Here is a 72,089-nt window from a genome sequence, read left to right as displayed (position 1 = left end):
TGGCTGTGACAACGCCGCGGCGGCGCTGCACCACGTATAGCGGACGGAGCTACTCAGGAAGTGGCAACTTCCCGAGGGACTATGAGGAGCGGCTTTAATAACTTGGTCTTAGGCAGCGTGCCTCAGCTGCGAGGTGCCGCACGGGCAGATCTCCCCGTCAATATTGCGACAGCCCTGCAAGAGCTTCCGCTGCTTGGAGAACGCCGTAATTAACTCTTAAACTATTAGCGCTACGCCTCTCTTCCGTGCATCGAGAGCTGTATACAGGCCGTGTGGTGAACCAGTTCACTACATGACCTAACACAAATGTGTTAACGCGTAGTCACAGTGAGAGTTCTGAACATCTGTTGAGTCGTTCTGTTGAATACTTTATTTTCCGTTTCTGAGTTACGCTATAGACAAACATTTGTATCTGAAAGTAGTAACACACCTTTTTGGTTGGCTACTAAGTTCAAGCAATGTCCACCTCCTTAGCGGAGTCGTCAATGCGTCTGACCGCCATGCAGCGGACCTGTGTTCAATTTCCGGCCGGAGACGAGATTTTCTCCGCTCGATGACTGGGTGTTGCGTTGTCCTCATCTTCAATTCATCATCATCGACACGCAAGTCACCCAATGTGGCGTCAAGTGAAAAGACTTGCAACCCGGCTGCCGAACTTCCCCGGCTGGGAACTCCCGGCTATCAATGCCATGCGACCATTTCATTTTTTTTTTTTTCTTTTCAGTTTAGGCATCAGCAATCGAGGTCAGTAAAATTAAGTTCACTAAATTGTTGAGGCTTTCGTGGCCACTTGCTGAAGTGTTGCTGCTGGCTTTCGTCTCTGGATCTTTAGCCGACATTTTTTTGGCGACTTTTCTGATTTTTCGCCATCACGAGTGACTGGCAATGACGAAGATTCAATTTCCATCCTCCGCCACCATCACTGGAGCGTTAATTTTTGACAATGCCAACGGCTCGTCAGAAAAACCGTTACACAGAAGTCGGCCAAAGATAGCGGGACGGTAGCCAACAGCAAAACGTCCAAATTAAAATTCGATGCCCAAATTACATAATCTGTTTTTTCTTTCCTTTTATTTATTTGAGCTGGGATAGAAAATGCATACATATAACTGACAAGGCGTCTGTTAAAGTGTTGAAGCCGTCTGATAAAAATTACGGCGACCATCAACGTATTTGCTAATGACCAGCGCAGTACCCACTTATAGGTATATATTGTACAAGGTGGGCAGGTATAGTACACAACAAATTTATTTATTTCTTTAAATTTTCGTTCACGGGTAGCTCTCGAAGATTTTTCTAAGCTGCAGCACCGGATGCCAGCCACTTCACGCTCTGTCCACGTGATGGGAGTGTGAACTTGTGCTGCCAAGGTAATGCCACGACCGAGCACCGCTGACGCTGTGCAGGGCGCAGCCAATCACAGGAACGGAATGGGTCACGTGGCACGTGGGATCAGCGGGATAGCTGCGAAGCGCGAGCGAGTGAAGTTGTTCTGTCGGCCTCTTTTCAGCCTGTTCTCGGACTGTTCAGACTTTTCTTCCGCACCTCTCTGGCCATGAGGCCGCCACCTTCTACGAAATATTTCATACTTTATTTCTGTATTCCACAAGTACAGACAATAAACCATGCCATCACTCAGTTTCAATAGTAAACTTCGGCATTTCTGATTTCACACTCTGCAACCATCTCCTAAACGGTTGCCCACCTCGCCTGACATACATGTTACCCGCCAAACCTTTATGTCCTTGCACAGTATGTACTTCACTTTGAAAACCGAAAGACAGCTACGCTGTCTGTATCAAGTCGATTCGTTAATACTTTTAATTATGGCACATGACACAAAACGTTAGATTTCACCCAAATTCACTATGGACGAAGTTCTTTCGAAAGAAAAATCAACACACAATGAAATATTGGTTTTAATGTTACGCGAGCATGCTTTTAGAGATATAAAGCGGGGAAAAGAAGTTGTGATTCTTTTGAAGGTGGCCTGTTTCTTAACGGTACTGATATGTTTTTACTTTCTTGATTCACTTGTCTGAAAGAGAATGAACTAGTACTCAATTAGACTTTCTCCACCTGAGTGTTGGGGTAGGTTCGAATACAGTGACTCTTTTTATTGGTGTTGATTGGACCTAGTATTGTACAGTTCTAAGGTAGGACACAATTGCTCGACGTTGTGCGCAACTGTGAGTTTGTTTTGTGGATGGCTGTGCCGAGGGTTTTCACAAACTAGAGTTACGTTCTATCGTTTTTGTTGATTACTATGGAAGTGCAGGGAAGGTAAAAGTTAAAACTCGATGCTGATACATAGCCTCCTAATCCCGAGTAACACAAAGAAGGCCTGAGAGTAAGATTTCCACACGTCACATAGTGATCGCAGTAGGCGGTACCACATGCCAACGGATTGTAGTTTAGCTAGTACCCGTGGCGCAAAATCTGTTGATCAGTTATCCTCTCCCTACAATCAAAATAGTGGTGGAGAAAATTTGATTTGACACGTTTATCTGTTGCTCCTATACCAGTTTTCTGTTTTTTATCAAATACTTCCTTCCTATATGTAAAAACACAAAGTTATTATTTCTTTAGTAGACATCAATTTTTGCATTCTATAACCTTTCGCATAGTAATCGTATTCTATAAAGTCATATCATTATGGGTGTACAGTCCGCCGCTTATAAAATATGACACTTGTTACGGCGAAATTGATTTGTAAGGGTACCCGCAGACCGTCTGTCTGCATTTCATTCATTGTTGTCCTGCATAGTCGAAGCCAATTTCCCAATTTGGAAATGAGAGGTTCTTCGGCTTTGAGACTGAGGGGGGGAGGGTGTGGGATGGGATATCTTCTAACTAGCGAAGCTTGCAATTTGTTTGCGCGTTTGTGTGGAGGAAGTGCGTCATGAATTGACAAATAATACCGCTTCGAATAGCGTTCGAGGAAATTACTGACCTACACGTTCCATTAGCGTCGGGGGTGAGTTGCAACTGCAAACTCAGCCAAGCATGCTGTTCGGCAATAGACTGATGGTATCTACACCCAGTGTAGTGCCACTACGTCGAAGAAACAGAGTAGTATTTAATTGACAATATTAAAGCTGACGCACTGCTGTTTAATGACGTATAGCCCTCTCTAATGAATCACGTGTTCCGGCTGAAAGGACAGATGGATGCCCATTGAGGAAAGTCAGAGAGCTAATTCTGTACAGCCACTGATGGGAGAACACACTAGTACTCTACGCTCAGCGTAGTGGTCGCGTAATGCTCCATTGGGCCCTCTAGAATCATTCATTCATGGGGAAGGCACCATTGAACGAACAGTTTACGAAGCCATAAACGTTTTTTACGGTTCTGTTCCTCACTCGGTAAAAACGGAATCCTTGCAGGATCACTTCATATTCCGCCTGTTTGTCCGTCCGTCTGTCTCACTGTTCACACCCTTTTTTTTTTCGCAGGAACGGGTCGACGAATCAAGTTAAAATTTACGTCTCATACTAATATCTACTGTCCCTTGGTGGAGAAAAAATTTAAACTTCGAAGTAAATGGAATAAAATGATACAAACTTACATTTACCGTTGACCAACGATTATGAAATGTCACGAGAAGCAGCGTTTCACAGTAAAAATAAAGAAAAAATCCGAAAATCGTTCATTTCTAACAATATCTGATAAAATATTTTTGCGATTAGAAACGTACATTGCATTCGTAATCTGTCAAAAATCTCAGCTACTATTGTAGTGATTCTGATCTGGTTTTCAGTAAGCAATTCAAGAGGAAGCTTTGTGTGTATAATTTACAAATATTTCGTGTTATCTGGCTGAGCTACGATGAAGTGGAGTCCTCTGTCGCTGTGAAAACGATGCCTCTGTCGTCTAGTGATGACAGGTGTAATGCCGTCCGACTTCCGTGCCACACCACCTCATTCTGATTAGAAACAGTCCATGCTTACAACAGGTACAGCATCTGTACTGTTTCAAAACAAAGTCATACTCCTAACTGATGCACGAATGCACTTCCGTTGTTTGGAGTGAGGTTCCAACATCCCATAAAATATCCACTGATGTGATCCACAGAAAAATTCGAGAGCCGGCCGAAGTGGCCGTGCGGTTAAAGGCGCTGCAGTCTGGAACCGCAAGACCGCTACGGTCGCAGGTTCGAATCCTGTCTCGGGCATGGATGTTTGTGATGTCTTTAGGTTAGTTAGGTTTAACCAGTTCTATGTCCTAGGGGACTAATGACCTCAGCAGTTGAGTCCCATAGTGCTCAGAGCCATTTTGAACCAAAAATTCGAGATTTGCGTAACAACAATAGCCTTATGGCGGGCTGTACCGTTTTCATCTCTGAACACTTCCGTCAGATCTTATCAGCAATCGCAAAACAAACGAGAGGAGACAATGTCAAAGCATCTGCAGTTGTCAATTAGCAAAGCAGGTTAATGTAACTCCAAAATCAATAAAATAAATGAAAAATTACAGTACCAAATGCAAAATCACACAAAAATATAAACTTAAGACTCAAAATTAATACATTCTCGAAAGTCTTGGCATTCTTCGGATAGATATCTTACCAGTGTAGATATCAATGACAGGGATAAATCGTCACGGTTCTCGATTATCGGGATGGATTAACTATTTATATGCATAATTAAGTTTGAAGCGCCTACAACCCTTCGGCCACCAGCGGCCGGCCGATAGCCACAGTCGCTGTGCAAATCCTCCAACACGCACCATTTTGCAGACAGGAAGACGAGATAGTCATTCGGAGATAGCACTATATGATCTGCTACTTACTTCTGGTCTACTTAAGTCCTGTGGGCTATAAATTACATCTAATTTGTATTCTCTAACGTGGTCGTAATAACGTGATTTGACTGTATTAATGTAGTCCTCTATGCCTTAAGCACTTACGGCACAAGACAGGACAGAGAAATCGTAAATTACGGGTTAATTTTAGCAATAAATGGAACTCATGAACATACGACATACGAGGGCTGGAACTTTAATAGTGGCAAGTATTTATTTACAGCTCGTATAAAATTTTCAAAGTTTTACTGACCTTCAGAGTAGTCACCAGCATTGTGTATAACCCGTTGCCAGCGATGTGGAAGTCGTAGGATACTCTTAGCACTGCCAGTGGTGTTGACAGTTCGATCGGCGCTGTTTATTGCCCGAAGAGTTTGTAGCAGTTCTGAAGCGCATGGTGTGAAGTGTTTCCTTCGGTTTAGAAATCGAGTTGAACTCATGAGGGCTTAAGCCAGGGGAGTGCACTAGGTGGCATAATACTTTTGCAGCCCCGTCAGTCAAACAAATCAGTAACAGCTTGCGCTGTGCGTGTTTGAGCATTGTCCTGCAAAATAATGGTCAGGTCCTGCAGAAAGTGTCATCACTTCTGTCTCTATGCTGTTCATTTTTGGAACACAACCTACGCCCAGCTTAGAGACAGAAGTGATGACACTTTCTGCAGGATCTGGCCATCATTTTGCAGGACAATGCTCAAGCACGTACAGTGCAAGCTGTTACTGATTTGTTTGACTGACTGGGCTGCTAAGTGCTATACCACCTACTGCACTCGCCTGACTTAAGCCCTCGTAAGTTCAACCAAATTTCTAAACTCAAGGAAACACTTCACGGCATTCGCTTCAGAACTGCTACAAATTCTTCGGGAAATAGACCGCTCCGCTCGAACTGTCAACACAACTGGCACTGCTAAGAGTATCCTACGACTTCCACATCGCTGACAGCGGGTCATACACTATGCGGGTGACTAAAGGTCGATAAAACTTTTAAACAGATATCTATTTTGTACGAGCTGTAAATAAATAGTTGCAACTATTAAAGTTCCAACCCTCGTAGATTTGCTAACTGAAGAGTAAAACCTAAGTATCCTCTCTGCTGCCATAACATAACACATCACAAATATTCGCCGGTGTGTAATCATGGGACCAAAACTTAGCTGATACAAGAGCATCCTCGTCGGTTCTGTCCTTTGCACGAAGTTTCAAGATGTCTAATTTAGCACATATTCATCAAGTGATTTCTGACATTTTCAGCGTAGCGATATTGTGATAATTTCCACAACTGGAGACAGGAAAGCGCGCGTCGGTGTCTACAGCTTATGCAGAACCAGCATTCACCATATCTAATTTTCGATGGTGATGATGGAAAGCATCATAGTAACGGATTTCAATGCCGCTCACAAAGCTACACAGCTAAAACACAGATAGTGTGCTAGCTCTTTATTGTAGTATTGATTTACAAGTGAATAAAGACGTTATTCCGAGCTGGAATTTTCGACTTCTGACTTACTATATCCTTGACAAAAGCAGCTCAAAGTGTGACAACAAGAGAGAAATTATAGCAGGGGAGTTACCTCTTGTAGATGTTCTCCCACTACTTAGAATATTTAGTTTTAGGACATGTTAATGCAATAGCAAATAACAGATGAATAACGCAATTCAGTCTTATTTCAGGAACACACATGTCTCAACATTGTGTGCCACAGCCTGACATTAAACTAGATACCGCACAACCGCGAATCACGTAGCGTGTGGAAATCACGATCGACGCTGTCACCAAAAATCTCATACAGAGCGAAAGTTGCCGCTATAAGTAACAGTATTAATGCTAGAATCGTCTAAGACAACATCATACAGTCCAAAGGAGTTACAGAATCAATTTAAATTCCAGAAGCGTGGCAGCCGCTATATTCGACAACCGACGTAACTACCTTTTCAATAACGAGATGCAAACTGCGCGATCCACCCATCATGCCAGATTTCTATTTCCGGCAGAGGACAAGCGGCATTCCCCACATGACGTGTTTAGTGCATCAATATATGAGGTCATCAGTCCCCTAGAACTAGGATCTACTTAAACCTAACTAACCTAAGGACATCACACACATCCATGACCGAGGCAGGATTCGAACCTGCGACCGTAGCGGCAGCGCGGTTCCAGACTGAAGCGCCTAGAACCGCTCGGCCACACGAGCCGGCCGTACATCTACATCTACATCTACATGGTTACTCTGCAAATCACACTTAAGTGCCTGGCAGAGGGTTCATCTTACCATTTTCATACTACTTCTCTACCATTCCACTCTCGAATGGCGCGTGGGAAAAAGGAACACCTAAATCTTTCCGTTCGAGTTCTGATTTCTCTTATTTTACTATGATGATTATTTCTCCCTACGTAGGTTGGTGTCAGCAAAATTTTTTCGCATTCGGAATAGAAAGTTTGTGATTGAAATTTCGTAAATAGATCTCGCTGCATAGAAAACCGCCTTTGTTTCAGTCACTGTCACCCCAACTCGCGTATCACATCACTGACACTCTTACCCCTATTGCACAATAACACGAAACGAGCTGCCCTTCTTTACACTTTTTCGATGTGCGCCGTCAATCCTATCTGGTAACGATCCGATACGGCGCAGCAATATTCCAGCAGAGGACGGACAAGTGTAATGTAGGCTGTCTCTTTAGTGGGGTTGTCGCATCTTCTAAGTGTCCTGCCAATAAAGCGCAGTCTTTGTTTCACCTTCCCCACAATATTATCTATATGGTCTTTCCAATTTAGGTTGCTCGTAATTGTCATTCCTAGGTATTTAGGCGAATTGACAGCCCTTAGTTTTGTGCGATTTATCGTACACCCAAAATTCATCGGATTTCTTTTAGTACCCATGTGGATGACCTCGCAGTTTTCTTTGTTTGGTAGGTTCACAGTCGTCGAAAGCATAACTGCGAGGCGTACAAATAATATCGCCGTCGTTCCCTGAGTCCATCTCCATGTAGCTGGAGTGACAGGGTATTAGATCCCTCCCGGACTGGAACCGTGACTGCCGACTTGTAGTGGGGGTGCAAAAGGGGGAGGGGGACCAGGTGAGGTGAGTATCCGTGCCCGCGTTTCTGTAATAATGGGTGACGAGCGCAAGGCCTCTCGGACTTGTTCTTCCAGCGAGCATGGGATTTTCCAAGTGGAGTGGAGAAGATGGGCAGAAGTAATTCGACGTCCGTATGTGACCCATAGTCCATTCCCTGTGATCTCGCCACGTTGGATCTAAGGCGCAAGTGGATGTTACACCCATGCCTCGCTGGGATGGAGGCGAGGAGTTGCGGTGGATGAAGTGTGCAAGTCTGAATGTCGGTCAGTTGGAAGACATAGGTGAAAATGGTAGCGGTCTCTGCAGCTTACCTGAGCTCTGACGAGGTCGTACCGGATATGGGAAACCATATAGCTTTGGCAACCGAGGTCCTTTTGTCCGGCATCTATTTCAAAGATTTTAAGTCGACTGTGACTAGTGAAGAACGTTTATGGCCGTATGTGCGAGCCAAAACTAAAGAGGCCACATGGTGCTACTGCTGAGGGTACGAAGATTGGGACTCTGGATCGGCCACACGTTATCGAAAAGCGTAGCATTCACACTGGGCTGCAGCTGCGTATGGTAGCGGATGTATACGAAGCGAGTGAGTGTTTCAGAGCTTGCCTGGTGTTAAAGTGGGTAATCGTCGGATAAGATATTGTGTGGTGCTCCTTCAATAGCGAAGATCACCCTGAGTGTCCGAATTTTAGCTGCTTGAGATCATTGATGTCATCCTGGAAAATTAGAGTGTCGGCAACAAGCAGTAGCATAGCCAGCTTCAGTGGGATCGCACAGTTGATGTGCACATTCTCCCATGGCTGCTCGGATAGGGCCAAGGGGTGGGGGGGGGGGGGGGGGGGGTGGGGGGGGGGGGGGAATGTCGCGCCGGAGCCAACTGCTTTGGCACGCATGTTTTGTAGGCCCAGGTCGCATGTTCTATGTCGGCGTCAATGCCCGGATAATGTTCGTGTCCATGAGGCCATGCAAAATATTTCATCTTCGATAACGTCCAGTGTGGCTCATGTAGTAACTTGAGGATGTGAGATGTAAGTGTAATTCCAATCGCGACCTGAGACTCTGACCTTTCTATGTGCAGGAGAAGGACTGCTAACACTGAGTCTGCCACGCATAGAAAAACGGATATATAGTGCTGGTTTCCTTATTTTGGACAGACGCTCCTACCAATCGACATGTGCGAAACCATCTATTTTTCAGAGCATGTTGTCGTAACTTGTGAGTGGATCCATCTCCTGGGCTGTCACGTGCTGTTTGACTATCGTGTCCCTAATGTTTTTATCGAGATGGAAACAAAGTGCCATGGACCAATCGGTAGATGCGACAGAGTGTTGGCGACAGATGTGAGCTGGTAGAGTATCTCATAACGGTAGTTGCTGGAAAACATCTCCCAGACGTATAAGCGTTGTCTTATGTTATGTGATCTATTCAGTTGAGGACCAAAGAGTGACTTCAGTGGCTTGAGCTCTGTGGCTAAATGTAATTTTGTTATACACAAGAAAACACGAAACACCTCGATACCCTGACGGCCAGTGGTCCTTTTCTATTTTGACATAATTCAGCTGTGCAACTGTTGGTGTTACAGACCCATATGCAGTCAGCTGTTTTGTACCATCGGGAGACCCGCGTGTCAGCGTGGCGACTATTTCATTTTCCGAGCATCTACTGCCAGAAAAAGTTTTTAACTGTCGTAAATGTGGCCAGGCATGGAGCAGACTTCAAACATTCTTCTAGCTTCAAAGAAGTTGCCTGACAAGGGGCGGTTCACTGAAATTTGACTCCTTATTTCTGAATTTGATGTAGGACTTATAAGGGGCAGTCAAATGAAAGCGAGACAGGTGGTAAAAAAGTAAGCAAACTGTTTATTATTTCAAAAGTGGTCGCCGTAACTGTTAATACATTTATCGCACTGTGAGAGAAGACGGTCAATGCCTTCATCGAATATGTTTACAGTTGCCTGGCTGCTCTGACCGTCCCCAACCTCTTGTTGCCCAGTGTCGAACTTAAGTCATGTTTGTAGTAAGTCAGTAATTGGTGTGGCTGATCACATTTTCACAGCATGTGCCACACTGAGATAATGCCACACTGCAGCGAGTGACAAGGACAGTCGAATTTTAATAACCAGTTCTGTGAATAATAAAAATACTCATCTTTCTTTTTGTTCTTCGTTGTTGTAAGTTGATGGCTCATTCTTGCGTTCCTTTCTGTGCTTCATCTTTCTGTAACTATCTAGAGGGTGATCGGGCTACTACTTCAATATCAATGTCAAACTTGGCTGAATTTCTCGAGAATTACGCGTATATTTTCAGTCAATTCACTTCACAATACAAATCAATAAAACACGCATAACTTGTTCTCCATCCTCGTACAACAAACTTCCACAAGAACAAACATTTTCCTCTAACAACATGTACCAAAAAATTACTATCATATATCGTTCTATTTGTACAAAATAATCTTTGGGGCATAAATAAAATACTATTAAGTGCCTATATTTTCTCTCAGATATCCATAATCATTATTATATTAAGTATTTATAGACACTGACATTTAAACATTTTCGCATAGCTTTGTAGTAATGGATTTTTGCTTTTTACGTCTTCATCACGATATCATTCCCTTCATATGATCCAATAGTTTTATTATACTGCGGAACCATGATTGTATCTGGCCGTGCATCTCCTCTTCCATAGCAAGTCGACGGCTACCACTCTCTCTTCCGGGCTCCGAAAATATGAAAATCGCATGGAGAGAATCGGGACTGTACGGAGGATGTGTAAGCGTTTCACGGCGAAACTTTAGCAGTGTAGTCGAAACAATTTCGGCAACATATGGAACCATATCCGGAAGCGAAGCACGAAACAGTTTTGCAACAAAATCTGGGCTACTTGCCAGCTACAAACTGATTTGTTCTTCAGTCATAGCCCATCACTGCAACTACACACATCAAAAGCAGTTTTGTATCACCTCGGTTCCGAGAGTTCCGGAACCTGTACAGAAAATTGCAATATAGATCAACATAAGCACCATTGCCGCCCTTTTTATTGCTCATGAAAACCACACATTGCGTGTTTTACCACCATACAGCGAGACCTTCAGAGATGGTGGTCCAGATTGCTGTACACACCGGTACCTCTAATACCCAGCAGCACGTCCTCTTCCATGGATGAATGCATGCCTGTATTCGTCGAGGCATACTATCCATGCTGTGGTATATCGAGAGGTTGTAACAATGGAAAATTGTACTGGAATGCAGGAGGATCCGCAGCGAATTGACACATGGTGCAGGGAATGGCAATTGAATCTCAATGTGGACAAGTGTAATATGCTGCGAATACATAGAAAGAAAGATCCCTTATCATTTAGCTACAATATAGCAGGTCAGCAACTGGAAGCAGTTAATTCCATAGATTATCTGGGAGTACGCATCAGGAGTGATTTAAAATGGAATGATCATATAAAGTTGATAGTCGGTAAAGCAGATGCCAGACTGAGATTCATTGGAAGAATCCTAAGAAAATGCAATCCGAAAACAAAGGGAATAGGTCACAGTACACTTGTTTGCCCACTGCTTGAATACTGTTCACCAGTGTAGGATCCATACCAGATAGGGTTGATAGAAGAGATAGAGAAGATCGAACGGAGAGCAGCGCGCTTCGATACAGGATCGTTTAGTAATCGCTAAAGCGTTACGGAGATGATAGATAAACTCCAGTGGAAGACTCTGGAGGAGAGACCCTCAGTAGCTCGGTACGGGCTTTTGTTGAAGTTTCGAGAACATACCTTCACTGAGGAGTCAAGCAGTATTTTGCTCCCTCCTACGTATATCTCGCGAAGAGGCCATGAGGATAAAATCAGAGAGATTAGAGCCCACACAGAGGTATACAGACAAACCTTCTTTCGCCGGCCGCGGTGGCCGAGCGGTTCTAGGCGCTTCAGTCTGGAACCGCGCGACTGCTACGGTCGAAGGTTCGAATCCTGCCTCGGGCATGGATGTGTGTGACGTCCTTAGGTTAGTTAGGTTTAAGTAGTTCTAAGTTCTAGTGGACTAATGACCTCCGATGTTTTGTTTCTCAAACTTCACCATTCCTCCTCCCACAGATGCACAGTTCTGTGCCTCAACACGGGGGTAACTGCTTGTATGTGAGCAGCACATACAGAAAATTTATTTTCTAAGCGGACACTCTCAGCTGCTTCATCCGCTGCTTCTTTACCCCGCATGCCTACGTGCTGCGTAGTTCATCATACACGAATGCGTGCTGTCTGTTCTTTCTGACATTCATAAAACTGATTCACCTAGATGGGCAATGGATGCACATGTTTGAGTGCGGGTGCACACGTACGTCCGGCCTCCGGTGAGAGCATGGATGAAATCGGCAGGGACTGCGGGCAGGTGGCGCTCGGTGTGGGTGGGCCGGGAGGCGTGCCGAGATAGTCCGAGCAGAGGCGCAGTCGTTAATCTACTTGCGTAATAAGCGGGAGATCGCAGGTTCGAATCCCCGTTTGACACACACTTTCACTCGCCGCCGCTGGTACCACATGTGTCTCTGACATCAGTAATCCCTTCACTGTTCTTTCTTTTCTCCTTCCCTCCACCTTCAGTTTACATATCATAGTTCATCTCGTGCACCGCACATCGCTAAGGACGCGAGTACTCTCGCCACAGCCACGCGTGTGACTTCACGTGATGCCCCGGAAGTTCTGAGGCACGGACGAAAGGAAGTTTTAAAATGTCTGCCTTTCGAGCAGTGAGCCGTCATTTTTGAAATACAAGTCCCAGTCCGGCATACTGTTTTCACTCGTCAAAAAGCCCATTGCAGAATACGTCCGCTGATCCTGTGGTTAATTCTAACCGTCATTAACATTCATTCTGCCAGAAAAATTTTGTCCGTGGCGTTGTGGAACATCCTCTGCAGAATTCGACAGGTATGTAAAGGGACTAGCCGAAGGATTCTTACAGTCGGCCCGTGAGGTGACGTCGAATGATGCATTTGGTACAGCATGCGTGTAAGAGGTATAAACCCAGGTCTGAATTCTCAGTGCAGCACAGAGATACCTCCGCTGCTCTTCCTAATGTGTTTTTCTCCGTCTCAAGAAAAAAAATTACATAGTTCTGTGCGAGAAAGGAGAGGATCGAGAGCACCAGACCTTCTACGTATTTCAGCATCTACATACGTACTCCGCAAGCCACCGCACGGTGCATGGCGTAGGGTACCTTGCACTAATGTTAACGATTAACTTTCCTGTACCACCCGCAGATGGAGACAGGGAACATCGTTGTCCATATACTTCCGTACGGTCCCAAATTTTCCTTATATTTTCTTAGGGGTCCTCATGCAAGATAAATGTTGTTGGTAGTGGGAACGTTCTGCAGATTGCGCAGCTGCTGGACTAGACATCATCACAACAAACAATAGGTACAACAGTAATATAGTCACAAAATTAAACAACAACACATAAAAAGCTAAAAACAACTACACAGCAAAAACCACACAAAACAAGCACAACAAAAACACAAAGAACACATGAAAACAAGAAAGAAGATTGAAGTGGTACACTGTGTCCTGCAAGCACGAGCTCCAGCTTAAACAGCAAAGATATGGGATAAACTTTGAATTCAGAACAGACAGTTCAATCCAATTGTACACTAGAAAAAAGGCACAAACTTCTACCAGAAGACGGGAATACACCAACTACAATGTAACACATGTGATGGAAGATATGCAGGACAAACCGGCAAACGTTCGACACCCGGAACAAACACCAAGTCAGCGCATGAAAGTATGAGACAAGTCACTCAACTTCTGCAGAACACTTAAGAGTAAATGATCACAAACGTACAACAGGAGAGTAAGATATGCAAATAGTGTAAATAATGAAAGACACCTCCTAATCCTATAAGAAAATTACCACATATACAAAACAAAGTCTGAAAAGAAATTACTACTGAATGGCCAAGTGAATATGACTAATCACTCATTATTACATAGAATGACAATGTAACAGACAGTAATGCCAATAGATGATCACAAATCCCATTTATCTCCAAAGTATATAAATGAAAACTGAAAAAGGAAAACAAGAAATAATAACAGTAAATAGTAAAAATTAGAGAAATATATGTCTAAATAAATAAATAATAAAATAAAAATTTAAAAAGTTTTGCACACACACACACACACACACACACACACACACACGTTATATCAGTAGGCATATAATCAAAGGAAAGACAATTGAAAGCAAAACCTGAGAAAGTTGGTAAGACACAGAAACTAAAGACCCTAGACACAGAAAATGGCAGTTACAGTGCTATATTGCACCATACAAATGGCGTCTTTCTTTGGAACTGCTGTAATTTATGTGCAGCTGGTGCGAAAATCGCCGCCACAAGAAACTTGTTTCTCCGTAATTTCCCGCAAAGAAAGTTTCTCCCCTCCAGGGATTCACATTTGAGTTGAAATAGAATTTGCGTAATTCTCGTGTATTGCTCGAACCTGCCAGTAAGAAATCTAGCAGCACGCCTCTGAATTACTTCGAATTGCTTCGATGTCTTCCGTTAATCCAACCTGGACGTCTTCGTAAACACTCTAGCAGTACTCGAAAATGGGTCGCACGTATTTAACGTTTGCGGTCTTCTTTATAAACGAGCTACACTTTCCCAGAATTCTCTCAGTAGACCGAAGGCGTCCAGCCGCCTCCTCTACAACCGCCCTTACGTGTCCGTTGCGTTTCACGTCGCTTTCAGTTGTGCACAGCACAACAAAGGGTAGGTAGTAAGTCACTAGAACGCTGCACCTACGAGGCGAAAGGAGCGCAGCCCTAACTGCTGTTAGGGACCGCCGGGCAACCCATTGAGCCTCGGCTGAATGGCAGCACCGCAAATACGCATTCCGCGAATATTCTCGATATGGCGCGGGACACGCTCTTTGATTCAGCTCGCGAGGTCTGTGCTGCGGAGACTGCGCGCGTGGAGCAGGCCGCATCTGTGGCAACCGCAAAGGCAGCGCTCGCGGGGGCTGCGGGCTGGCCGTCTTTTGTGCCGTGTCAGACAAAAGCACCTGCCGCAGCTCCGCTCTAGATAAACACTCCGTCCGAGCACCGGCTCCCTCACTTTCCCATATCAATACGCAAAATGTGCTGCTCGTCTATATACGCGCAGCTGGATACAGACGCGCGATATTCACGTTCTCATTTTTTCACGAACTTACTCTGCCACAATTCACCTCACATCTGATGCTATACTAGCTGTATTGAGGAATAACCTGGAAGATAGTGTTACCTGACAATATCGGAATAAAACTTTAGTACTGACAACGGTCTTTAACGAGAGTTTGTCAGGGTTAAGCTACTTGTTTGTGAAGGTTATCTATACGTACGTAACTGACGGAAAAATACCGCAGCGCCAAAAAGAATTAATATAGAGTAGTGGAATTTAGAGAGTACGTTTCCCCAGGTAACATATTCATTGATTAACGTTACAAGATCGCAAGTTAACGTAAGCGCGAGGTAAGCCACTGCAAATGTTAAATCCTGGTACATTAACAACCAGTTTAATACCCTCCCCCGGACTGTTGAATGCAAGCATGCAAACGTACATGCATTGTGTCATACAGGCGCCAGATGTCAGTTTGCAGTTTATGGGATAGAGTCCCGAGCCAGGTGCACTTGGTCGGTCAGTACAGAGACGGTTAACACTGTCTGTGGATGGCGCTGGAGTTTTCGTCCGATAATGTCCCATGTGTGCTCGTTCGGAGACAGATCTGGTGATCGAACACACGAAGGCAACACGTCGACACTCTGGAGAGCATGTTGGGTTACAACAGCGGTATGTGGGCGAGCATTATCCTGTTGGAAAACACCCTCTGGAATGCTGTACATGAATGGCAGCACAACAGGTCGAATCACCAGATTGACGAACAGTTTTGCTGTGAGGGTGCGTGGGATAGCCACGAGAGTGCACCTGCTGTTATACTAAATCGCAACCGGACCATAACTCCAGTGTGCCTAGCACGCAGACATGTCGTTGGCAGGCCCTCAACTGGCCTGGTTCTAACCAACACAGGGCCATCACTGCACCGAGACAGAATTAATTTCATCAGAAAACGCAACAGACCTCCACTCTGCCCTTCAATCAGCTCTCGCTCGACGCCACTGGAGTGGTTTGGGATCAGTGCAATGCACGCTATGGAGCGTCTGGCTCGGAGCTGTCCTTCAAGTAACTTAGTGGTAAAAGATGGCTGCATCACTGTGGCGCAGTCTAAGGTTCAAATTGCTGCTGCAGATACAGTACCATGCGCAAGGGTTACACGCCATAACGGTGGTCTCCCTCTCGGTAGCGCCACGAAGCCGTCTTCTTGTGACCGTATGTTCCCAGGACTACAGCTACCAGCAGTCATGTACGGTGCCTACAATCCTGCCAAGGCTTTCTGCAGGAACACCCAGCTTCTCGTAGCCCTATTACACGATCTCGTTCAAAATCAGTGAGGTGTTGTTAATGGCGTCTTTATCGCCTTAAAGGCATTCCTGACTAGAATCGACTCACCACTTCCAATGTGAATGTTTAATTAGCATTCACGACCGCTACAGCACGTATTTAAAGCAAATCTGATTTGTATCCTCATAGTGGTGCAACTAGCGACACTCTTATGCGACTGGCGCGAAACGTGAATAGACAGTTTCTTTCAGATGTAAAAACTCGCCTACCAACTTTCGTTTATGTCGCACGACTCCTTCTTGGTGTTGCGATTTTTTTCTGTGAGTGTATATACAGTACTTCACTAGGTACGGTATGTTGTGTGGCAGGAGTTATTAATACCATTTTACATACGTCCTGTTCTGTTCACGGTCGGTGCGTAGGCAGAACGCTAAAACTACATATATGAACTGGGGAGATTCTTCTGACTGCAGAGAAATCGTTTATGGGGTTCCGCAAGGCTCAACCTTAGGTCTCAAATGTTTCTCATTTATTTAAGCGTTGTTCCTTCTAATATACAACAAGCATAATTCGTTCTGTTTGTAGACGTCACTTGTTATCAGTCCAGACATACATACAGCAACACTACAAATGGTAAATAATGTTGTTAAAAGCGCTACTGAGTGTTTTTCTACAAAACTTCAAAAACACTCAAAATATTCAGTTCTATGAGTACTACACCAGTGATAATTGTAACGTAAAGTGAGGAAATAATAAGTAGGGTGGAAACTTCAAAATTTTTACGTGTTCATATTGATGTGGATTTTAAAGGGAAAAATTACCTTTTCAAATTCTGAAACAACTCAGTTTCGTTATATTTGCACCTCAAATCATTGCGAATCTTGAGGAGAGACAAATCAGTAATTTAACATATGTTACAAATTTTTATTCAATAACGTCGTATGGTATAATGTTCTGGGGTAACTAATCATTAAGAAAGAAAGGTTTCAAATGTTCTGGGGTAACTAATCATTAAGAAAGAGAAGGTTTCATTGCTCAAAACATTTTTTGGAAGTTGATTATCAACAGCTGTCAAGTAATGTATAAAATGCGTGTTTGACCACCAGCTGCTTTTATGTTAAACTCAAATATCAACCGGTTTCAGTCATGGAACATTTTCACGGATATGGGTTAAAATGGTTTAAGCCACAACATTACATTTGTCATTACTTAAATAATGTAGAGAGCATGTCATGAATATCCATATACGATATAGGACTTTTCGAAGTAAACATACTAATATCAAGTGTACTCTTGTAATAGTCGACACAGACTTTTAGAAGCAAACATACTAATGCCAAGTGTACACTTCTTAACCCTTATCCGTGAAGGTTCCATGACTGACACCGGTCTTTATTTAGGTTGAAAATAAAAGCAGCTCAAGGTCAAACATGCATTTCGTACGATATTTATTCCCTCATGAAGTTTGTTATAAACAACCCATTTCAGTTGAAAAGGAACAATGATGTACGTAGTTACAACACCAGAAGAAGAAATTACATTCTTTACTCCACACTACAGTTGTTTTTGGCACAAAAGGGCGTGCATAATGTTGCCATAGAACTTTTGGTCACTCACCCAATGATATAAAATGGCTGACAGACAGCAAAATTTAATTAGAAAACGGACTGAACCTTGACAACACTTTCTATTCTGTACAGTAATTTCTATTTACGTAATATGAACCATATGGTTGGTAAGAAATACTAATTCTCATCCGTATTTTTTTTTAAACGTATGAATTGTCAGCATGTAGCTACATGAACTGTGAATGGACAGCGTGTAGCCACATTATGTACCAGTGTGAAATATTAAGATAAATTGACTCGTTCCACATCATTACAATTTATTGTGCAAATCCTCCATGGAACATCAAATAGCTAATAAACTACCTTAGGTAATTTTAGCATCATGTGGCAGAAATTTGTTTTGTAACCTAATCTGTGAATTTTGGGAGTAATTCTTTACGTGAGCCAAAATTTCTGTCGTGCAGCGTCTGCTACTTAAGATTGAACATCTCGTCCATAATAAGGTAATGAAGGATTCAATACAAACTTGGATGGACAATGAGGAGAAAGGATGTGTCATGACTTTTTCAAATTTACCATTCCGGTATCCGTCTGAAATAATTCGGTAAAATCTCGGAACATGTTTTGAATGAGGTTACGGTTGGAGAAATCTGACAGGATTAAACAAATTCGTGTATTTCGTCAAAGAGGTTTTAGAAGAGTTACATGTCGTCATATCTAAGTTAGTCGCTTAATTCTGAAGTAGGAAAGTCAGGGATGCACAAAATTTAGCCATATCTGTTACATGCCTGAGAAATTAACTATTATATTGCCCTGTAGCTACTGACACAATTATAAATGTACAACGTCCCTTTAAATAGTGTAAACAGAGCCGTCATTACCTGTGGAGCAATTGAAGAAGGCTTCTCGAGTAAGGTATCACGTTATATGACGAGTCAGGTGGGTGTGTATGAACTTGGTAGACGCCTGTACAATTTATTTATACGAGTGTTTCCTTTTTATGACAGCGCATTTCGGTGTAGATATCGAGACGGTCTGACACTGTTTTCCCTGGTTTAGCCTCGGATTTGTTGACATATTATACTTCGAGTATCAGCAAAATGGAGATACTCTTCATTATTTCAGCTAACTGAACTTATCGCAGTAGTTCCGCTATCTCTCCACTTTGTACCGCCGGACTTCGAAGATTTACAGTACGCGTTATGAGAGTGAATGGAGGGTGGCTCTTCCTTAAGATTCGCAGACGCGTTGGACAAAGTAGTTCACTGCATCAGGAATACATTTGCTCAATAAAGTGGACGCCGTGCTGACCTTCGAAAACTGTATTCCGAAACTATCTGAAAAATATTTTGAAAAAGGTAGGAAATTTTTCAGGAGCCTCAGTACATTGTTTCAACCGTTCACTTGAACAGGACCATAAAAATGGTGATGTGAAAACGCTTACTTTCAAACGATCGTCGATAGACCACTTGTTTCTTCACAATGACCAGTGGTTACACGTCTCAGCCGTCCCACTATACTGTGCAACATCAACACGACTCCCAGATTCATAGTAATTTATTTTACTGTAAAATATTTGCGAAATTTTTAACACGATAACCAGAGTACGGGGCAGTAGTATAATAGTGCAAGAGTGTAACAAAAAGCAATCAGAGCCTCATTTACTTGTACGTAAATATACATAGATCACGGAGGTTTCTTATAACTGTAGCCTTACAGGTATTTACGATACTGCAGTATCTGTGTTATTAAGAAGAACGATGCAATATTCCTTCGGATAGCACGCACGTCTGGAAGAACAGTCGCTGAGATGGCTACAGCCGCTATGAAGTACTGAACTGTAAGAACAACCATCAGCTGTATAAGGGAATGGCAACAACGAATATTTTTGCCGGACCGGAAAACGCACGCATGTCCGAAGAAACGTTGCATGGGTTCTCTTAAAAACACAGGAACAGCCGTATCGTATTCATCCGCTTATAACAGGTAGCGACTTGCAATTAAAAATGTCCTCCCCTGTACGGAAATTACGTAATGTGTGCACGAGTACAGGTTGTGACACAGGAACGACGATAAATTGAAGTTCGGATCTGACCACAGTTTGTGCATGCATAGCAAAAGCGGTTAAGGCGACTGCTCACGAAAACGGGAAATCAGGGTTCGAGCTCAGTCCGGCAAAAATTTTCACTGTCGTCATTCCCTTACACAGCTGCTACATTTCATGTATTAAAGGTAAGCCGTGCGGAGTAGCCGCGCGATCTGGGGCGCCTTGCCACTCTTCGCGTAGCTCGCCCCGTAGTAGGTTCGAGTTCTCCCTCGAGCATGGCTGTGTGTGTTGTCCTCAGCATAAGTTAGATTAAGTAGTGTGTAAGCTTAGGGACCGATGACCTCAGCAGTTTGGTCCCATAGGAACTTACCACCACCACGGAATCTATCATCTATTAAAGGTATTTGATTATATTAGAAGTGAAAGCAATTTTACAGTTTCTCTTCATCAGAAACGCTTTTCTTGCTGAAGTTAGCCCTCCTTTTATACCCTCTGTACTTCGGTCATGGTTAGTTATTTTCCTGCCCAAACAGCAAAAGCTGTTTACAACTTTCATTGTCTCGTTTCCTATTTTAATTCCGCCAGCATTTTCTGATACGTCGAGTATAAGGAATGTACCGACGAATGCTACACACGTGTTCCCTAAATGAGAATTCAGATAGTAATCATTGCACCAAACTACACTCAACTTAATACTAAGACAATCCGAACTTGAAATAGCTCTTAGACGTTGTCAACGCTTATAGTCGGTTCCGAGATACAATATTTCGTTAATGAAACCAGAAAAGGCGGGATGCGTGCGACGGGGACAGGGAATGTTGGTGCAGACTGGGGATGTTATTGCGGCGCTGTAGTGGCGCTGGGCCCTCGGCGGCCGACCCCAACAGGTGCGGCGCTCAGGCGCTCATTTACATAGCCACCTGCTGGCGCTGCGCTGCAACCTCCTCCCAAATGCTCACACTCTCACGTCGTCCCGAAAGAGACCGGCAAACAGGCCCTGTGTAGGAGCTGCTACCGCTTCCCTCGGAAAAAGGAACATGTTACACTCGCGCTATGACAACTGCGAAAGTTGGATGACAATGAAGGAAGGAATTGTTCTTATCTCTCGGGTTTTCTCTGCGCGATTGATTTATAATGTGCTTTCCAGGTGTTCAACCGAGAAATTATAATGTAAACGTAATTTCAGGAGAACCCCGAGGGAGCTGTTATAGCGCCGCTATAATTTACGAGGGGCACTCGACAAATAATGCATCACATTTGTTTTCTCGGCCGGTTTCGGTCGAAAAAATGCGGAATTTGTTGTGGGACATGGTGGAATATTCCCGCTTTAGCCTCACGAAGTTGCGATAGGTGGTGACGCTATTGTTGCCTTCAAAATGGCGTCTGTAACAGAGGTGCGTTCCAAGCAGAGAGCTGCCATTGAGCTTCTTTTGGTGGAAAACCAGCGCATCGCAGATATACATAGACGCTTGCAGAATGTATAAGGAGACCTGATAGTGAACAAAACTACGGTGAGTCACTGGACGCAACAGGGTCGCGCAAATCTGTCCTATCTCCCGCGTGCCGGCCGCACACATACGGCTGTGATTCCTGCAAAGTTCGAACGTGGCCACAAAACTGCTGACTCCTCCATGACAGAGCAATGCCTAACACAAGTCTGCGCATCCCAGAGGAGCTCACAAAACTTTATGGACTGTTCTCACTCATTCACACTCCTGCCCGTATATAGCAACTTCCGACTTCCATCTGTTTGGCCAAATGAAGGATGCGGTACGTGGATGATGGGGAGGTTACTAATGCTCCGACGTCGACCAGAATAGTGATAGCATGCGGGCATACAGGCCCTCCCAGTAACGTAGCGTAAGGCCGTCGCTTTAAACGGTGATTATATTAGAAAGCAAAGTTTTGTAGCCAAAAGAGTGAGGAATTATGTGCTGTTTTGGAATTCTGAACGAAACCAACCTAATTTCAGAAGAAAAGTGGTGTATTACTTATTGAACGCCCCTCGCACAAGTTACAAGAGACGTGCATTGGCTTCACGAGTGTAGAGCTGATAAGGCGACCGTGCCTACTCGTCTTCACAGAATTCGTCCTAATTTATGCTATAAGCAGGGCTCGGCCAGAATTGATAGTGACAGATGTGGCAGCTGCGTACGCAAAAGCGTTTTTAAAAAATGGTGTTTTTGGCTCGGGTAGGGTGAGGCATGAGCCATTTAAGTTAGCGTGAGGTCTAGGTTGTGATTGGCGCAGCGTAAACGCCGGCACGGTAGCTCAGCATATACGTTCACAGGGTTAGCTGCTTTCTGCAATAAAAAGCTGAGTAAGTGGGTGAACGATGATCCTGAACAAGTGTCATGTGACGACCGCACCGAAGAAATACAACGACCAATAACGAGCAAAATGAGATTAAAAAAAGTACTGAACAGTAACCCGTGGGTAGGCTGCAGGGGGGTCGAGACCTTCTGCAGTTCACCTTAATTACACGGCAAATAGAGAGAAATAATGAAACTTCGTGGCGGATTAAAACTGTGTGCCAGACCGAGACTCGAAGTCGGGACCTTTGCCTTTCGCAGGCAAGTGCTCTACCATCTGAGCTACCCAAGCACGACTCACACCCCGTCCTCACAACTTTACTTTCTGCCAGTATCTCGTCTCCTACCTTCCAAACTTCACAGAAGCTCTCTTGCGAACCTTGCAGAACTAGCACTCCTGGAAGAATGTTTGGAAGGTAGGATTAATCTGCCAGGAAGTTTCATATCAGCGCACACTCCGCTGCACAGTGAAAATCTCATTCTGGAGACATCCCCCAGGCTGTGGCTAAGCCATGTCTCCGTAATATCCTGTATTCCAGGAGCGCTAGTTCTGCAAGGATCGCAGGAGAACTTCTGTGAAGTTTGGAAGGTAGGAAACGAGGTACTGGCAGAAAGCAAAGCTGTGAGGAGGGGGCATGAGTCGTACTTGTGTAGCTCAGATGATCCCCATAGACTTCAAACAAGCGTTTGACCGCGTCAATCATGCATTCCTCAACGGAGTGATGGACCAGATGGTGATTCCCACGACATTAATGCAAGTGATTATGCGTCTCCTTCGTGGGGCAACGTCCGAGCTTCTCGTCAACGGCAGACTTACAGAACCTATACGGACGGAACGCTCAGTACGGCAGGGTTGCCCACTGTCGACGGTGCTTTATGCCATTGCGATAGAGCCACTGATTTGCGGATTACGGCGACGTTTGACAAGTATTCCACTCCGTTATCATATGTTCCGCTGCCGAGCCTACAAGGACGACTTGGCCCTCGTCGTACGTTCAGCGGCCGACGTAAAAGTTGCGATACGTCAGGTGGGACTATCACAGACAAGAACGATTCTAAAAGTTCAAAAAATGGTTCAAATGGCTCTGAGCACTATGGGACTTAACTTCTGAGGTCATCAGTCCCCTAGAACGTAGAACTACTTAGACCTAACTAACCTAAGGACATCACACACAACAATGCCCCAGGCAGGATTCGAACCTGGACCGTAGCGGTCTCGCGGTTCCAGACTGAAGCGCCTAGATCCGCTCGGCCACACCGGCCGGCTCAAGTTTACAATTTTACTAGATCGACTGATGGCAATAACTTCAAAGCAACACATCATTTCAGTTAGCAGCTGGTCATCCGTAATGGAGGTTTCAGCTTTATTGACGACGCCTTATTTTGTAGTCAAGAACCTCGGAATATAGGTATTCAAATTTACTTTACCTAAGAATGAATTTTGAACTAAGGCATTCGTAGTTAATCCTAACACAATCTGAACTTTAACACGGTTTTCCTTGCCGCCGTTAACATTGATTATGTGCTTCAATAACGATTCACAGTTTCGTTTAATAATTTTGGCTAGCACCACATGGTGGAGTCTGCCTATGTTTCTGTCTTTACTTTCAACAAATAATACACACTGATCAGCCGAACATTATGACCAACTACCTAATAGCCAGTATGTGCACCTTCGGCATGAATAACAGCGACGGCGCGTCGTGGTATGGAAGCAATGAGGCCTTAGTAGGTCGCCTGTGGGGGATGGCATCGCATTTGCACTCAAAATTCACCAAAATTCCCGTAAATTCCGTGGAGCGGGGCGATGAGCTCTGACGCCACTTTCAATCATATCCCAGATGTGGAAATTGAAATGGTGGTAAGGTCTAATGGGACCAAACTGCTGAGGTCATCGGTCCCTAAGCTTACACACTACTTAATCTAACTTCAACCAACTTACGCGGGACCACTCGAACCTCCGACGGGGGGAGCCGCACGGACCGTGACAATCCGCCTTTGATCACGCGGCTACCCCGCGCGGCACCCAGATGTGTTCGATAGGCATTAGATGTAGCGAGTTTGGGGGGGGGGGGGGGGAGGCAGCACATAAATTGGAATTCGCCACTCCATCACACTCATCGCCTTGTAACATGGCTCATATTACCTTCCGGGTTTCTCGGGTTCGATTCCCGGCGGGGTCAGGGATTTTCTCTGCCTCGTGATGACTGGGTGTTGTGTGATGTCCTTAGGTTAGTTACGTTTAAGTAGTTCTAAGTTCTAGGGGACTGATGACCACAGATGATAAGTCCCATAGTGCTCAGAGCCATATTACCTTGCTGAAAAATGCTACTGCCGTCGGGAAACATGATCGTCATGAAGGGATGTAGGTGTTCTCTAACCAGTGTACAATACTCCTTGGTCATCATGGTAACTTGCACGAGCTCCACTGGACCCACGGATGCCCACGTGAATGTTCAAATGGTTCAAATGGCCCGGAGCACTATGGGACTTAGCATCTGAGGTCATCAATCCCCTAGAACTTAGAACTACTTAAACATACATCACACACATCCATGCCCGAGGCAGGATTCGAACCTGCGGCCGTAGCGGTCGCGCGGTTGCATAATGAAGCGCCTAGAACCGCTCGGGCACTCCGGCCGGCCGTGAATGTTCCTGAGAGGATAATGCAGCCGCCGCCAACTTGTCTGCGTCTCGCAGTAAAGGTGTCAAGGAGATGTTCCCCTGGAAAACGACGGATTGGCGACTTCCCATCAGCATGACGTAGAAGGAATCAGGATTCATCAGTCCATGCAACGCTCTGCCACTGAGCCAACTTCCAATACCGATGGTCACGTGACCATTGCAGTCGTAGTTGTCGATATCGTGGTGTTAATATTGGCACATGCATGGGTCGTCGGCTGCGGCTGCATCGTTAGGAATGCTCTGTGCACTGCATGTTCAGACACACTTGTACTCTGCCCAGCATTAAAGTCTGACGTTAGTTCCACCACAGTTCGCTGCCTGTCCTGTTTTACCAGTCTGTCCAGCCTACTACGTCCGACATCTACAATGAGAGATGACCACCAAAGCCAACGACGTCTGGACGTGGTTTCACCTTGGTTTCGCCACGTGTTGAAGACACTTACCGCAGCACTCATCGACAAGTCGTATAGTTTCGAAAATGCTCGTGCCGAGCCTCCGGGCTGTCACAATTTGCCCTCGGTCAAACTCAGATAGATAGCGCGCCTTCCCCATTCTACACACTGGCAGCTCGCTCACTGATACTACAAGCATAGGTGCGTCTGACTAGCAGTCATTCCTTGCCAGGTACCGCTGCTATCGTCTGGACGGGTTTATGTTGATAGTGGGTCGGTGGTCATAATGTTCAGGCTGATCAGTGTTAAAGGACCTTTGTCGGTAGCGGCGTATAAGTTAGCAGTGCAACTTACACGTTCTTGGGTGGTGTCGACATGTTACACTTCCTCCATTTTATCTCGTTCGCCAGGTCCTTCCTCCTCCGTGTACTCCTGTTGTCGTTTCTGCAAGGGCTACAGGTCTCTTGTTGTAGGTGCATCGACAGGTGGGACATGTTGGTGTGTGTCTGCGTTGAGGGAGGCGATAATTGCGTTGCTAATCCCTTTATCGATGAGGGCACGAAGTGCATCGGTATCCACTGCGACACTGTGCGGCTGGTTTTGCGAAGTTTGTGTTATAGTGGAACTGCAATCGCCACCGTCCACGATGGTGATCGTAGAGTAGCAAACGTGTTAACGATTTGGCAGAGCCTGTGTAAGTTTATCGAATACCGGAGCGAACGAGCACTGTTTACACTGTGCAAGCAGTATACGAGTAACGAATGTTTACACAGTCGGAGCGCGCCGGTGTTCTCACTGACGCGTCTCGGAACGAACTGCGATTCATAAAAGTTTCTCTCTCATCGCAACCCACGCGTAATGCATCATTTCGGCAAATATTGGCGAGGACAGCTGGTGACGTACAGTGGAAGGCACTTTGATGCAGCTTTCTCGGGATTTTCTCTTTCGATAAGATGAGTTTTAAAGCTTCTTGATCAACAGACATCGCCGGGTTGCACGAAGGTCAACTTGAAACTAACAAAATACAAACTCCTGTACTCGTTAATTACAATCCCTTCTTGGAAAGCTATTTGCAGAATCCTCGTGAACGCTGTAATTGCAATCGTTTCTTGTATTTTTTTTTTTTCAAATGCAAATTTTCCTTTGCCTTTCCTGTTCATGCCTTTCACGAAAATATTGATACACTATATTGAGCGTTATTCTGGTTTACTTGCAATGTAAGTAACGTAAAAACTGAAAGTTAAAAAGTTTCCGGATAGGGTTCGAATCCGTGACCCTCAAATTACTGGTCTGTTCTATTTCCGCTGCACCAACCGCTGCTTGGAAACTACGTTAACGTAAATGTCTCATGCCTCATCCGACCCGCCCATAAACTGCCATTTTTACCAAAATCTTGGTCGTCTGTACCTCCCATTTCTCTCACTTTCAGTTTGATTTCCGGATGGCTTTTGACACTGTACCACACAAGCGGCTCGAAGTAAAATTGCGTACTTATGGAATATCGTCTTAGTTATGTGACTGGATTTGTCATTTCCTGTCAGAGAGGTCTCATTTCGTAGTAATTGACGGAAAGTCATCGAGTAAAACAAAAGTGATTTATGGCGTTCCTCAAGGTAGTGTTATCCTGCAACTTTACAACAAAACCGCGCGGAATTTTCGACGTAAGTACCATAACCACTTAACCTCACATATTTATTTACGCTGTATTTCATCGTTTGGAGGTTAGTTATTTCCACATAGTGCGCTTATAACACTGTTTTCTACCGTAGGGAAACAACACACCAAAAATACTTCGCCACAGTGGTATAATAAAAATCGGAAACGGACGATAATGTAAAGTGTATCTTGAAAATCATGTGAACAGTCGTCTGATGATGAACTTGCCAGTTCGAAATCGGTAACGGCGCTATTTACCTAAATAAATAGCAGTATTAATAGTGGCTGGTTGCTGTTTTCTTCTTTGTAAGAATGAACCTACATTCAGTGTTATAGGCCGTTTGCTGTTTCTTATCTATATAAACGATTTTGGAGACAATCTGAGCAGCCGTCTTCGGTTGTTTGCAGATGACGCTTCCGTTTATCGACTAATAAAATCATAAGAAGATCAAAACAAACTGCAAAAAGATTTAGAAAAGATATCTGAATGGTGCGAAAAGTGGCAATTGACCCTAAATAACGAAAAGTGTCAGGTCATCCACATGAGTGCTAAAAAGAATTCGTTGAACTTCGGTTACACGATAAATCAGTCTAATCTAAAAGCCGTAAATTCAACAAAATACCTAGGTATTACAATTACGAACAACTTACATTGGAAGGAACACATAGAAAATGTTGTGGGGACGGCTAACCCAAGACTGCGTTTTTTTGGCAAGACACTTAGAAAATGTAACAGACCTACTAAGGAGACTGCCTACACTACGCTTGTCCGTCCACTGCTGCGCGGTGTGGGATCCTTACCAGATAGGACTGACGGAGTACATCGAAAAAGTTCAAAGAAAGGCAGCACGTTTTGTATTATCGTGGAATATGGGAGAGAGTGTCACAGAAATGATACAGGGTTTGGGCTGGAAATCATTAAAAGACGGAATCTACTCACGAGATTCCAGTTACCTACCTTGTCCCCCGATGACACCGACCTACATAGGAAGGAACGATCACCACAATAAAATAAGGGAAATCAGAGCTCGTACGGAATGATATAGGTGTTCATTCTTTCTGCGCGCTATACGAGACTGGAATAATAGAGAATTGAGAAGATGGTTTCGATGAAAACTCTGCCAGGCATGTGAATGTGATTTGCCGAGTATCCATGTAGATATAGATGTAGATGGCCAAACCCAACATAAACCGTAAATCTGGACGAAATCGGTGATGACGAGTAGGTGAGGTTACCTTTTTAATTATCTACGGCCGCACTAGTTTTCTGGACCAGTGGTAACATTCTCGTCAATCAATCTATCTATTAGTGAAAACCGTATCAAAATTCGTGCAGTAGTTCTTGAGACTAGACAGACAGAAGAACGCGGCTGTGCTATAATTTCGTAATATGTTTAGATATAGACATAATGATCTAGTGGAAAACGTTGGAGGCTTCGTGGTGCAATTCGCGTAAGATGATGTCGTCTGTACGGAGTTTGCGACGCCAAAATAGTGCAGCAAAAAGTAAGAAGGCCCACAGAGAAACGAAGACTGATGCAGGGGCCGGCAGTTGACCCACATCGTAGATAAATATAACGTACTGCGCATTAATAGATGAAGAGGTTCACTACTGTTCGAATACACTATAGAACAAAATCACTGGAAATATGAGGGGCATTCAATATGTAATGCAACACAGTTTTTTCGCAGCTAATTTCAGTTAAAAATGGGGATTATTTTGTTGTGGTACGTAGTGGAATATTCCCCCTTCAGCCCCTATAGCTTCATGAAGTTCCGATAGGTGGCGGTTCTATACGTAACCTTCAAAATGGCTTTCCCAGCAGAGATCTGTCATTCAGGTTCTTTTGGCGGGAAACCAGAGCATCGCAGATATTCGTAGGCGCTTGCGAAATGTCTGAGGAGCTCTGGCAGTGAAAAAAAGCACGGTGAGTCTTTGGGCGAGGCCTCTTTCATTATCGCAACAAGGTCGCACAAACCTGTTCTGTCTCCAGCGTGGCGGCCGGTGGCACACAGGCACTAATGTTGGAACGCGAGGACCCTCTCATTCGAAGTGATCGACGCATGCAAGCGAACTTCTCCTTCTCCGTGACAATACAAGGCCTCACGTAAGTCTGCGCAGCCGAGAGGAGCTCAAAGAAATTCATTGGAGTGTTCTCCCTCATCCACCCTCCAGCCAGGATCTCGCATTTTCCGACTTCCATCCGTTTGGCCCAATGAAGGATGCGCTCCGGGGGAAGCACTACACGGATGATAGGGAAGTTGTTGATGCAGCGAGACTTTCGCTCCGATGTCGACCACTAGAGTGGCAACATGCGGGCATGCAAGCCCTCCCACCAGTTCGTCACATTGAACGGATGTTATGTTGAAAAATAGGGTTTTATAGTCAGAAGAGTTGGAAATAAAATGATGTATTGAAATATTGAATGAAACTAACCTGCTTTCAGAAAAAAATATGTTGCCTTACTTATTGAAAGCTCCTCGTTGTAATTACAATAAAATGCCTAGGAATAACCGTCCTGCGCGACCTAAAGTGGAATGGGCATTTAAAACAAGTAATAATAAAAGCAGATGCCTGACTGAGATTAAAATCAAGAATGTTAAGTAAATGTAATTCATCCACGAAAGAAGTAGTTTACGAGACATTCGTTCGCCTGATTCTTGAGAGCTGTTCTTCACTCTGGGACTCCTACCAAGAAGGATTGATAAAAGAGACTGTGAAGATCCAACGCAGAGTGATGCATTTCATTGCGGAATCGCTTACACGGCAGGAATGCATTACGAGAAAAATGATGCTCAACGAGCACCCGTGGTAGACGCTACATGGGAGGCTTTGTGCATCACGGAGAGGCTGACTGTTAAAGTTTGGAGAGCTTACGAGGAAAGTAGATAAATTAGACGTTACACCTAAAATGCTTTTTTTCTCACGCGCCATTCGTGGATTTAAGAGGAAAGGAGGTTGGCTGGTTCAAATGGCTCTGAGCACTATGGGACTTAACATCTATGGTCATCAGTCCCCTAGAACTTAGAACTACTTAAACCTAACTAACCTAAGGACAGCCCACAACACCCAGCCATCACGAGGCAGAGAAAATCCCTGACCCCGCCGGGAATCGAACCCGGGAACCCGGGCGTGGGAAGCGAGAACGCTACCGCACGACCACGAGATGCGGGCAGGAAAGGAGGAAAAGGCAGTGGTACAAGAAGTATCCTTAGCCACACACACCATAAGGAGGCTTGCGGAGTGCTGATGTGGATGTAGAGTTGTTGCTTCCATTTTTATGCGTGATATTTCGACGACCGACCCAGTCATCATCTTCAGGTGATGCGAGCGGCGCTTGTACCCGCACTCGCTGCCTAGTCTGCAGCCAGACAGGTCTACTCAAAGGAATCAGAATAGAATTATTTAAGAAAACAGGGGGAATCCTCAAAGCAGGGACAATTTTTGAGCTTCTCAACAGGCTGCATTAAACGAGGAAACCAAAAGGGTTCAGTGGAGTCTTGTGGATATAGAGTGGCCAGAGTCAGTAACTGTTCAGATATCTCTTACGGTAACTGTTCAAAGAAAGCCGGCATTCTTTTCAGAAAATACTTTCTGGGGAAGTGTCTTCAAGCGTGACTTTTACTTTCCCCACGAAAGCAATATTTAATTACTTCATTGCTTTGTGTATACGAACGAAATCTCTCTCTCTCTCTCTCTCTCTCTCTCTCTCTCTCTCTCTCACACACACACACACACACACACACACACACACAGTAACAGCATTAACCATAGCTAATGTAGGTGAAATGCTTTTCCAAGACGAATGAACAAATAATTGTGCGTATCACACATTCTATAACCTTACGTTAAGCACAAAAACCGGAAACGAAAGTAAACGACACTTCCAGGGGAGTTCTCTTGTAGCTATGGTCCGTGATTCAGGTTGTACAGAAGCAACCAAATGAGTTGTAAAGATACAAGGGCAATTTAAATATAGTAACAGTCACTACTGGACTTCTTAGCAACACAAAAGTATTAAAAATTTACAGTAGATGGAATATCGTGCGTCTATACACATCGTAGTAGTTGATTACAATGAATACAATATTACAAGACATTGAAGGCAGTATTTCTGTACTTGAGCTGCATTTCTTTAGAGTTCTGAAAACACTAAGCTAGTTGTGTAACGGAGAAGAAGTCTAAATAAAAGTAGCTTAAGGGGAAGAATACCGTCTTCATTACATTAATCAATAGATGTCGTGCCAGATATGAGGATGATATACTACATAAGAATGCAGCCGTCAGGATTGGTCAGAAATGGTGCTCACTGTGGCTCACGAGATGGAATTGTAGTTTCAGAAATCATTGAGACTATTACATTTGTAACTGCAGTGAATGAAATTTACAGGGAGACGGTGTCATGAAGATATATTTGAAAAGTTACGGTGAATTAGTGAAGTGAATCGGAAGAGGCACCTTTAATTCACTGTTCGACAATAAAATGTAATCTCAGATCAGAAGTATCTGGACACCTATCTGTGGACATTAACATTGGTTGTGTTCAATCTTCCTCTCTGCACTTAAGGTATGTGTTTTAGAACACACGTTTAATGAGACTTATTTTGCTTCTAGTATCGTGTACTTTCAACTGTATGCGTTTATATCATAATTATGATGCACTTTGTATGCGAGGATTCAGGTGAGACAACGATTTGTCATGGTTCAAATGGCTCTGAGCACTATGCGACTTAACTTCTGAGGTCATCAGTCGCCTAGAACTTAGAACTAATTAAACCTAAGGACATCACACACATCCATGCCCGAGGCAGGATTCGAACCTGCGACCGTAGCGGTCACGCGGTTCCAGACTGAAGCGCCTTTAACCACACGGCCACACCGGCCGGCACGATTTGTCGTGTCAAGATAATGGTGACCATGAAGACAGACTCGAATATCGTTTTCTGTGATCTCATTTCCAGATCCGTCGATTCGAGTTGTAAATAACTAACGTTATTTGTAACAACAGCTAATTGACTTACAATCGAAAAGCAGTTATGCTAATGTTACTCTGGAGTATGTTATCATCGAGCCGCCCGGTTAGCCGAGAGGTCAGTTTGCTTTCCGCAGCGCTGCGGCGAGGAAGTCATGTTTACGTCCCGTCCGCGCGGTCGCGAGTGCCCGTAGTTGTTTACTACTGCGTTGTCGCTAGTTTAGAGTCCATCACTACCGACGCCACATGGCACATTCATACAGACAAACCACCATCAAGATCAGTTTTCAACCCGATCATGCACGACCGCGAGCTTTTGAAGTGGAACGTTTTCTACGTGACGACGATAAAATTGAACCGCGAGACATAATTGGTATCCATCTCTCTATCACGAACAGTGTTGTCTACGTCAAGTTAGTAAGTGACGAGGTGTGCAACAGGATCGTGCGCCCACATGCGAACGATCTTAAATTCAAACATTCTGATGGCCATATTGGGGCAGTCCCTATCGATCACGCGGGGCCTGGCCTCCTTACGATACGCGTCTTCGAACTCCCTTTCGAAGTACCACCGGACGTAGTCACCGCGGCTTTCCAGCCCTACGTCAGAGTGATCAGCAATATGGCCGAAAAATGGACCACCTTTACAACGTACCCCGTTCTTAATGGGGTACGACGGATCAAAATTGAACTGACCAAACATGTACCGTCATATCTTGTCATCGGCGGATGTAGGGCGATCATTATGTATGACGGTCAGCCACGCACTTGCTCTGGTTGTGGCCAAGAAGGGCACGTCAGGTCGGATTGTCTCCGACGGCGGCTTACTCAAATCCCGACAGGTAAATCTATGACTCCTTCTACAGTGACGACCCTTCCCCTCAATTACGCCGAAGTTGCACGGGCAGCAACTCTTTCCGATGCTGACCACACTAGTCCGATAGCCGCCCCCGATAGCGAGACCACGATGGATTCTGCAGTACAGGATCCGGTCTCTACAACGGCGCCCCCACCTGAAGATAATCACCGACCGACCTTGCAAGAAGGCGTGGATGCCAGGATGGACATTGACCCACGGGATGTGCCGACAGCGGCTTTTCTACCAGACACCGGAGCAGCTGAAGAAATCCACCCACATTCAGATCCTGAAACACACGTCCGTAAACAGCGTTCCCCTCGAAAACACAAGAGACGGCGGCATGCTCCATCGGACGAGTGCTTGCAGCGATCGTCTGACATGGACTGTGGACACTCCGACGACGGTACCGGCGCTGTAACATCAAAGTCAACAGTTCGCCGTGGTGACGGCTTCAGCCCCTTCGACCTCACAGAACAGCAGGATCACAAGCAGACAGCCGCTGCCGATTCCCAGCCAGCAGAGCTGACGGAGTCAGCGCCGAGTGCCACAGCAGCCACTAACAGCCACCGACAGCCGATGGTATTTCATGGCGACTGGGCGGACGACAGCGAGGAGAATTCCTTACCCATCGTGTCGGACGACACGCGGGGAAATTTACCCCACTAGTGTTGATCCTTTTCCGCCATCAGATACACTGACGAGACAGCCTTACAAGGCTATTGATGGCCAACACGGGTCCTATGGATAGACCTCAAACTTATCGCGTTGCAACTATAAACATCAACACTATACGGTCGCGCGCTAAGTTATCCTTGCTTCAGGATATGTTGAACTCTGCTTCCATCGATATAGCCCTTCTCCAGGAAGTGTACGTCGACGACTTCCCAGGCATGTACGGTTACGATGCTTGCGTCTCTCCAGCTTCCCCTACATGCAGCGGTGTCGCTGTACTTCTTCGGGAAGGGATAGTGGCGGACGATATCCTGTTTCTGCCTGGGGCAAGAGGAATGGCACTCACAGTACTGGGTGTCCGCCTTATCAATATCTACGCACCTTCCGGGACGCCAATTGATTACAGTCAAGCTTTCGATTGCGTGGACCACGACTATTTGGGAGCGGTCCTCCAGCAATGTGATACCCACAGCCATTCGTCACTGTCGTCATGCGACTACTCCGTGGGGCGACGTCCAAGGTGATCGTCAACGGCCGACCTACGCAGCCCCTCACCATTTCTCGATCGATACGCCAATGCTGCCCTCTGTCCACTTTACTTTACGCTGTGGCCATGGAACCACTTCTCTGCGGCCTGCGCCAACGGCTAACGGGTATGACGTTACGAGACCACACTTTCCGATGTAAAGCGTGGCTGGCTCTGAGCACTATGGGACTCAACTGCTGAGGTCATTAGTCCCCTAGAACTTAGAACTAGTTAAACCTAACTAACCTAAGGACATCACAAACATCCATGCCCGAGGCAGGATTCGAACCTGCGACCGTAGCGGTCCTGCGGTTCCAGACTGCAGCGCCTTTAACCGCACGGCCACTTCGGCCGGCTGTAAAGCGTACGCTGACGACCTGGTGATTGTCATCCGCAACGGTGACGATACCGCTAACGCACTGAATTGGATAGCGAAATATAGCATGGCCACTGGTAGTCGTATCGACGTCGCAAAATCGGTGGCGATGAACATCGGGGTCGGATTGTCTGAGAACAGTGTCACCCCCTTACAGAACAGAGATAGTTTGAAATGTCTCGGCATTGATTTCACAGACGATATACGACGGACCGCTGCTCACAACTTTCTACGGCTTTTACGAAATGTTCGGACTGGAATTGCCAACAATCGCCTACGAGCTCCGGGCATCGTCCAAAGGACCCAGTATGTCAACACACATTTAGCGTCACGCATTCCGCACATCGCCCAGATATTACCTATACCGGTGATGTTAGCTCGCCGTATACTTGCGGCTTTTGGGTCCTTCGTGAGTTCAGGAATGCTTTTCAAGATCAAATATGAGACTCTCACCCTTCCCGCGGATCGGGGAGGGCTTGGCCTTTATCACGTTCATGACAGGGCGGTCGCCCTATTTGTGAGCACATTAGTCAAACTATGGCACCGCCGTCCGGACAGTCTGGCCAGTTTGTTAATAGAAGAACTAGCACCGCCCTCCCTGTTGCCACCTGTGCCGATACACCACGTCCCCTCCTCGCTCTTCTACATCGGTGTCTTTTACCCCGAACTCAGTTACGTTCTACTTGCCTTACCAGCGATTCAACTGGCGACGGCAAAGACGATTTATCGGGTCCGGCAACGTGGACGACCCGATAACGTCGTGGAGAGGAAGCACCCGACCGTCAACTGGCGAGTAGAGTGGAGGACAATTCACCACGTAACACTGGACACTGACGTCACGGCGATGTGGTATATCACTGCCAACGGTAAGCAGGTGACCAGATCAAGGCTACGTGCGATCCTCATGGTAGACTCACCCACGTGCACGAGCTGTGGCGTTCAAGACAACGATGAACACCGTCTTAGCTGTGGCGTGTCTGCAGCAGTGTGGCACTTAGTGAGGCAAATGTCAGCATACTTCCTTCGAGTAACGCCGACTCATATCGACCTCAAGACTATATTATTCGCGGTTGAGACGTATTACCCACGCACTAAAACTAATGCAATGACGTGGCTTCGTGGACATGCAGTGCATTATTTGTTTCAAGACGGCACTAAGGACACTTTAGACGTTTGAAACTATTTGCAGGAACGACATTGCAAGATCCTCCGTAACCCAAAGTATCGACAATATTTTTCCAATTATTTGTGGACTGCGTTCCACGACCCTCCACGTAGCTGGAACATCACGGGTAAGAGAAGCTAAAATTACAAGACGATGATAGAACACTACACGGTACAACGTGGGATCTACCTTGGTCATTACGAGAAGTCATACCTGGATGATACAGCAGATGGAGAGTTTCGTCGTGAACCCTCACACTCTGTAGCAGTATTTCCCCCATTTCTTCTTTTTGTCCCCGGTGCGAAAAGGCCTTCGGAGTTTTTGTTTCCCATCCGGTGCAAGATGTAGCACTGGTTAATGGTGGTATGGATTCCACCCTTCAGTTTTTTTTCATGGTATCCTTAGCCGCGCACTTTGCTCTCTTTCTTTATGCCTTTTTCTACAACTATTAGCATGTTTTTAGTTATGTGCGTCCCCAACTAGACGCAACGAGTGCACTTACTACTTTTCAGTTCCTTACTGTTAAAAAATAATAATAATAAAAAATAAATAAAAAAAGCGGTCAAAGGCGCTAAAAAAAAGCGGTCTAACGCATGACTTTCCGGAGTGGGAAGGAGCGCCTGGTCCCCGGCACGAATCCGCCCCGCGGCCTTGTGTCGAGGTCCTGTGAGTCGGCCAGTCTATGGATGGTTTTTAGGCGGTTTTCCATCTGCCTCGGTGAATGCGGGCTGGTTCCCCTTATTCCGCCTCAGCTACACTATGTCGGCGATTACTGTGCAAACAAGTTCTCCATGTACGCGTACACCACCATTAGTCTGCCACGCAAACATAGGGGTTACACTCGTCTGGTGTGAGACGTTCCCTGGGGGGCCGAACCGCACAATAACCCTGGGATCGGTGTGGGGCGGCGTAGGGGTGAAGTGGACCACTGCGGCTGCGGCGGGGACGGATCCTCTCAGTTCTTTCTAGGTCCCCGGTTCAAATACAATAGAATGTTATTATCGAATTTTTTCTGATTACTAGGCTAGCTTTAGTAAGTACTGACGTACCAGCGCCATCTTTACAAACGAAAGACAACAGTTGGAAGTATGAATACCACACAGTTGTGTTTATTTCTGCCTTTGCATCAGCGGTGTAAGAGCTCGTCTGCGGCATTGAGCGAGAGAGCGCAAAGAGCCACAGTTTCGCATGAAAAATTGTGGAATTTCATGTGAGACATCTTGGAATATTCCTACGTCAGCCCCTATAGTTTCATGGCGTTCCGATTGGTGGTGGCGCTATATGTAACCTGCAAAATGGCGTCAGTAGTGGAGATGCGTTCTACGCAGTGGATTTTCACCGATTTTCTTTTGGCGGAAAACAAGGGCATCGTAGATATCCATATAGGCGCTTGCATAATGTCGATGGAGACCTGGCAGTAAACAAAAGCACGGTGAGTCGTTGGGTGAGGCGCCTGTCATCATCATAAGATGGTCGCGCAAACTTGTTCGATCACCCATGTGCCCGCCGGCCGCACACGCCAGTGACCCCTGCATGTTGGAACGTGCGGACACTCTCATTCGAGTTGGCCGGTGTATCACAATCAAACATCCCGCTGCGCAACTGAAAGTCTCTGTTGATAGTGCTGACACACCCGTCCATTAGTTGAGGTACTCAAGGTGTGTGCCCGCTAGGTTCCTCCACACCCAACAAAAGACCAGAAATCTGTGCGAAGTAGCTCGCGCGTTACGAGGCTGATCGTGATAATTTTTTGTGAACATCGCCACCGGCGATAGAACATAGGTTCGTCACTTCTGACAGGAAACAAACGGCGATCTATGGAGTGGCGCCACACCATCTCTTACCCAAAGGAAATGTTCAAACCCGCAGTCACTGTCAGTAAAGCCATGGCGACGGTCTTGTGGACTCTGAAGGGGTCATTCTGCTGGATTTCCTCCCCCACGACCGCAGCGCGTGGTCGTGCGGTAGCGTTCTCGCTTCCCACGCCCGGGTTCCCGGGTTCGATTACCGGCGGGGTCAGGGATTTTCTCTGCCTCGTGATGACTGGGTGTTGTGTGATGTCCTTAGGTTAGTTAGGTTTAAGTAGTTCTAAGTTCTAGGGGACTGATGACCATAGATGTTAAGTCCCATAGTGCTCAGAGCCATTTGAACCATTTTTGAACCTCCCCCACGGTGCAACAATCAACACTGAAGTGTATTGTGCTACCGTTAGGAAATTGAAAAAGAATCGCATGTCTGCTTCTCCAAGACAAGGTAAGGCCTCACTCCAAGTCTGCGCACCCGATAGTAACTGACAAAACTTCATTGGACTATTCTTCCTCAATCACCCTACAGCCTGGATCTCGTACCTTTCAGGTTCCACGTGTTTCGCCCAGTGAAGGATACACTCCGCGGGAAGCAGTACGTGGATGATGGGTACTCTTACTGATGCTGTGAGACGCTGGCTCCGTCGTCGACAGTAGAGTGGTGCCATGCGTGCACACAGACCCTGCCAGTAAGGCAGTCGCATTGAACAGAGATTATGTTGAAAAACAGGGTTCTGTAGCCAAGAGAGTGGGGAACAATATGATGTATTGAAATGATTAATGAAACAAACCTGATTTCAGAAAAAAAGTGTTGCATTTCTTATTGAGCACACGTCGTATGTTCCAACGACCTCAGGGAGATGAGCTCGTCCAGAATGACAGAGGTCGTGAGTATACTTCTCGATTTGCACAATGCGCTCTCCAGGATTTTCGTAAGATCCTCTGCCCAGAAAGATCACCAACAAGTCCGTTACGGAGCATAAATAGGATACGACTGACAAGAGTCTGCTTCGGCGATAGCTCTTTACTGTTTGCAGCAACAGGCTTAAGAAGCGCGGAACGTCGTTTCTCAGGATCACAAACGATAACTCAGTGATCGTTCCTTTGCACTAATGCAATACGGCGTTGCAGCTACAGGAAGGAAAAGAACGGAGATGATGTTTAACGCCCTGTCAAAGTCGAACTAAGTAGACGGAGAGAACGCCTTCGCATTGGACAATGATGGGGAGAAAAGTCATTGGTTCCTTTCCAATGCTCCATCCTGGTAATCGCCTTAGGTAAAATTGTTTATTAAAACGAATAAAATCCTTTATTAAGACAATCTCTGGTGATTACATTTAATGCTACAGGGTGCTTCAAAGTAAAACTTCCGATTTCGCAAGACTATGTGTTTTACATTAATGGAGATATACTCTTAGGTTTGTTAGTTGATTTGAGGAAGGGGACCAAACAGCGAGGTCATCGGTCCCATTGAATTAGGGAAGGATGGGGAACGAAGTTGGCCGTGCCCTTTCAAAGGAACTATTTAATCCTTCCTCGACGTCAGATATGTAGGGTATAGAAAGCTGCCTTCTCGGGTCGCTGAACAACATTGAAACAAATCGTATTAATGAATTTTATTACGACACGAGCAATGACAATAACACAGAAGTTTCGCAAGCAAAGGGCGATATGCAAATAAGAAATCACTTCAAAAAAAATGTGTGTGAAATCTTATGGGACTTAACTGCTAAGGTCATCACTCCTTAAGCTTACATACTACTTAAACTAAATCATCCTAAGGACAAACACACACCCCCATGCCCGAGGGAGGACTCGAACTTCCGCCGGGACCACCCGCACAGTCCGTGACTGCAGCGCCCTAGACCGCGCGGCTAATCACGCGCGGTAAATCACTTCAGTATATACAATTCCTAATACAAGTGAAGTAATACAATTGACTCTTCTATTCAGGTCGCTAGTCTTCAGGATTCTGTAGAACTGGGCCGCGGCCAGTCGGGCGTGGCGCTTATGTTCTCTTTGCATAGAAGCCGCTGCTGTCGCGTTGTCGTCCAGGAGTGGGGTCGGTCAGCGTGCAATTGGCTGACGTCTTCTTCACAGCCTTCTCTCCTCTCTTGTTCCCGACTGGCGTATCAGAGCTTGACTTTACGCCATAACAGGAACCATCCCGGCATTTGCCTGAAGCGATTTAGGGAAATCACGGAAAACCTAAATTAGGATGGCCGGACGCGGGTTTGAACTGTCGTCCTCCAGAACGCGAGTCCAGTGTACTAAAAACTGCGCCACCTCGCTTGGTGTACAACCTTTGGGTATATGTTAACTTACGTATAGGACTACAAAGCTTTTATTTTCAAACGATCCATCTGAATTTAGCAGGACACACCTTTTACAAGCATAGAAATACAACGTCGGGATACTTTTAATGAATATATTTGGGACACAAGCTTTCATTTACCTTTCACAAATGTGAAATGTGCCCTCTGCTCGACTCACGACAAACATCCACACGATAGCCAAACTACACATATACCTTCGACAGCATGTTTGGAATTGCTGCAACACTGCTGTTGCTTTATAGCTTTACAATTCACCCAGACACGATAGAAAGGGAGTCACATACACGGAGTCTTTAAAATTACAGTTCCCCACTCTCTATAAATCAGAAAAAAAGTGAGATCAGGTAACCTCGAAGTACAGTAGTCTAGTGCCAGATACGAAACCCCTTACATCCCATCATCCGTTGAAGTAGCTGATTGTTAACTATATGCTGTACTCTCGATCAAAATCACGATGCTCAGTTGCAGCTGAATGGCATCTGTTTAAACGGAGAACGCAAAATGGCCTTTGTTGGTCTTTCATTGGTATCTCGACCCGACGGATTCTGGGTAAGGAACGAACGAGAGAGCGAAATCCCTACCGGCAACTTACTGTAACGGCTCAGAAACCGACAGGACAGCCGGGACCGCAGCCCAGCAACCGAGACACGCCAGAGTTAGCGGCCAGTTCCCTGCCAGCTCAACATCGTCAGCAGACACAGCTTTCGGAGCCGGTGCTTACGCGTGAGGGACGTCACGCGGACTCCAGTCGCACGTGCGACTGATCTACCGATTACGCTACACCAGGCCGACGACGCCGCTCCAGAAGTTACGATTCGGCCGCGCAGCTGTCAGCACGTGGAGACTGAATTTAAACTAGCGGGACCAGCCCGTGAGTAAGTCGTGAAAGCTGGGCCGTCCGTTGAGGCCACAGCCTGTGCCGGTTGATGCCGTGTCTATAACATTGCCTCCGTCGCACCACGACCCAACAGCCGTCAGTTGCCATCTACCAGCAAGCCGTGTAGTCGGGCTGCCGCTACTGTCTGCACTGCCGTACTCGTTTGCTGGGGGTTCGAGTATCACCTATCGTCGACTACAGCCTGTCTGTTTCACATGTGGTGAAAAATGTCTGTTCATCAATAACGTCTTCTGTCAACTGAGTGGCTACTTTCTTATACTGTTCCATCGCCAACCTCCACAAGAGTTCTCCCGGGGACTGTGTGTTTGTGTTGTCCTCATCATCTCATCATAATTCGGGAAGTTGCGAGATTGGAAGTGGAAGTATTGGGAACTTGTACGAGAGCTGATGACCTCGATGTTGAGCGCCCCACAAACCAACATCATCATCATCATCCAGCAGAGAAATACTCGCCCACTTCTAGCCTGCACTAAACCCTGTTACATTACCACTGGCGGCACAGAAAAACAGTTACTTTCTTTCTCAATCATCTAGAAGATAATTTGTACTCTTGTGAAACTAAGTGAATCTTGCGAATTTAATACGAATAAGACCATAATAGAGATTTTTCTTTTTCAGTTTGTATTAGCGCGTTTTCATAGCGAAATTAACACTTTTCTCTAATTATCACGTAGTACTGATGAATTAAGTGAAGGTGTAAGGAATAAGAACATAAACTAAAACTAAACTCCGCCTAAAAGGCCTCTGAAGGTCCAACGGTACCGGTCGACCGCCGTGTCATCTTCATCGATAGTGGTCATTGGATTCCAATGTCTAGTAAGTGGATAAAAGATGGAAAAGACCCACCATGGTTTAATAACGCAATTCGGCGGATGCTGAGCAAGCAGAGGCTGTTGCACTCTCGGTTGAAAAGGGAACGCATACATGACGACAAGCGAAGGTTAGTAGAGATTCGTGCGTCTGTGAAAAGATCTATGCGCGAAGTGTACAACTACCACAGTCACACCTTAGCGAAAGATCTGACAGAGAACACGAGAAAATTATGGTCGTACGTAAAAATCTAAGCGGGTCCAAGGCGTCCATTCAGTCCCTTGTTGACCAGTCTGGTACGGCAGTTGAAAACAACAAAACGAAAGCTTAACCTTCGTATATCACGTTCAAGAAATCGTTCACACAGGAGAATCGTACAAACTTACCATCAGACAGACTCCCGTATGGACGACATAGTAGTAATAAGCATACCTCGCGTGGAGAAACAACTGAAGGACTGGAAAGCACATAAATCACCAGATCCGGATGAAATCCCAGTTCGATTTTACAAAGAGTATTCCACAGCACTGATCTCTTGCCTAGCTTGCACTTATCGTGAATTTCTCACCCAGTACAAATTCACGAGAGACTGGAAAAAAGGGCACGTTACTGCAGTATATAAAAAGAACGGACTCGCAAAGTTACAGACCAATACCCCTTACGTCTGCTTCCTGCTTCGGTTTATTGGGAGAAATTTTGGAAAGAGTGGTTCACCTGTAAAGGACACCGCATATAGGACGTTGGTGCGACCTATTCTTGAGTACTGCTCGAGTGTTTGGGATCCGTACCAGGTCGTATTGAAGGAAGACATCGTTGAAATTCAGAGGTGTGCTGCCAGATTTGTTGCCGATAGGCTCTAACAACACGCAAGTGTTACGGAAATGCTTCGGGAACTTAAGTGGGAATCCATGGAGGGTTCAAAATGGTTCAAATGGCTCTGAGCACTATGGGACTTAACTTCTGAGGTCATCAGTCCCCTAGAACTTAGAACTACTTAAACCTAACTAACCTAAGGACATCACACACATCCATGCCCGAGGCAGGATTCGAACCTGCGACCGTAGCGGTCGCGCAGTGCCAGACTGAAGCGCCTAGAACCGCTCGGGCACCCCGGCCGGCCCCTGGAGGGAAGGCGACTTTCTTTTCAAGAAAGACTGTCGAGAAAATTCAGAGAACCGGAATTTGAAGCTGACTGTCGAAGATTCTACTGCCGCCAACATACATTGCGCGTAAGGACCACGAAGATAAGATACGAGAAATTAGGGCTCGTACGGAAGCATACTGACAGTCGTATTTTCCTCGCTCTATTTGCAAGTGGGGCTGGAAAGGACATGACAAGTAGTGGTACAGAGTACCCTCCGCCATGTACCGTGCGGTGGTTTGCGGATGTACCGATGTTGATGTAGATAAGGAAAGAATGTGTCAGCAAACCGCTTTCCCGCCCGTTGTCGGTTTTCGTGACCGGGGCGCTGCTTCTCAGCTCCTCAGTTGACCTCACAAGAGCTGAGTGCATCCCGCTTGCCAACAGCGCACGGAAGACACTGACGGTCACCCACCCAAGTGCTAGCCCAGCCTGCCAGTGCTTATGTTCGGTCCCCAGTCTTCTAATTCAGCACAATTTTTTGGGAGGGGAGGGGATGATTTACATGCAGGCACTTGATACTTCAGCTTAAGGAACAACAGAATATGTAATAGCGAACCTCATAATGGGGTATGTAATGCCAGCAGTTTAGTAACGATAATTAATACATACCCTATTATGATGCTTTATTACATTATTCTTACCCCCACGTCATTTTACACTTAATTTAGCCACGTAAGGAGGTGTAATTTGTGAACGTACTTCATTTAAATATGCAGAATCTCACTGCACCTCTTACAGTGTTATCCCAGTAATAGCGATCAGTACAGAGAAAGCTGTAAGTAGACGCCCTGAAATAATGGAAAAATGCTGAATTAGATAAGATAAAACCTGTATATCACCAGCATCTTGATTTGGCAGTATTACGCCTACTTTAAAACACAACCAATATCCTCTCGGTCGAGTGAAGTGGTACTGAGTCTCAGAAACTAGAGCAGAATTCTGGCGGAGCGGGCTTCAGCTCACAGTTAACTAGCACTTACTATGATTTTTATGAATCACTACGGAAGAATTTTGGAATGTTTACCGAATTAGACGCGGACTCTTAATGCCCTTGACCTTCTCCGATTTATCTAATATTCATTGTCTAATCACCTAGGGACTTTAAATTCGGTCCTCGCTATTTCTTTTGAGTAGCACATACCTGTAAATGGTTAGCGTTTTGCGTTGGATTGACATCGATGCACACGAATACGGCATTAAAAATAAACAAACTGGCAGAAATGTTGTTACAAACATTTTTATTTAACTTTGATTTTATCCGTGATGATTCAGAGGTCGTCAGTGTTAAAATCAATGTTCAAATAGAGTTTCAACTACCTCTGACAACGCAAAAACATCAAAATCGACGCTTTTCGAAGGAGCAAGCTAATGTCATCGGACTTACTCTACAAGAAACTTATAAAAACGATAAAGCCAAAAATATAAATAATAGTATTAGAAATTCGTGGTCACTTTCCTTGTATCCGTGTCTCCGTAAAAATGTGCTTTCAACATCATTCGCCCAATTGGTAAAATAATCTAAACTGAATCGGCATTTGCAGTCCGTAAATACAGGCAGTGCCACGGGAGCAGCTACTCGTGTGCACGGTCCATGCACAGCTGCTCGACAAAAATGAGGAAACACCAAACACATTACCACGCCTAACATGGTGTAGTGAATCCGTTGTCGTTCAAAATAACTTCCAGTCGTCTCGGAATGGATAATACAGAACCTATACGGTTTTCAAGAGAATCTCAAACGATGGTGGAGACGGATAGTGATCACGCACCGTTCTCTCGATAGCAGACCGCAAAGGTTCAGTAATACTGAGACCTGGTGACTGTGGTGACAAGGGAAGTTGCGAAAATTCCTTGTCGCGCCCACAAAAGCACTCCTGGCCGAGGCAAGCTGTGTGAACAGAGGCCCCGTTGTCTCGGTACACAAAGCCACAGCAACACAATTGGGGAACAAACATCGTACCACGGGAGTGACCTGAACAGTCAAAATGCTCACAAAATTCCTTATAATAATACGACCTTCCAGAGAAATAGAGGGGCTCGTGGAATACCACGATTTGGCTCCCTAAATTATCAACGAACCTCCACCATGTTCCACTCTTGGAACGGAAACTTGGCCAGAAATTGGAAACAGTGTTGGCCCATGTTGGAATTCAGCTATCCCCGACGTAATGCACTCACAACTACACAGAACACTGTTCTGACAACGAGCGACATTTCAGGACACTGCACAGATACCGTTCGTGATCAAACCTACAGACTTGGCTAGCAGCTGCATTTATGTTCGAGCATGCATTTCTCGCGGTCTTTCAACATTTTCGACTATTTCCTGCACCTCGAAGAGAGACACATCTGGATACAAATACTTATGTAGCGCAACTCTCCGCTCCGTATGCGTAATCGAGAAATCGAGGACACTGTCTCCAATGGTCAATGATACTACACACCCCTATAGAGATGTCCGGGAGTTCGAATCTCGTCATGCAATAAATGTCAACAGTATTAATTAAAATAGCTAATCACAGATTTATATTATAAAAGAACTAAAAAAATTTAACAACTTTTTTGCATCTCCTGCAGTCTGTATCTTCATTTTTCTTGCTGTGTATCGTAATCTCTAACTGTTCCACTACATCCAGTTTTTTACCCTCATCCTGCAAGTGCAAAATTATGAAGACTTCTTCAGTTATCAACAAAGGGTGGTCAGTGTCACAAATGGCGGCGGCAGAGTTTTCGAAATTATTGTACCTCAGCTTGAATGAGCTACCAGATTATAAGATTCTTGTTAAGTAATTCTGACAACGAAGGCTTCCTTCTTCGGAATGCGTCCATTTTAGTACTTTTGCATTGTGAAATATCGTCGAGCGTACAATTTAAGATTGAACTTTATCTAAATTTTCCGAGGAAGCTTGTGGTGCACTCGAAGTTGTAATTTTTTATCTATTTCCGTAAGATAGTCGGAAATTGTGGACGATTTGCCAGACCGTACGAAGTTCTAAACTAACGTAAAATTCCAGTTACAGATATCAGGAAATGCATTGTAATGACGCTGTAGCTTCAGAAATTAAGGACTGAGGTTGCGTCTGTTCCATTTGTGTATTGTTTCGCTTACTATAGGAATGATGAAGTGTAGTGGAGTGGCGGGGTGAAGGCAGGCCTGGGTTCGCGTGTCCCGCGCCGCCTGGGTGGCGGGCTGTGTCCCGGATCGATCCTAGGCCCCGAGTGGCCCGGGAGGTCCCACCCGCGCGCATTCCGCCAGCTCCCTCCCCCGCGCCCGCTTTTAGGCGGTTTTCGACGCCCGTCTGCGTCGGCAGTCGCCTTTCGTTACCTCGCACCTAATTCTTAGGCACCGGCCGCATACGATAAGTCCTTTACAATAAAATTAGGAAGCCAAAATCCAGTCAGCTGTGTTCGTGTCTCACCATTATCACAGTTCCAGTTAGGTTACTCGGCGCTGGCTGGGTTGGATGTCAGTGCGGCGCGAAGTTGTCAGTCCGAGTCTCGGAGGTGGTTTTGCATCGCGGTGAGAGTTGGCGATAAAAAACCGTAAATAACTGTTGCTGCAAAACTTCTACGATTCTACCAAGTATTCAAGGGGTGAGCTTAAAGGAACGGTAAATCTACCATCTGAAGTGGGCGTAAATCATGTCGGCGCCGTTGCTGTTCCAAAAGCGATGTTGCCTTTAAAACAGCATCAGGCTACACCCAATACCTCCTATCACACCCAAATAACACAAACGCATCAGTTGACACAAAGGTAATAGACCGGTGTCGGTACCAGGACTAGATACAAGCCGGCCGCGGTGGTCTCGCGGTTTTAGGCGCTCAGTTCGGAGCCGCGCGTCTGCTACGGTCGCAGGTTCGAATCCTGCCTCGGGCATGGATGTGTGTGATGTCCTTAGGTTAGTTAGGTTTAATTAGTTCTAAGTTCTAGGGGACTGATGACCACAGGTGTTAAGTCCCATAGTGCTCAGAGTCATTTGAACTAGATACAGAATTTCCTGTTTTTTCCCTCAGTTGATGAAATAAAACGTCTGAGTTTACAGATTGTCTGAACGGAACATTGTATAACATGTTCAACAGCACAGCTTAGGAGCCATTCAGTTTACCTGAGGTACGAAGAAACGGAGGAAACTTCTCCACATTTGCGTACAATATTATTCCTTTCCGGGCAAAAAAACGCATTTATTTTTCAACGCAGTTCCCTTTTAGGCAATTGAACTTTTTGGAACATTTGCCCGCATCTCGTGGTCGTGCGATAGCGTTCTCGCTTCCCACGCCCGGGTTCCCGGGTTCGATTCCCGGCGGGGTCAGGGATTTTCTCTGCCTCGTGATGGCTGGGTGTTGTGTGATGTCCTTAGGTTAGTTAGGTTCAAGTAGTTCTAAGTTCTAGGGGACTGATGACCATAGATGTTAAGTCCCATAGTGCTCAGAGCCATTTTTTTTTTGGAATATTTTTCCTGTAAACAGAGTCCATTCCTGAAGTGCTATTCCGGAACGCCTTCAAACTACAGATCAACGTGTTGATTAGTCTTTCAGCACCTTATAGCTACGATTTATTGCAAGTGTAGACAAATGCGTTGAAATGAAAGGGGCGTAATCATAGAGAACAATAATAATTTTCGTATCAAATAACTAAGTTTCCCATTTTGAAAGTATCGTTCAGGTAGGCGCATTGTCGACAATATTTTTATTTTTATGTTTCTGGTATTCCTTTTTTTTCAACCCAACCCTCTTTTAAGGCCGGCCGAAGTGGCCGTGCGGTTAAAGGCGCTGCAGTCTGGAACCGCAAGACCGCTACGGTCGCAGGTTCGAATCCTGCCTCGGGCATGGATGTTTGTGATGTCCTTAGGTTAGTTAGGTTAGTTAGGTTTAACTAGTTCTAAGTTCTAGGGGACTAATGACCTCAGCAGTTGAGTCCCATAGTGCTCAGAGCCATTTGAACCATTTTATCCAGAGAACTTCGCATCAAACGCCAAACACAACAAAACTGAGGAATTTTACTCTTTGCAAGATAGTCAATAAAAAGAATGAGCTGGATCCACGTCTCATCCACAGTTAGAAACCGCTGCATGTAATCCGTTTAATCTGTTGCAGGCCGCGGTGGCCGAGCGGTTCTAGGCGCTTCTGTCCGGAACCGCGCGACTGCTGCGGTCGCAGGTTCGAATCCTGCCTCGGGCATGAATGTGTGTGATGTTAGTTAGGTTTAAGTAGTTCTATGTTCTAGGGGACTGATGACCTCCGAAGTTAAATCCCATAGTGCTCAGAGCCATTGAAACCATTTTTAATCTGTTGGACTGTTTCTGATATGATTCAAACATTGGTCGTTCTCCCATTTACTTTTGGTAAGTAATCAGTAATTGCGGTATCCACTCTGTTGAAAGCTTTCTCGTAGTTAATTCTCTATATTCAACGTGTCGCATTCATCATTGTGATATGTCTATGGCGTCGGCTCCTTTGCGGTTCCCTGATTACTGGGATTTGTCGTACACTTTCACCTACGTCTCTTTCTCTATAAATTATGGTAAATCCTGTACATCACATAGTAACGGGGTCATTTTTGGTCACAAGTAGCCAAGAGAAATGCTTAGGTAGTTTGCAGCTGTGAAAGGCCTTGTGTGACAGTAACAACTGAGTAGAAGGCTCAGAGCGATGTCTAGCACGACGATAGGTTCTAACAACAAGAAAGTGTTACGGAAATGCTTCGGAAACTTAAATGGGAATCCCTGGAGGGAAGGCGATGTTCTTTTCAAGAAAGACTACCGAGAAAATTTAGGGAACCGGAATTTGAAGCTGACTCAGGTATCGGAGGTGAGGCCAGTCTAAATACATGATATACATGAGGTGTATTCGCAGTTGCGAATATGGACAACCATCAACTGTAGAATGGAATGAAGACAGTGAAAATTGGTACAGGGCCGGGACTCGAGCGTGGACTTCCCGCTTGTAGCGTGCTGTCGCCTTACAGTTTAGCTATCCGTGCACGACTCACGGCGAGACCCCTACTTACAAATGTCGTCAACCTCACGTCTACAGCCTGTAGTCGCACATCCATTATGTACATTCCCGTACAGGTGAGACATTTTATTCGAAAGTCGCTTGCCCGGTGTCAGCAGATAAACACGATATTGCAGTGCCTGTGTTATTCTGAATTACGATGCAAAGTTCCCTTGCACATGTATGCAAGACCTTAGATTGCACTGTAATAGAATAGAAATTAAAGTGGAATAGCATAGCAGACAGACTTAAATCAACGATTCCACTTTAATTCGGAGACGCGCCTCTATAGTCAGACAGTCACTAGGATTAGAAATCAGATGGCCACGGTGGGGCGTGAGGCTTGATGTGTAGTACCGAGGCCCTTGCATCTGGAGTGGCACCCTCGTGGAATCTTATGCATTCTACGATACTGCAGTGCCTATATTATTCCGAACTGCGATGCAACGTTCCTTCAGACACGCATGCATACTGCGAATACATTTCATGCGTTTCAGAACGGCTGTAGTCACCGCAGTTCCTGTTCCTTTGGACATGCACGCTTGTCCAAGGGAACTTTGCATCGTAATTCAGAGAAACATAGGCAGTGCAATGTCATATTTATCGCCCGACACCGGGCAAGTGACTTCCAAGTAAAACGTCTCACCTGTACGGGAATATACATAATGGGTGTACAAGCACAGGTTGTAGACGCATGGCAGACTACATATGGAAGTTTGAGTCGTGCACGGATAGCCAGATGGTAAGGCGACCGCTCGCGATAAGTAAGAATTCCGGGCTCGAGTCACAGTCCGGCACAAATTTTCATTCTCGTCATTCCATTCTACAGCTTAGGGTTGTCAATATTTGAAACTGCGAATACATTTCACATATTTCATAATGGCTTTAGTCGCCGCAGTTTTGTTCCTTTGGACACGCTTGGATGTCGAAAAGAACTTTGGATCGTAATTTAGAATAACACAGGCAGTGCAATATCGTACTATATACATGATGTCTTGTCTCAAGGGACTACTACTACCGCTAACACCACTACGCCAAGCCACCACTGTCCGTTCGGGTGATTATCATATACCCGATGGAATCCAAAGCCATATGCCCCTCGTACCGTCTCAGTTTTCCGTCTCTGTAGACCGCAAACATAACAGTATTCATAGGAAACACACATCGACGTACGTGCTCCTAATTTGATTCCATCCCGGGGGAGAACACTGGCGTCACCATACGAGTCCGTTTCCGCTACAGTGCAGGCAATGAAACGCAAAAGCGCGCTAGACGAAGAGATGGCGAAACTTAGTCTCTAGCATAGGCTTAATATCATCCTCGAAGAGGATACTGTCCAACTGATCCTACTACAACTTGTGGTGAGAAAGGCACGTATTACCGAACTCACGCGTTTCCTTTGTGTGATGGAATGTTTCTGACAGCCTCGTAGTATACACAATTACCTATTGGAACCGATAACACAGTCTGAAGGGTGGTATGCGACTTGGAGGCTACTGGGAAGTACCTAGTTCTACGATTAATGGAATTCTTCGGGCACATAAAACAACATAACGATCCTGCTGCTGTCCACTGTAATAAAAAACCTGAGTGACTAGATCAACGACGAACTTCGATGAGTATCATGGGACGTCCGCACCTAACAAATGAAACGAACAAAATGAGATTAAAAAAATGAAATAAAATCGCAAAACGACCGCTCGCAATAAGTGTGAATTCCGGGTTCGAGTCCTAGTCCGGCATTAATTTTCACTGTCGTCATTTCATTACACAGCTGATAGTTGTCCATATTCGAAACTGCGAATACACATAATGTATTTAAGTGTTGTCCCGCATTAGCTTAGTCTTCCCAATGTCGCCAGAAAGCAATGTTTTCTCGTGACTTTTGAAGACCCTTTTACCGACAGACGTGTCTGTATGTCTAGCGGTTCGTTTATTTGAGTTTGTGATTTCCTGGATGATGGCATGTTCTGTCACTGACATTGGCTTTCTACATAGTTTCCTTTGGGTCAATAATCAGTTTCAGGCGTTCCTTACTCCCGTTGCAAAGCTTTGGTACCCTTTTCAACTGTAAACGTCTGTGTTGTTGGGTCAACGTCGGAACAATTATTGGGTGTCTGTTGCAGAACCTCATTTTTACAGCAATTTGCGATTTATGGTGCATTTGGAAACAACGAGACTTCTGCAACAGTTTATTCATGTGACAGTATCCGGCTCGGCTTTACAGAGCGACCTTGTCTTCGGCACCCACGTCCAATTCTGAAGGGCTGACGATAAACTTGACCACCATTTTACGTTTCTGACAATGCAGAATCTATGTATCCGACTACATTCCAGCGACTTAAAAAAATATACATGGGGCAAGGCACACCTAGTGTCTTTTTTTAAGGTATGCTTCTGTCGTTTAAGGGAATACCCCGAGTGCTTTCAGCGCGCAGTTTAAAGTAATAACTATGTGTGCTGGCTTCCGAAGTATGTGGTCAACTTGAAAAGCTTTCTTGGTGCTTGTTGGATACCCCGCCGTCGCTTTTATGAGCCTTTATGTACGCTCTCACACCCTAGGGCGCTCAGTAATAATATAATGGAGATCAATTCATTGGATCTAAGTCGGCAGCGGAAGTTTCCGTAATACTTTGAAAGGCTGCACTGTATCGAATAGCGGCAGTCCTGTGAGGAAGCTCGCCTTTGAGCGTTACAAAGAAACTATGTACAGAAGATTAAATTTGCAACTCGCTTTTTGTTTCACCTCCCCTTTGAGAATTGCTTAAACTTCACTTCCGCGGTTACAGTACGTTATTAATTCAGAGAGAGAGAGAGGAGAGACATGAAATGCCTGTGAAAAAGACGGAAATTTTAAACGCCCTGCAGCGAATCACAGTTTGGAATGAAAGCGTTCCATCTCTTTTTTGCAGCTCATCCATATCTTACAAGAGAGACAAAGCTGTCCTTCAAACGAATGTTATTGACGAAATGGTGTTAGACCCACTATAATTACATATGTCTTTCGCTTCGCTCATTTCACTACTATTTAAATTGTTGTCAGGAGGACAGTACATCGTTATGACTCAGTTTGACTGAAATATCAAAGGAAACCTGGCAGATTTATTTTACACACTCAGGTATTTCATTTTGTAAATATCACTTCTTTCTGAGTGAATTAGTACACAGGGTTTCGCCTCGACGTGTCATCACGGCAATCTGTCATACGTTCTGCTAATCCGCTCATGTCACAATACATATATGTATTGTACCATCACTTTTTCTAAGTTTACACCTTAACTACATTGCAATAGTATAAATGAGAGTAAAGGTATAAAGCAGCCTTCGTAAAGAGCATAGGTGACATAGTCCAGATGTGAAGCGTCTGTATACATGAGACTGAAAATTCCTTATTAAAGCTCTCTCCATATATTAAGCTGGACGCTGTTTAGCTTTGCAGTGACGGCCCTTAGGAGTGCCACTAAGCCCCAGGAAAGTGGTTGCCCGAAAAGGTCCGGCTTCCTTATAAATTATACTTGTGTAGAACTGCAACGACTGAAAAGTTGCTATGAGACAAATGGTTGTATTAAGTGCACTTCTGAGAATAGATCGGAGAGCAATCAAGATATCGTCGTGTAGATGCAAATTTTGGTTCAATTCAGATTTTTTTTTAAAAGAAGGCTTTTGAAAATAGCCCAAATTTTGTTGACGAAGACAGTTAATAGTCTTCAAGTGTCACGAGGCACAATCGGGTAAATTGCATGTCAATTTAACAGCTCAGAAATAGCAATCTCAATTGGAGTCGTTCCCTACTACGCCGTGTGATTGTGTCAAATAGTTGACACTGCCTGTCACTTGTACGTAACTGATTAAATACGGCTGTCGAAACCATCTTTGGGGACACTGAGGCTCTCATCACCTGTCGTGGCAGGTTTGTAGGAACCACCATTACTTACGTCCGTGAAGCTCACGCGTCAAAGTAGTCGAGTGGCACTCACATACTGCAGAGTCCTATTCGCTAAGTGGGGCATAGTGACCTTGCGCCATAGTACACAAAAAGAAACATAATACGAATATCGCCAACGACAACAGAAAAAATCTTCGTACACCTTTGCCCGATCTCTTATACCTGCCATACTGGGCGGCGTCAAGTTTAAAATGACCACTGAAACAAATTCCAACTGATATCGTCAGACCTCTGTAACTATTCTGCCATATTATGAAAGAAATACTTCCACGCGCCTTCCTCATGAAAGTGCGTTAATAAAAGACTGGATATTTGACGCTTCTTATCAGCAAATGTGATCCTATTTATTTCAGTTTCACAGGTTCCGCCATAGTGTTATTCGAAAGGTTTTCAGGCACTGTGGTATCGTGCTGTTACCGGTACACAGACATTCCGAGAACCTACACGTGTAGACCACATCTTCATAAGTGTGAATGAGGAGAGATTTACTAGATGTTGTATCGTTCTGTTACAGTTTACAACGCTCACTATGGTGTAAGTGCGAGATGTCACACATCATTGTAAAGGTGCTGTGGAACATAATGAACAAAAGTATTTCACAATCAATATTTTTATTCTTTTCTTGCAACAGAAGAGGCATTGAAAAATGCAATTTAAGATTTTTAGTATCCCTGCAGATACTGTATGGAGGGACATGGGCTCAACACATCATTCTGGGAAAGAGGTAACGATCGTGAAAGATGTACGGACTGAACCTGTTGATCATTTTTGAAGAGCAAACCATTCCCTTAATTTGTGGTTATGGTAGTGCGGGGCGTCAAATTTACAGAATGGCTCGAATCTGGTGACAAGTGGGTATTTCAGATTTTATTAAAAACCGCCACAAGAGCATCATGCCACGCCATAAATTACAGAAGCGTTCCAAATTTTGACTTGTAGTTTGACTGTGCGTACTACATGGTTCTTCAAAGAACATCACACCACTTTCCCGGACGTTGTCAGTTTTCGTGACTGGAGCCGCTACCACTCGGTCAAGTAGCTCCTCAATTGTCCTCATAAGGGGCGAATGTACCCCGTTTGCCAACAGCATTCGGCAGACCCGGACGGTCACCCACCCAAGTGCGTGCGTAACTTCGGTGATCTGACGGAATCCGGTGTTACTTCTGCAGCAAGGCCGTTGGCAAACAAAATATTTAGTATTCATTATCAAAAATCGAAAAAGTATTTTAATATGCAGATAATACAAGTGGAGCCGGCCGGAGTGGCCGAGCGGTTCTAGGCGCTGCAGTCTGGAACCGCGCGACCGCTATGGTCGCAGGTTCGAATCCTGCCTCGGGCATGGATGTGTGTGATGTCCTTAGGTTAGTTTAATTAGGTTTAAGTAGCTCTAAGTTCTAGGAGACTCATGACTTCAGAAGTTAAGTCCAATAGTGCTCAGAGCCATTTAGTCAATACAAGTGGAGAACATGTACAACATTTAATCACCGTTAAATTCGAACTATTTGGGCAATAAGATAGGTTCTGAAAGTGATCCGTATTCTCATGTGAAGTAGTTCTCTGTCATAGCAAGCCTTCACGAACTAGAGCTTCACAGTGTGGTCTGGGGCATCATCGTCCTGGAACGCGAAGCTCGTCATAGGATATAACATCCTATCTATAAAATATATTCGTCAACCTAAAATTTTCAAGCAGTCCTTGTGCTTGATTGTTCTTTGGAGTGTTGATGTAGGCCCAGTAAAATACTATGAAACTGAAACGTTCAGAACTGCAAAAGGCTGACTTTCCAACGATTACATTTTTAATCTAAACTGTTCTCTCTTCCGGTGGTTATTATTTGATATTGATTGGTCTCAGAAGTTTTGTGCTAACGAATTCTTGGGGATGATGAGGGATACAGGGATGGTTACCGGCTGCGGGTATTTCATTTGCGCATCTCTCGCTGCCCTGTAACTGCACGAATATATGCATCAGGATGATTATTGGTTGCTTAGGCCATTTGTCTTACGTTAGACGGAAGGAACTTTATAACGATCTTAATCAGAGTCAAACGATCCTGATAATTTTCGTTCAGTACAACTAATGGCTGCCTCTGTCTAGGGTCGTGTCTAGTATGCCTTCATCGAAGTTGGCAGTTGTGCTCTCGGGAACTTAACTCACTAACAGTTTTGCTCCAGCCAAAAGCGCCCCAACATTTTGTCCTCATTTAAAATTAAAGAGATCTCAACAGCTGCCTCGCCTTCGTATGTGGACACTATGCAATGCCGCTTCCATGATGGTAAAAACTTTCAGCGATGGTGAAGAGCGGCAAATATATCAATTTGAGATAGGGAACCCGGGTCTGCCGTCCGCTGAGACCGAGTGGTTCTACATGCTTCAGTTCGGAACCGCGCTGCTGCTACGGTCGCAGGTTCGAATCCTGCCTCGGGCATGGATGTGTGTGATGTCCTTAGGTTAGTTAGGTTTAAGTAGTTTTAAGTCTAGGGGATTGATGACCTCAGATGTTAAGTCCCATAGTACTTGGAGCCATTTGAACCATTTTTGAACCTGGATCTGGAAGCATCTGAATTTTTTGTTGTTGTGAAAATGAACGGAGTCCCACGACAAGATGCCAAATGGGTTCATACCAGACGAATTAATTGGGCACAAAATATGATTTCCTCTCCGTATTTGCCTTTAAGAGAACGAGAACGTCTAGTGGAAGTTTGAGACACAGGGTTGGCTGGGGCTCCTTTATAGTGAAATCACATACGTGAACGAGTGAACGAAAATGAAGTAAGGTATTTCTCAACAAAATGAGGGCATATCTGCCATGAGTACTCTTTACAGTGATCCGATGAAACTCTAAGGAGGCAGATAACAAGCCATTAGTCATAGAACGAGTGCCGAGAGTCGGTTACTCTTCCAAGTGTCTCAAAACGTTCTCCTCAAAGACATCTGTTCGAACCGAATGTAAACGATCGGCCTCCGTCCCCACAGTCTTGCTATTCGAGCAGGTCGTCTGATTGAATGTTTTACGAGTTTCATAAATTTGGAGTGGAGGCATGACAGCAAGAAATGTCGTGTTTTACACGAAAGGATATTCCGATCTCTTCAGTCAGGTATTTAAAAGAAGATACTGCATCTCTGAAAACGTTTTCTAGTCAACATGTATTCGACGATTTTTATTTGACGTTTTTGAAAACTAGTGTTCTCCATTCCTCCATATCCACGAGGTGTGCAACAACAAACATTTCAATCAAATCGGAATTACACATTCGTCACCAAATTAATCATTTGAACCACTATATTGAAACTTTCACACATTAATGCAACTTAAAATGTAATCAACTGTAAATGAGACGTGAACTCACAGTTTCCAAATTGTTTCCATACGAATACTGAAACTGTCGTCAAATAGATTAAAGTTAAGAGGTACAGAGGTGTTACGCACATGGAAAGGTAGCAGATAATACAAGTTCCGAAAGTTATTACATGGTTGTAGAACCGCACTGTTAGATTATAATGCATGAATTGGCCACTGTCAAATTGTATTTCATATTGTCAGTAAATATTATATGAGTTTTTGAGTTACATGTACTCTTATTATTACTAGTTGTCAAATGATTTACGTAGAATTTTGTTTTATTTGAATGGGAGCAATGTTTGGTACATTATTACTGTATACATAAATCGGACAGTGACTGTAAAGTTATCTGTATTCATAAGTTGAATGTAAACATATCGGATGCTGTGCGCTCATGTCTTATCTACAATTAACAACTTTTTAAGCGACATTAATGTGTGACAATCGGAATACGGTGGTTCAAATGATAACTTTGGTAAAAACGTGCAGCTACGATTTGGATACTCAATCTACATATAAGTACATTCATTATCTAATCACTTTTTCATTTACAGTGCTTTTACTCGTGTCTCCCTAGTCAACATCACCTAATTTGTAATTTATGTTCACTGCGAACTCCAACACTGAATGTGTAAACATGAATCTGAATGTATAATCACCTGAAGTTAGGAATAAGCACGAAACCGTCCATCATTTAAATAAAGCTCCTTCAGTTTTGACTGTTAGCGGATTTTATTCAACATTACCCTTTACAGCAACTATCACGGAGTTCACGATCTTCTATTATGGAAAAAGTACATGAAGAAACTAAAACTTATTATTTGTGAAGCGAATGGTTGTGTTACCAGAAATCTCTCAGAGTTGCTTGAAAACTAAACTACTTCTACGAACGGAGGAAAGGACTAAAAGTATGGTATTCATTTTCCTTTTTTGTCCTCTGCTGTTTTAACTAATAAAAAAATAGACAGTCTTAAAATTCGTGATATATGTGGCCGAAACAACCGGTCTGCACAATTTTTTTCTGAAAACCTTGAGGCAAAGTCCAGAGTCAGTAGGAGCTGAACTTCGCACTACCTATAAATGAAGCAGCTTTCCCCATATTACTTTCCACACAGTACTATGTACGACATTCATTTGACGTGCCACTGTCCTAGTGATGATCGAAGGGCCCAAATCCACTCCCAGAAGCACTGTTTTTTTCCACGTCCTGAATCCTTACTGCCCGCTATACTCTTCGGTCGTTGTCTCGTGGTACCACTTGTCCTGTTTCCCTTACCCGATCGAACGGTCTTAGACACATGGTGTTCGCTGTATGTCTCCAGCATGGGTACATCGCCAAAGATTACCTGTCAGTTCTAGTTTCCATTTGCTTGTCCGTACATGTAAATAATGTCAACTAATTCCTTAATACGGTATGACAGCGCTTCACAAGGACTGATCAACTCTGCACTTCAGCTTGTAAACATAATGGATTTTCCTGATCCATCTCAACTTGGAGCACACCTACGTACCGGTTTATCACAATGAATAGTAGGTTTTCATACACTACTGGCAAAGCTATTCCAAAACACGCCTAACTTGGTATATTTCGCTCAGTTTCTGGACCAGAATACCTTATATCATATTCATTCTTTCCGCTTCAAAATGGTTCAAATGGCTCTGAGCACTATGGGACTTAACAGCTGAGGTCATCAGTCCCCTAGAACTTAGAACTACTTAAACCTAGATAACCTAAGGATATCACACACATCCATACCCGAGGCAGGATTCGAACCTGCGACCGTAGCAGTCCCGCGATTCCAGAGTTGAAGCGCCTAGAACCGCTCGGCCACCCCGGCCGGCCTTTTCGCTTCCCCATTACCTATGAGAGTTTGTGTTACCATCACGAAAGCACTCTGTTCAGTACAAGCCAAACTCCCTCCATTTCAACTAGAAACCGCAGTCATTGAGCACTAATGATCAGCATTATCAACTTAGACAAATGTTTCACTGAGTTCTTTGCGCAGCAGACGTGTATGTAAACTCAAACATCTTCCTATCAGAATGCTCAGTAAAAGCTTTAAACGGGACAGTAGGTATACCTTTCGTGATGCATGGAAGTGGGCGCTTGATGCTGAAGAGCACAGAGAAATAATCTGAGGTAGCCACCATCTTACGAAATCCGCATCGTTACTAACGTTCCTTCCCTATAGGCACGGACGTATTCGTTGGTATCATATGGTAGTTTCGCAATTTGTGACATCTCCATGAAGTAATTGGACCAACTACAAAAAGTACCAGACAGCCCACAGATAACACCTGACGATCGTAAACAGAGTGTCGTCATATACTTGAGTTTACACACAATTCCGACGCGACAGGGAAACATTTATCCAAGACCATCGTCGAGAAAAACTGCGTTCTCAAAATATTATCAACTACTGAAGCGTGCTCATTTGAGTAAATAATTATTTCTTAACTTTAATAAACAGATGAGACCTTGTGGCCTGAACAGAATTCGAAAGGAATAGAGAAGTAGATGAACGTTGATCATAAATCATTTTAGATTCAAAACTATCCACAATATGTCATTATAATTTTGAAACTGAACGTACCTCAGTCGTACTTCTTTGACGGCAACAAAACAGTTCACATGATACAAAAGTATCCTTAGCTGCCGCATATGCACCGCTGTACATGGTACGGAAACAGCTGGTTCTCCCGTAGCACTCTCCATACAGTGACCTGGTCAACGTTACCTTGTACAGCAGCAACTTCTCTGACGCTGACTTTAGGGTTATCGTCAACTGCACGAAGAATTGCCTCGTCCATTGCAGGTGTCCTCGTCGATCTAGGTCTTCCCCAGTCGTGAGTCATAGGCTGGAATGTTCCGCGCTCCCTAAGACGCCGATCAATTGCTTCGAACGTCTTCCTGTCGGGACACCTTCGTTCTGGAAATCTGTCTCGATACAAAGGTACCGCGCCACGGCTATTGCCCCGTGCTAATCCATACATCAAATGGTCATCTGCCAACTGCGCATTTGTAAACTTTGCACTGACTGCAAAACCACGTTCGTGATGAACACTAACCTGTTGATGCTACGTATTGATGTGCTTGATGCTAGAACTGTAGAGCAATGAGTCGTATGTCAACACAAGCACCGAAGTCAACATTACCTTCCTTCAATTGGGCCAACTGGCGGTGAATCGAGGAAGTACAGTACATACTGACGAAACTAAAATGAGCTCTAACATGGAAATCAAGCGTTTCCGGACACATGTCCACGTAACATCTTTTCTTTATTTGTGTGTGAGGAATGTTTCCTGAAAGTTTGGCCGTACCTTTTTGTAACACCCTGTATAGTGCCATCCGTTGTGATCGCATACCCTAATAAGAACTATGTCCCGCCTTTTGTTATGTCCGGGGCATCATGTATCTCAGTGACTTCAGTGGAATTATTGTCTCGGAATAAAAGCACCATTTCTGTTCGTCTCACGGCGTATTTCGTTCTCTTATCGTCTGTACCATTCTATAGTGGTTGTTTCTACGTACGGTCTATGTTTTACCGAAATATGTTATCTGACAGGAGCACATCGTGCGGAAGTTACTTTCGTCCTTAAGCTGTGCACACCGATGTAAATGAGCAACGGACACACAGATAACTGTCTCGGCGCTAGAGAGTTCTGCCCACACGGTGAATAGACGTTTTCGGCATGTCACGTGACTAGTGTGTCGTAAAAAATGTTCTGGTGGTTGAGCGCAATATGCAAGGCTACAGTGCATTTCATTGCAGCAAAATCTTTGGTATCTACGCGTGAGACCCTCCAAAAACCGATGTAGTGAAGGGGACTGATGTTTCACGGGCAACTGTGTCGCGGGTGTACCCTGCTGCCACACTCTCTCGATGAAAGAGGTCGCTGCTGCCTATCGTGTGTTATTACAATCGAGAGACGGGAAACAATTCTGCTAAATACCCGTGTTTTAAATGTTGCACAACGACAACCAATTATCAGACATTCTACCGTGAACGATTCCCTCACTAGGGTACACAGACGTTACAGGCCTCCCCGTGTCACTCAGCAAACTTCATCTCACGGGGCACAGAGAACAATACGGGTGCAGGGGCACCACAACTGGACGCTGATGCACGGAAAATGGCCACCTGGTAATGCATTTTGGTACATACCTATGGCAGTGAACGGGTAGCTAAAAAACCACACACCCGTTGGCAAAAGGGAATCGCTCAGTCAGAGAGGGGAGTTATTCTCGTGTGTAATGGTTAACGGGGGATGCAACAGGATTCTGACACGTTAACCATCGCGTTTCATAGGAGAACGATACAGGTAACCATGTAAGGTGGCTGTGCATATGATAATAACTTTCATCGCACTGATCTTACTGTTTCAGCAGACAAAATGTGCCGAAACAGAGATGTTGTTGTGCTATCGATACACCTGAAGCAGATCACGCGCGTATTAGTCTTACGGTCTTCGTCTGTGAAACTGGTCAGGGAAAGTGACGTCAACTTAGGTTGCGGGAAGAGGAAGTAAAAGCTTTGTGTGAACAAGCGGTCTTGCTGTGGGCAGAGCAGTTCGGAGTTTGTTAGACGGGCCGAGTGCCGGGCTGGCATGCTGCGAGCGGTCGATGTGCTAACGAAACCCTTCATTATTCATCACGTACGTTGCGAAAAGCAGTCAGCCTATCTCCACGTTAAAGTGTTACATTTTCTCGCCATGCGTACGCCCAGTCACTAAAGACTTATTCTAGTCGGTTTATGGCAAGCATGGGTGTGTGTGTTGTCCATAGCGTAAGTTAGATTAAGTAGTGTGAAGGCTTAGGAACCGATGACCTCAGCAGTTTCGTCCCATAAGACCTTACCACGTATTTCCAATATGGCAATCACGAGAGGTCGTATTGAGGAACTAATAAATTTTTGTGGGTCCAGTATCTTTCGTTACTATCCAAACGCTTTATAATAGTGATCGATTAAAATTAAAGCCTTAATTTGGCGTTTTCGAGTCCTGTATTTGAATCTTAAGGGACGACTGCTAAATCAAAACGTTTTCACGCCCTTATGGACAATGTCGTATCTGAAGTTGTTTCTTTATGATGTCTTTACTTCCTTTCCATGTCTATTTTTTCAGTGAATATCGTAACTACAGGTAATATCTATCTTTGTGTAGTTTGTGTCTTAGAAATACGTAATTACGCACCATATGACTTCAGCTATCAGTCGTGGATGTTATATTAATATCCGTAGTTAATTTTTATTATGTTGCTTACATTACCCTGAGGTGACAAAAGTCACGGGATAGTGACAAGCACACATTCATTTGGTGATAGTATCGCGTACAGCAGGTATAAAACGGCAGTACATTGGCAGAGCTGTAATTTGTACTTAGGTTACTAGTGTGAAAACGTTTCCGACGTGATTATAGCCCCATGACGGCTGTCAGCAGGCTCTGAACGCGGAAACGCGGAATGGTAGTTTAAGTTAGACGCATGGGACATTCAGTATCGGAAATAGTAAGTTAATTCAATATCAATGTCACCCACAATGCCAAGAGGGTGCCGAGAATACTAAATTTCCGGCACTACCTCTCACCACGGCCAACGCAGTGGCCGACAGCCTTCACTTCACGATCGAGAGCAGCAGCGTTAGCGCGGAGTTGTCAGTGCTAACAGACAAGCAGCACTGCGTGAAATAGCTGCAGAAATCAATATACGACGTACTACGAACGTATCCGTTAGGGCAGTAGGCGAAATTTGGCGTTACTGGGCTATGGCAGCAGACGATCGCTGTGAGTGCCTTAGGTGACAGCACGACGTCGTCTGCAGCACCTCTCCTGGGCTCGTGATCGCATCGGCTGGACCCAAGGCGACTGGAGAACCGTACTCCGGTCAGACGACGCTCGATTTCAGTTGGTAAGAGCTGATGGTAGGGTTCCAGTGTGGCGCAGACCCCACGAAGCGATGAATCCAGGTTATCAATAAATCACTGTGCAAACTGGTGATGGCTAAGACCAGTGTTCCGGCCCGCCCACAAGATACGAGATATGTTGCGCCCTGTCAAGGACGACATTGCTCTTCGAGTGTCCGGTGTGTATGGTGTACCCTGTGAATGTGGCAGCATGTACATTGGACAGACAATTCGCACGGTTGCGGAGCGTTGTACTGAGCGCAAGCGTCATATAAAACAAAGGGAGCTTGACAAGTCGGCAATAGCGGAGCATTGCCTTGAAAACGGACATAAAATACAGTTCGAAAATACAAAATTGTTAGCTCATGCGACTAAATATTGGGACTCCGTTATAAAGGAAGCGGCTGAGATTCGCTTAAACAACAACAATTTCAACAGAGACAAGGGATACACACTCAGCAGGGCATGGGGACGGGCGTTGGAGATCGAAAGAAAGCAAAGACAGATGCGCGACGCGGGAGCGGAGTTTCAAACGTGGCGCCTGCCCCTGGCGCCACCTGACGTCACCGGTGCTGCAACGGGCAATAGCTCCGCTGGCTGCCCGGGTCGACTTCGGCGCGCGCGCCACATTGGATCGATCTGATTGGCTGCTGATGATGTCATCGTGCCTATATAAGCGGGAGACCGCAACAGCCCCGGCAGTCAGCGAACTCCTAACGACGATGGCGGAGATGGCCATCGAAAGCTCGAGCATTTTATTCGAATTGACGCGGCTGGAAAATCGAGAACGTTTTATTCATGTATACCGTCGCAAAAGACTCCGAGGACACATAGAGGAGATATAGATACACATGAGCTGTAGATAACGTGTCTTGTTCAGGCCGCCCAAGGGCTACTACTGCTGTGGATGCCTGCTACCTATGGATTATGGCTCTGAGGGACCCTGACAGCAACGCCATGTTGAAAAATGGCTCTGAGCACTATGGGACTCAACTGCTGTGGTCATCAGTCCCCTAGAACTTAGAACTACTTAAACCTAACTAACCTAAGGACATCACACACACCCATGCCGGAGGCAGGATTCGAACCTGCGACCGTAGCAACAGCGCGGTTCCGGACTGGAGCGCCTAGAACCTCACGGCCACCACGGCCGGCAACGCCATGTTGAATAATGCATTTCGTGCACCCACAGGACGTCGTGTTACGAGTCAAATTGTGCGCAATAGGCTGCATAATCCGCAACTTTACTCCCGGGGTCCATGGCGAGATCCATTTTTGCAGCCGGCCGATGTGGCCGAGCGGTTCTAGGCGCTTCAATCCGGAACCGCGCTGCTGCTACGGTTGCAGTTTCGAATCCTGCCTCGGGCATGGATGTATGTCATGTCCTTAGGTTAGTTAGGTTTAAGTAGATCTAAGGACTGATGACCTCAGATGTTAAGTCCCACAGTGCTCAGAGCCATTTGAACCATTCTGAACCATCTTTGCAACCACGACACCATGCAGCGCGGTACAGATGGGCGCAACAACATGCCGAATGGACCGCTCAGAAAAGGCATAACGTTCTCTTCACCGATGAGTGTCGCTTATGCCACATAATTGTCGTAGACGTGTTTGGAGGCAATCCGGTCAGGCTGAACGCCTTAGACACACTGTCAAGCGAGTGCAGCACGGTTGAGGTTTCGTGCTGTTTTGGGGTGGCATTATGTGGGGCCGATGTACACCGCTGGTGGTCATGGAAGGCTCCGTAACGGCTGTACGATACGTGAATGCCATCCTCCGGCCGGTAGTGCAACCATATCGGCAGCATATTGGCGAGGCATTCGTCTTCATGGACGACAATTCACGCCCCCATCGTGCACATCTTGTGAATGACTTCCCTCAGGATAACCACATCGCTTGACTAGAGTGGCCTGCATGTTCTCCAGACATGAACCCTATCGAACATGCCTGGGATAGATTGAAAAGGGCTGTTTACGGACGGCCTGACCAACCAACCACTGTGAGGGATATACCCTGATGCGCCGTTGAGGAGTGAGACAATCTGAACCAACAGTTCAAATGGTTCAAATGGCTCTGAGCACTATGGGACTCAACTGCTGAGGTCATTAGTCCCCTAGAACTTAGAACTAGTTAAACCTAACTAACCTAAGGACATCACAAACATCCATGCCCGAGGCAGGATTCGAACCTGCGACCGTAGCGGTCTTGTGGTTCCAGACTGCAGCGCCTTTAACCGCACGGCCACTTCGGCCGGCTGAACCAACAGTGCCTTGATGAACTTGTGGATAGTATGCCACGACGAATACAGGCATGCATCAATGCAAGAGGACGTGCTACTAGGTACTAGAGATACCGGTGTGTACAGCAATCTGGACCACCACCTCTGATGGTCTCGCTGTATGGTGGTACAACATGCAATGTGTGATTTTCATGAGAAATACAAAGGGCTAAAATGATGTTTATGTTGATCGCTATTCCAATTTTCTATACAGGTTCCGGAACTCTCGGAACCGGGATGATGTAAAAGTTTTTTTGATGTGTGTATTATTTCATGATTCAAAATGTGATTCTGTCATTAACTTACCAACAATACAGGTCTCATTCTGACGCTTTTAAATCATACTTCATCACTCGTTTTGATATTTACAGCATAAAAAGCCTACCTGTCTGAAGCGTATGTGTAATATATCGGCAGACCGTATATACCACTCTCTCTTATGTCTCAGACAATTCAAGCTGTGGCCGTTAGCGTTTGTAACGGTTGGTGATTTTATGAAACAAGAGTTATCTCGCACACTGTTTGTTTGCGGAGCTTAAAATATTGCCCTCTACTTTTCAGTAAGTACTGTTTCTCATTACTGAGGCCAAGGTAGCGTATTACTGATGCTGTATGATGGAGTGAGTTGTCCAACTAAAATACCAAGCTTTGATGTTGCTGTGAGAAAGGATATCTTGAGCTAAATCATAATCTCGCTATGGTTTGTTTGTCATCATCTTTAGGTGTCTCCTTATTCCATTAGCTGTCAGCATAATGTTAGTTAAGTTGCGGTATATAAAATTGTGAATGATATTGGTTGATCCTATGCTGAAAAGCTGCTCGTGTACCTTATGGCTATATAATGTCGAGGTATTTGGCGCCTTACTTCGAGCGTCTACCTATTAAGATTTACCAGCATTTCAATGGCACTTTCTCGTGAGACGAGTTAAGCCTATGGCAATGCACACTGTCCAGAATTGTACATGTTCCATGCCCTCTGTTAGTAGATTGAGATGTGAACTGAACATTTTCTAGCAGTGGTCTGAAATACTTTTCTTGGTTAGGCTGCAAGGTATCCAGTATCGTTCCCGTCACTTCCTTTACCCGCAGTTGAAACTTCGATATCTTTGCTCGTTCTCATTGCCAGGTATTCTTGTGATAGAACAGCTGAGACACGGTAGTAGTCAAAGCTCGTACATTTTTGCATTTACTTTTAACTGCATATTTTTGTACTCACTGTCAGATACTTGCTTCGTTTATAAAATATCTGAGATCTTAACTGCGATTATCTACCCACTCACTGATATAAGAATCCGCATGAACGATAGAAGTTTGACCACATTTCCCGCGAGTTCAGCTAAAATTACTTGTATATCTGTAGACTACTCCTCCATCCAGTCTGAAGTATAGCGCTCTGTCTAACACGTACTCCTGTCTACTCGTAAATCTCGTTACTCCTTGCTTCATTAGCCTACACTGTATGACATAAATATGAAGAATAAAGCTCGCGGTGTGAGTCCATCGTCCGTATAGAAACAAATAAATGAACGGCTTTGACAAAGCGCAGTTTTAAGAAGCTTGGTGTTTGGATGTAGTACCTGGCTGACACTTGCTGTTGTATGGGGCAATCAAGCAGCTTATGGTGGCCTTGAAGCATTTCCAGATGCTAACATTTTGGCTTGGAAGACATGGAGTATTGCTGAGACTACAGGACTGTTGGCAAAACAGCCTTATGGTACTATTGTTCCCAGCATGCCATTTGTTTTGACTACGAGAAGGAAGAAGAAGTTAAATGCTGATGAGTACTTGTTTTTATGGGCTAAGGTCGGCAATGGCAATTGTAAAATAAAGATCAATGGTGACTGTATGATTTATTATAGACAGTAAAATGTGTTCTTCCTTTCCTGTAGTCCGTACCACAATACTTAAAAGTTTTAAGATCAGACCACTCTTTTAATACACCACACCTATAATTCTAAAATCATGTTTCGAAAAATTTTAGTATTAGGCTCGTGTTACACATATTAGTGGCAGTTACCACAGAATCGCTTCTAAGAAGAGCAGGAGATACGAAGGGAATTGAGGGAAAGGAGACAAAGTGAACGCTTTTGAATACCTCACGATAAAAATTATGTTTCAGAATGGTGATATCAACCGAAATTACATGCAGTAACATCTGACTGAGAAAAGGAGAAGGTCTTATACACGAAGGACTATACTTGGACCCCTGCAAGCAGTGGCAAATAAACAAAACGTTAGCTAACAATCTGAAGTGCATTATCTTACAATTCGTTGGAAGCAGCAGTTTAAGTGTATTAGAGTAATCAACAATCGACGCAATGGCTACTGCACTGGACTCGCATTTGCGACGATGGCGGCTCAAATTCCCGTCCGGTCATAATGTTTTTGGTTTTTCGTGATTTCCGTACATCACTCAAGGCGAATGCAGGGGTGGTTTCTTTGAAAAGAGCACAGCCGATTGCCTTCCACACCCTTTTGGAATCTGAGCTTGTGTATGGTCTCCAATACTCGCGCTGTCGACGAGACGTTAAACTCTGATCTTCATTCCTTTGTTTCACTGCGCAATACTCTAGTTCCTTTTCTGGACGGGCAGTGCATGGAATAGTGAACTAATGTTGCCTTTACCGGTCGTATTCAAATACGTTGATTACTTGTAATACCAACATAAATGTCGTATTTAAATATGTTCATTACTTGTAATACCAAAAGAACTTTTCAGACTAGAATAGTACGTACCTGCAGCGTATCCCTTAGTAATTTTCATTGCAAGGGAAGTTCCTGACGCGACACGTCACTGCGCCATCACGCTAACGTTTCCTATGTTAAATGGCTTGTGGATGCCTATCTCGGTTGAACTGATAGAGTAAATCCCTTAGGCCTACCTACTTCGCGTCCTCTATAGATGCCTCGGTGTCCCGCTGGTTATCTTCTCTGTTGGTCGTCGATTATTAGCTGACAAGTAAACAGCGAAATCCAGGTTGCTAATGAGGATAGCTACTTTCATCTTGTATGATGAACTTGAAGACTATGGCTTTAAAAGAAGGGATGCTATATCATTTTTATTGGTGTGATGAGAAAAATTACCGACCGAGATCCAATAAAGTGAAGAACGCGATATTTATTGACGTCTCCGAGAACCGTACCAAATTATATATTAATCGCAGTCTTCTCTCATGTTGACTCTTCCTGTGTCACTTTAATCAATGCTCGAGGCATTTTTAATACTGGAGTGTTTATTACAGTGGACGAATTACAAGCAACAAACGCTGCTGCAGGCCGTCTTCGTCTTACGGCTACAGCAAACTCATTCTAACTAAAAGCTAAGGCGGACTCCTTTGCCTCGCGCGTACTATAATTCATCAGCGCTTTGCTATTACATCTACATCTAGTTGGGTACTCTGCAAATCACTTTTAAGTGCCTGGCAGAGGGTTCATCGAAACACCTTCGCCGGCCGGAGTGCCCGAGTGGTTCTAGGCGCTACAGTCTGGAACCGCGCGACCGCTACGGTCGCAGGTTCGAATCCTGCCTCGGTCATGGATGTGTGTGATGTTCTTAGGTTAGTTAGGTCTAAGTAGTTCTAAGTTCTAGGGGACTGACGACCTCAGAAGTTGAGTCCCATAGTGCTCAGAGCCATTTTTGAACCATCTTCACAATAATTGTCTATTGTTCCATTCTCGAACAGCGCCAGGAAAAAAGGAACACCTATCTTTCCGTGCGAGTTCTGATTTGCCTTATTTTGGTTCAAATGGCTCTGAGAACTATGGGACTCAACTGCTGAGGTCATTAGTCCCCTAGAACTTAGAACTAGTTAAACGTAACTAACCTAAGGACATCACAAACATCCATGCCCGAGGCAGGATTCGAACCTGCGACCGTAGCGGTCTTGCGGTTCCAGACTGCAGCGCCTTTAACCGCACGGCCACTTCGGCCGGCTTGCCTTATTTTATTATATGATTGTTTCTTTCTATCTAAGTCGGCGTCAACAAATATTTTCGCATTCGGAGGAGAAAGTTGGTGGCTGAAATTTCGCGAGAAGATCCCGCCGCAAAGAGGAACGCCTTTGTTTTAATGATGTCTACCCCAAATCCTGTATCACGTCCGTGACACTCTCTCCCGGCCTCTCGATAAGACAAAGAGGAGCTGCTCTTCTTTCAACTTTCTCGTCCGTTAATACTATCTTTTAGAATACTGCTGCGCGGTGTGGGATCCTTACCAGATACGACTGGCGGAGTACATAGAAAATGTTCCAAAAGAGGCAGCACGTTTTGTATTATCGCGAAATATGGGAGAGAGTGTCACAGAAATGATACAGGATTTGGGCTGGACATCATTAAAAGAAAGGCGTTTTTCGTTGCGACGGAATCTTCTCACGAAATTCCAATCGCCAACTTTCTCCTCCGAATGCGAAAATATTTTGTTGACACCGACCTACACAGGGAGGAACGATCACCACGATAAAATAAGGCAAATCAGGGCTTGTACGGAAAGATATAGGTGTTCATTCTTTCCGCGTACTATACGAGATTGGAATAATAGAGAATTGCGAAGGTGGTTCGATGAACACTCTGCCAGGCACTTAAATGTGATTTGCAGAGTATCCATGTAGACGTACATGTAGATGTAAGGATCCGGCTCCGCGCAACAGTACTCCAAAAGAGGACGTACAAGCCTATCGTAGGCAGTCTCTTTAGCAGATCGGTTGCATCTTCTAAGTGCTCTGCCACTAAAATATAATCTTTGGTTCGCCTTCGCCATAACATCTTCTATGTGGTCTTTTCAATTTAAGTTGTTCGTAACTGTAATTCTTAGATATTTAGTTGAATTTACGAAATTTAAACTACACAAATTTATCGTGTAACTGAAGTTTAATGGATTCCTTTTAGTAGCCGGACGGGGTGGCCGAGCGGTTCTAGGCGTACAGCCTGGAACCGCGCGACCGCTACGGTCGCAGGTTCGAATCCTGCCTCGGGCATGGATGCTTGTGATGTCCTTAGGTTAGTTAGGTTCAAGTAGTTCTAAGTTCCAGGAGACTGATGACCTCAGAAGTTATGTCCCATAGTGCTCACAGCCATTTGAACCATTTTTTTTATTCCTTTTAGTACTCATGTGGATGACCTCACACTTTTCATTAGGTAGTGTCAAACGCCAATTTTCTGAATGTACAGACATGTTTTCTAAATTTTTTTGTTATTTGTTTTGATTTTCTGTGTACTTTACTAGACGATAAATGACAGCATCTTCTGCAAACAACCTAAGACGGCTGGTTAGATCGTCTTCTACACCGTTTATATAGATAAGAAACAGCAGAGGCCCTATAACACTACCTTGGGGGAACGCCAGACATCACTTCCGTTTTACTCGACGACTTTCCGTCAGTTACTACGAATTGTGACCTCTCTGACAGGAAATGACGAATCCAGTCGCATGTCTGAGACGACATTACATAAGCACGCAATTTGCTTACGAACTGCTTGTGTGGTACAGTGTCAAAAGCCCTCTGCAAATCTAGAAATACGGAAACAGTCCGAAATCTCTTGTCAATAGCACTCAGCTCTTCATGTGAGTAAAGAGCTAGTTACCGCCGATGTTCGTCACATTACTCTTATTTATCATTCTACATTCTTAAAACGATTATTTTATCACAGGAAGATGAAATTCTGTTATGACTGTAGCTTACAGCTATAGGGCTTATGATTTAATGTTATCCAACTTGCTTCGAATTTTCATGCGGTTTTGGTAAACTTCATAGGGACTCAGTCTCGATTCGACAAACTCATTCCCAAGATCTTGGCTAATGTACCTGACTATATATTGTACTGGAGCACGTTAGAAGTCTGGCTCCCCTTCAGAAACGTACCTACACCAATCTACGTGACTCAGTGCTAAAATTAAATGGTGTCAGCGAAGTGGCATAAACAGCATACCACGAAATCGAAAGATGAAAAGAAAAGTTCGAAAACGTAATGTTACTCCTCGTTGATTTTGAGTTCATTAGAGATTGAGTACTTATTCAGCTGAAGTCCTGGACTGTTGAAGGAAACATTCTGGAGTGGTATAACGAAACCGCTAAGGAACTGCATCAGCACGGGCGAATGGGGATTTCAATCCCGCTTTTCCTCAATTCAAAACTAGTATTACCCAATGCATCAGCTTCCACCATTCAATGTGCTCATGTGTCTCGTGTCATATTCTGCAGAGCCGATAGACAAGTAATTATTGAATGTAATTTCTATCTGAGGAGCTGCTGGATATTTTAATAGAGTTCTAAAATGTGGGGAAAATAATCGAGACCGTTACAAGGGGAACAACACAATCGATATTCATATCCTAAATGCTAGACTGGGATACGTGTAAAATGACTTTATTGAATTATGATCTGAATTTGTACTCATAAATCAACTATCGGCTTCTAATCGTTACAGATATAAACAAAAATTAATGTTTTTAACAGATGAATTATGTGACGTAATAAAGTGAAAGCAACGTAATGTAAATCAGTTAGCAGTTGAGAGATGCGCAGAATTAGCAAGAGGTGCACGGAAAGCTGACTGAGGCTCAATAGAAATAATATGAAGTTATTATGGTCACTAAAATGGCAATCTTGTAAAAGTGACAAAACAATCATGTAATTAGTGAAGTCAAATACCACTCAACAACGCGGAAAGAACACTTACTACACTATGTGATCAAAAGTATCCGGACACCCCCAAAACGTACGTTTTTCATATTAGGTGTTTTGTGCTGCCACCTACTGCCAGGTACTCCATATCAGCGACCCCAGTAGTGATTAGACATCGTGAAAGAGCAGAATGGGGCTCTCCGCGAAACTCACGGACTTCGAACGTGGTCAGGTGACTGGGTGTTACTTGGGTCATACATCTGTACGCGAGATTTCCACACTCCTAAACATTCCTAGGTCCACTGTTTCCGATGTGATAATGAAGTGGAAACGTGAAGGGAGATGTACAGCACATAAGCGTACAGGCCGACCTTCTCTGTTGACTGAGAGAGACAGCCGACAGTAGAAGAGGGTCGTAATGTGTGATAGGCAGACAACTATCCAGACCATCACACAGGAATTCCATACTGCATCAGGATATATTACAAGTACTATGAAAATTAGGCGGGAGATGAGGAAACTTGGATGCCATGGTCGAGCGGCTGCTCATAAGCTGCACATCACGCCGGTAAATGCCAAACGATGCCTTGCTTGGTATAAGGAGCGTAAACATTGGACGATTGAACAGTGGAAAAACGTTGTGTGGAGTGACGAATAACGGTACACAATGTGGCGATCTGATGGCAGGGTGTGGGTATGGCGAATACCCGGTGCACGTCATCTACCAGTGTGTGTAGTGCCAACAGTAAAAGTCGGAGGCGATGGTCATATGGTGTGGTCTTGTTTCTCATTGAGGGGGCTTGCACCCCTGTTGTTTTGCGTGCCACTATCACAGCACAGGCCTACATTCATGTTTTAATCACCTTCTTGCTTCCCACTGTTGAAGAGCAATTCGGGGATGGCGATTGCATATTTCAACAGGATCGAGGAGTGATCCATAGTGTCAAGAGTATTCCGAGAATACAACATTTCGGGCATTACCTCTCATCATCTAAATCTACATCTACATCTACATCTACATCTACAAACATACTTCGCGATCCACCATACGGTACGTGGCGAAGGGTACCTCGTACCACAACTAGCATCTTCTCTCCCTGTTCTACTCCCAAACACAACGAGGGAAAAATGACTGCCCATATGCCTCTGTACGAGCCCTGATCTCTCTTATCTTATCTTTGTGGTCTTTCCGCGAAATGTAAGTTGGTGGCAGTAAAATTGTACTGCAATCAGCCTCAAATGCTGGTTCTCTAAAATTCCTCAGTAGCGATTCACGAAAAGAACGCCTCCTTTCCTCCAGAGACTCCCACCCGAGTTCCTGAAGCATTTCCGTAACACTCGCGTAATGATCAAACCTACCAGTAACAAATCTAGCAGCCCGCCTCTGAATTGCTTCTATGTGCTCCCTCAATCCGACCTGATAGGGATCCCAAACGCTCGAGCAGTACTCAAGAATGTGTGTTAGCGTTTTATAA

This window comes from Schistocerca americana, chromosome X (assembly GCF_021461395.2).
Source record: "Schistocerca americana isolate TAMUIC-IGC-003095 chromosome X, iqSchAmer2.1, whole genome shotgun sequence".
Lineage (NCBI taxonomy): Eukaryota > Metazoa > Arthropoda > Insecta > Orthoptera > Acrididae > Schistocerca > Schistocerca americana.
This window is presented reverse-complemented; position numbering follows the sequence as displayed.